This window comes from Canis lupus, chromosome 11, assembly GCF_048164855.1.
Source record: "Canis lupus baileyi chromosome 11, mCanLup2.hap1, whole genome shotgun sequence".
Taxonomy (NCBI): domain Eukaryota; kingdom Metazoa; phylum Chordata; class Mammalia; order Carnivora; family Canidae; genus Canis; species Canis lupus.
The window spans coordinates 69,011,031-69,083,119 of NC_132848.1; the positions used below are offsets into that span (position 1 = coordinate 69,011,031).

A 72,089-nucleotide genomic window follows, 5' to 3' on the forward strand; every position below is an offset into this window, starting at 1 on the left:
CCTAAAGTTACAACCCAGCAAAAATGAGGCGACTTACACAGTGGGATAGAATTAGGCATTCTTCTGTGTAGGTACAGGATAATTCCTTTGAATAGAATAGTTTCCCCTGATTTTTGTCAAGACCACTGAGGCAAATCTCTCTCTTGTCCCATTGCATAGCTTTCTCCTCTGTGCACAAAAATCTTCCCTCACCCTCACTGCACACAGACGCATTCCCTCTCAGAAGCATGTAACAACGCAGCTATGCACGCAATTTTCCTTTCCTCTTTCTTTTTCTGATGCCCTGATTTCAAGGTGAATGGGGTCAGTCCAGAGAGCAGCTGGTTGGAGCTGGTCCTTAGCAGCTAATTTCCTCCTTGAGTTGTGAGATATGTTGCCAAGTCATTCATCTCTCCCTGTATGTTTGTTGTTGCAAAAGAAAACAGAAGGCAAGTTCTGCCCAATATGGGAAACTAGATGAGCAGGTGGGAAAGACACACAGAAGTTCCATCAATGACATCATGAGTGTACCAAAGGTGAGCTAGAGAGAATGTGGAGCTTGGATCCAGATTTCCTGGAGCTGGTCTTTGGGATTAAGCAAGTGGGAAGGATTAAGGAAGGCAAAGGAAGGGAAAAGGAGAGGAAAAGACAAGAGTAAGGGAGGGGAGGAGAAAGCATTTTATCCAGGAAGGAAAGGTTGGAATGAAGGAGAGACCCTCTCCGAAATCAACACGGTCTGGAGCCCTTCCTACTGGATTGGGTTGAGAGGAGTGAAGAAGGCCTAGACAGACTGGAAGTGGGGGGAACCTGAGTAAGGGAATTGACAAAGCCGCAGAATCTTGAAGTAGACTAAGGATATAGAGTGAGTGGGAACCCCTCCCTTCGGTAAGTCAGAGTCTACTCTGCAACTTCCTGGAGCCCAGATGACACTGGGTTAGCCAAGAACCAGCATGCTAGTGCCATTGGCAGATACCTGCCTTATGTCCTATCGTCCCAGTACTGTTGAAGCCACGTCTGGGTCCAGGTGGGAATGGGGAGGAGGCCCTTGCCCTCCATCTATTCCTGCAAGAGGGAAATCCTCCAACAAGGCCACCCAGCCTACACTCTGTGGTGTAGTCCAGGGCTCTCACTTATGACAGTTCATTTTGAACAGAAGCTTATTTGGGTCAATTCTAACAGAACATCAAAGTTTCGTCCTCTCAGCTACAAATGGCTGTACCGGGAACGTTGGTGGCTCTTTTCAGCAGCCAGTACTCATTGAGCTAGCAAGGACTCAGAGTGGGACAAAGTTGCAAAATAGGTCGGACGCTGGTTTGCTGTTCTGGAGGGACTTGTGCTGCAGTGGGAAAGGAATGAGTAGCTCACATGAAGCAGCAAAGTGTGAGCAGGGACTTAAACTCAAGTACTGAAGTTCTGGCCAGACTTCAGAGCCTTTTGTGATCAGAAAGAGTGGGAGTGCTCAGAGACGTCCCTTGGCAGAGCCACGTCCTGGACCTTAAAATGCAGGAAGGGGACAGAACGGAAGGAAGAGAGCAGGGAAAGCATCCCAGGTCAGGCTGAGGTAGCCGGAGCAAGTTGGGCAAACTGAGCGTGACACGAGTCTGCAGGGACAGAAACTCAAGAGTTGGAAGGTGTTGTTAACATGTGACAGTTGTCGCTACAGGTTGAACTTCAAGGGCTAGGGGTTTGCACCCTCACCACGATGAAAGACCCAGGCTTCAGATTGAAGACTCAGGCTTTTGTAAGACTTCTAAAGGGTCTACTAAGTGCTTGCTTGGGACTATATAAAGGTCTGTATATATAAAAAACCAAGGGCAACGCCTGAGACACAATAGCTCCTCAATATATGTTTGGGCATAATTGCATTATTTTTGGAATTATGGGGAATCATTTCTTTCTATCTCTCTTTTCCTTCCTTCCTTCCTTCCTTCCTTCCTTCCTTCCTTCCTTCCTTCCTTCCTTCCTTCCTTTTGTAGAGAAGCAAAGATACCAAAGTATGTTGGAGCAAGAGTTGTTTCCCATCTCATACTGTTGCTTGGGGTGAATTGGAAGATAGTAGGGAATCTAACCACAGCTCTAGGCTCCTATATTCATTTAACTTTGGAGAATTGGATTGTCCAATGCCATCTTGAGCTCGAATTTTTCAAAGCAGAATATATTCCCTTCTCCTCAAAACTTAATTTCTCTACAAATCTTTTCAGAATTTCTAATATAACAGCATCCCTGGACTCAGTCACCCAGACTTAAAACTTCAGTCATCTGAGAAGGGGGGGAGGAATGGAAAGAGGAAGAGAAGGAGGGAGACAGGGAGGGAGAGAGGGATGGAAGGAGGGAGAAAAAGAGAGAGAGAGAGAGAGAGAGACTTTACAGAACTGGAATACATGGAATATATTTTCTACTTACAGGAAAAAGTATTGAGTAAGTGGTAGTATTGCTAAAGAGGAAATGGGAGTCATTTACAGATAAAGGTTAATATTTTATACCAAAACACACCAGGACATTTAGAAAGAGGGAAATAATAACATTGGGAAGAAATTGTAGGGTTTCCCAGTAAAAGCGGTATTTTCCCATGACACCTGGCTCTTTAAAGGTTAAGAGGACTTACTGATGGCTCAGAGCTTATGCTAAAATGGACTTAAATACATTTCTGGGACGTGGTCCTAGAAGAGAATTCCAGCTTTATTTCAGTCAGAGAGGAAAGGATTAGGTATTCCTGATTTAGAGCATTCCTGTCTATGAAGGGGCTGTGAGTGAACAAGGAGAAGCTGGTTTCTTTCTGGAGATGACATCGGGAAGGACTTCTATATGAAGACATGTGTGGCAGGGTGAGTCCCGAGATCCTGAAGCACAACATCTCTAAAAATTTTTAGTTACATTTTAGAAGTCTCTTTTCTTTTTTTTTCCTGTGTTACTGTCTGTCAAATTAGGGTCTTCTTATTATTTAATTAATTCCTGCACTGTCTCTTTGGGTGTGTCTTTTCTGACTTGTCACGTTCGCAAGGGGAATTCCATGGCAGTTCTTAATATAACTGGCACCACAATTCACTCAACATATACTATGTTTTGAGCTCCTGAAGTGCACCTGGCAATGTTGTAAACACTAGAAAATGGAGATTCACATTCTCACTTATGCCTACCAAATAGCTGCTGCAGAAGCCCTGGGGGTGTAGCCCGGAAGAAAGGAGTCACAGGCCTGTTCATTTTCAGTGGGCTTGGCAGACACAGGTAAATGTACACCCAGGTGGGTGGGTAAGGACCGACAGTAGTCAGTGTCAAGAATGGGAAGAAGGGTAAAGGGTGTGAAGATGGTTGTGATTTTATGTTTATATTTTATGTGGATGGTCAGAGAAGTTTTCTCTAAGGAGCTGACATTTGGTAGAGTTCTGAATGAAATGAGAGGAACATTGAGGTAGACCTCTGGTTGAAGAGCCTTCCAGGCAGGAAGAATGGTCAGTGTGAGGGTTCTGAGTAGGTGTGTCTTTGGCCTGTTTAAAAAATAGCTCAGAGGCCATGTGGCTGAATCCAGAAGAGGAGGGAAGGATAGGGAAGGTAGAGGTGAGGAAGGTAAAGAGACAGCAGGTGGCCAGGGCACATGAAGCCTGAAGGACCCTGTACGTGTTCCTGATTGTGTTCTAAACATCATGGGAAATCACTGGAGGGTTTTGAGTAAAAGAATGACACGACCCACCTTATCACTAGGTGGGGAATAAAGTGGGGCAGGGTGGAAGCTAGGAAAGAAAGCCAATAAAGCTCAGACCTTGAAGAAGCCACAGTCTAGGGAGGAAACACATATGCCAACAAGTGTTTGGAGTATGGGGTGATGAGCATAGAATTTGGAGCCCTGTAGAATGGAATTCAAATCTTGGCTAGAATAGGTATTAGCTGGGTGATTGTAAATAAGTTTCTCATGATCTTTGAGCCTTGCTTTCCTGGTCAGAAAAGTAATTTCTACTTCAGGAGAGTTACGAAGATTAGATTTGAAAAAGTGTTTAGCTTAATGCCTGGACCATCATAAGGGATCAATTACTTCAAGTTGCTTTTATTATTGCAGAGTTGGGGTGGAGAGAGGTGGAAGGCAGGGACGCTGGCGAGGACACCATTGCATTAGTGCAGAGGACACGTGCCAACGGCCCTAACTATGACAATGGAGGGAAGAGGAGATGAAAAGGAGATTCAAGAAAATTTATGGACTGCCATTGACAGAACCTGATAACTTTTTGGCTCTGAGCATAGAGACATTGGGAAACGAAAACGGCTCCAAAATCTCTCATGAATCCTCAAGGAGATTGCTGTGTGATGTGATCATTATCAAAATCTGGGAGAATGAAGAAGGAAGGGATATCTGAGGACCTTTTCACCTCTCGTGTGGAATGTGGCCTCACTAGCCCAGCAAATCCACTATCAATAGAAAACAGATAATTCCCCCAAAGATAACCCAAGAGCTATTAAATAAATGGTCATGGGGTTAAAAAAAATACAATATCTACTACAGGGGCGCCAGGGTGGCTCAGTCGGTTAAGTGTTGGACTCTTGATTTCAGCTCAGGTCATGACCTTAGGGTTGTGAGATGGAGCCACACATCGGGCCCTGTGGTCAGTAGGGAGTCTGCCTGAGATTCTTTCTCCTTCCCTTTCCCTCTGCCGCTCCCCACTGTGCACTTTCTCATATCAATCAACAAATGAGTCAATCAATCAATCTTAAAAAAATACAGCATCTGGGAAGCCCGGGTGGCTCAGTGGTTTAGAGCCGCCTTCAGCCCAGGGCGTGATCCTGGAGACCCAGGATCATGTCCCACATTGGGCTCCCTGCATGGAGCCTGCTTCTCCCTCTGCCTGAGTCTCTGCCTCTCTCTCTCTCTCTCTCTGTGTCTCTCATGAATAAATAAATAAAATCTTTAAAAAAAATACAGTATCTACCATAGTGTCATTTGAAATAAGAATGCTATCCTGGGGTCATTGATAAATAGGTAGTACGTGAATGGTCTTGGATGCTGAGGCTGAGAATGGTGGTGATGTTGATAATGTTGATGGAAAGCTTTTTTAAGATGACAGACAACTGTCCATCCATCAGGATAGCCCTTCCAGGAAGCACTTAACGGACTTAGGCAAACCTGTGTTAGCTTCCCCACCACTCTGACTCAATGATGCAGCTCTAACATCCGACCCTACCAAGTTATGACATGACTCATCACAGGTGGCACCTCGTGTGATGGTGTCGTCTCCCATGTGGCTCCTAACTCAGTCCCACGGTGGGAGAAATTGCCGTGTAAAAGTGACATTTCTCTTTGCTCAGGACTGCCATGAAAATAGTAGGATCTCAGGGAATATTCTAGAGTTCTCTGAATGGCTCTAGGAGAGGTCCAGGGGGACGGAAGATGGCAGAGCAGGAGTTATGGACAGTGGTCCTGAGGAAGGTTTCCACTCTGCCCGTTTCCCTGGGTCAACTCCAGCTGAAAGCTTGCCCTGCTGAGTTGTACTGAACACATAATTTTGCCCTAGGTGATTTTTTTTTTTGATATCGAAGAATCGAGTTTATACAAGCCTAAGCCACATTGCAAACAACAGTACTTCCTGGATGGAGCATGAGTGATTAGCTGTGAGAGTCGTGACCGCTTGGCCCCCCACCCATCCTGACGTCTCAGGCTGCAGTGTAGTCATCCATATGGTTTTCAGGACATAAAAGACTAGTCCTCTAATGAACATCTTATCTGGGAATCCCAGCTACAGTATATTTCTAGAACCTCATAATGATCACGTTCACTTTATGTTTTGGTGCCCTTAAGCTAAAGAGGCGGGTAAAACAAAACAAAACAAAACAAAACAAAACAAAAAAAATGGATGGAGAATAACGTTAAGTCAAAATTCCGTGGTAAGACCAAAGCGAAAACGACTCCGACGTTAATGTGGTTGAGTGGACTGCAAAACAGATCTATGCAATTATTTCTCATAAATATTCTGCTAAGTCTCTGCATTTTCCTTGAAGTGGCAGCAAAGCCTGGAATGGGAGGCCCTCTGTTCCTCCACTGCTTAGGAGCAGTGCTACGGCTGGGCATACATTACAGAAGCCAGAATTTCAGCCACGGTGGAAAAGACTGTAAAGATTTCTGCCCCTTATTAACCATCAGGCTGCCACTAGGTGTATGGATGGGGTTAAAAGTTCCACATGGGAACAAAACCATGTGAACAGTCTCCAAAGCACTAGGAGAAAATCTTTTCACAGTAGTGGTGTTCAAGCAAAGAGGGTGAGCGAGCAAGAGAGAGCCAGAGAGAGAGAGAGAGAGAGAGAGAGAGAGAAGGAAGGAGAAGGAATAGAAACTCCATGAGCCTTCCAAGGACCAGCAGTGGCCACCCGCCAGTCATGGCCCACAGGAGTGCACTTTCTGTGCTAAGTAAATAAACTGAATTGTAAGTCTGCAAGGCCACGGAAGACATAAACCAAGAGTTTTGCTCCAAATCTGAAAGGTCTCCATGGAGAGTGCAAGGAAATGAGGGCTGTCTCTTTAAAAATCAGAATCGAACTGGCTGGAACTTGTAACTGCCCAGAACAGAGCCCCAGGGGCCAGCGGTTAAAAATATGACTTTTTTTTTTTTAATAAACAAACCTGACATTGCAAATTTAATGCAAAACCATATGCATAGGGCATCACTGATGTGTGCAACCCCTTTCAATCAGAGCTGCAGGAAGAAGGAAGTAAAATGGGCACATTAGCCTCGTGTTTGGCTGCACTTTATCCACAGTCTGTATTTTGAACTTGATGGTGATGTCCCCCTAGCCCTCCAAGGGTTAAGACTCTGTGCACTTTTTCTTTTCTTTTTTTTTTTTTAAGATTATTTATTTATTTATTTATTTATTTATTTATTTATTTATTCATGAGAGAGAGAGAGAGGCAGAGACACAGGCAGAGGGAGAAGCAGGCTCCATGCAGGGATCCCGACGTGGGACTCGATCCTGAGTCTCCAGGATCAGGCCCTGAGCTGAAGGCGGCGCTAAACCGCTGAGCCACCTGGGCTGCCCTGCGCTTTTTCCTATTCTGAATTTTCCTATGCGTATTTTTAGGAAATCCAGTGCTAAGTATGTGCTCAGTACCTAAAGTATTCTGGGTGCAAAGTTTCACCTTGCTCCAGAATTCCCTGGAGTGTCAGCAAATACATTCCACTGAACTGAATAGAGGTGGTTTCTTTTTCCTTTGGCGATTTATTAGCCAATGCTCCCTCACCCGGGGTTCAATCTCCTTTGGCAGTTGCAGAGAAACCACAAAACACTAGTTGTTAATATTGTTTTAAGCCTCGCCCTCTTGCTTCATTGTATTTTGGTCAGATTTGCTTTTCATCTGACACTTTGCACAAGTTTAATTAAAATCATAACAGCTCAATCCTATAAGTTTGGACAGCCGTGAGGATGGACACAGATTCAGGGATCGTGAAAGAGACGTAAGCATCCCTTTCGGAAGTTGGTCGGTGGCCTTATCGATAATTTAGGTGGAAAAGTCTGTTTCTTAAACACAAGAGATCATTTAACCCGGTCAAGACTCATTTGCTCTTAGTACAGTTTTCCCGAAAGATCACATGTTGCTGTTGAGAGTGTGTTGTTCTCAACGACATGGTTTTTATTTGAATTTGGATCATCGTCTTCCTTGTTGCATGAGATCAGCTTATCTATGCTCTTGGTGTGACCCCAGACACCACCGCCTCACCCCACGCCCTTGGAAAAATCCCAGTTGGTGGTTCGTCCTCCTTCCCTTCTTCCATTCTGAAGCTTACAGACGTGTGGACGCCTCCAGATGGACAGGAGGATTGTGTGGTTATTTGCCGACATGGACAAAAGTGGGGCTAAGGCTAGCTTCGGATGCCTGCAGCGGGGAGGATGCTTGAGGATGGCCTGGTGCAATCTGGGCCTTGGAGAAGCTTTACCAGATGGGATGATTTGGGAAGAGGTTTGGTCATCATCTTGGATGTGGTACGTGTCGTGCTTTCTGCATGATTTCTCTCAAGTGATTAAGCATCGTGTTGTGTGTTTCCGCAGTGCATTCTGCGGTCTTCTCGGAAGCATGTATGGCGTGCTTAGTTCTACCCTATTAATTATATGGGGTATCCTCCAATCTCTCCTCTATTGTTTTGCTGTTGAGGATTAACTAAACACACTCTGTGTTCGTGAAACCGTGTGTCCTTCAAACCGTGTGTCCTTCCCCTTCTCAGAGCCTCTCCCCCAGCCTAGGGAGGAGTATTTTGGGAATATGTGAATTCACACCTCTGAAATATTAAGAAGAAAACATCCAACGAAAGTGGCAGCACAGTCACAACCACGAAGATGTTAAGGTCCACGTTTTGACATGACCCGGCGCGGAGTAGATGTCACCATACAATTTAACGTCGTGAGACTCACTTAGCGCCCACAGAAGGCTGATATGGAGAGGTGAATTGAGGACAGGGCTTCCAATTTTGGTTCTAAATATTGCAGGGTTTTGTGGGATTCAACCAAACCCTAAATGCTAGAAGAACATCTCTTCAGATTAAATTGCTGTGGATAAATATTCGACTCTGGTTCAGTTTACACTCAGATATTTTGTTTTTATTCCCTCCGAGCGCCTAGTAGTTACAGAGACGCTGGCAGAGGGAAAAGGGCCTCATGTGAATGTATCCTATTCAGAAATATTCCTGAATGATCACTGCCAAGATATTTAAATTTGTTGTCCTTAAAAATCCAGGCCTGTATTTTGGTCAAGGTTGGAACAAAAATTATTAACTTCTCTCCCCTATACCACGTGAAATCATGCCTGGCTAGTAATTTACTTGCATTAGGAAACCGAGGAGGGAACTTGTCCTACTTACACGCAATCTTCTCATTGGGTGCTTTAGCACATCTATAAATTCACTCTGATGAGTTCAAACAGAATTTCATATGTGCAGGAGAATAAAATATCATCGCCTGATTGTTGCCTATCTGACCTTGAATGTAAAATGGGTGTCGAGCCATAATTTTTGGGCCTCTCATTTGTGCAACATAATGAAGAGTCAGAAAGGATTTATTTTTAAAGACATTTCACAAGTACCGTTTAGAACCACATTAAATTATTTCCTATTTTCTGTGCTTACTACCTTGCCAACACTTCCAATGCTTCGGAGAATATTTTTCTGCCTCCCAGGGCCAACAGAAAATTGGATCTAGGGATCTATACTTAGAGCTCATGCTGGATCCAGAGCTAAATGTTTTCAAAACATGTGTGGTCATGTTACGTTACTGGACTTCATGTTACCTCTCCCTGTTTCACGCCAGCTGATGATGCTCAACTTAAAAATAAATAAATAAATACATTAATAAATAAAATAAAATAAAATAAAATAAAATAATAAAATAAAATAAAATAATAAATAAAGTAAAAAATAGCCTGCATCATATGGCTACAGCCACTTGTATTCTAGGGAAATACATTCTTCTACAGGATCTATCACTGGGTAGTAATCTTCCTATTTTCTCATTTTGTCTGAGGGTGGCAATGGCAGTGACTAAATTTGGGCACTTACTATCTTTGGTATTAAAAGCCTATAAAATTCTGGAATAAAAAAATTCATTTATCTTACTGTCAGAGTTTGGCCTAGTATTCCCTCTTCTTCACTTTTTGGTTTTCTTTCTTTCTTTCTTTCTTTCTTTCTTTCTTTCTTTCTTTCTTTCTTTCTTTCTTTCTTTCTTTCTTTCTTCTCTCTTTCTTTCCTTCTTTCTTTCTTTCTTTCTTTCTTTCTTTCTTTCTTTCTTTCTTTCTTTCTTTCTTTCTTTCTTTCTTTCTTTCTTTCTTTCTTTCTTTCTTCCTTTTCCCTTTCCACTTTTAAGCAGTACATCAGGATTAGCAAAAGCATGTGTCTCTTTATCGGCTGAAGAATAACAAATAAAATTTACTTCTATTAATCAGGGTTATGGTTAGCTTTCAACATTTACAGCATGTGTCTTTATCATTCATTTATACATTTTTTTTATTGCAAAGAGATCTTTTTATTTATTTTTAATGGAGGCAAAATTTGACAGCATAGCAAAAAAAGAAGGCAAAGGTATTACTCATTCCTATTTCTATTACACGGAGAAAACAATGTTTTTAATATTTTGGTGTCTATGCACTGGTTTTTAAAAAAATGAATATTTACTACAAAGATATTAGGCAACTTATCTTATTTACTAAACAGTAATTGTCTATATTTTCACGTGGTGTTTTTCTTTCACAACAGACAATTATAATGGAAGCATAGTATTTCATGGTACAGTCATATCATAATTTGTTTAGCCAATTACCTATTTTTATTCATTTAGGCTATTTTCAATGTCTTGCTGTAGATAGATATTGTCGTTTTTAATGTTATCAATTTGATTTGTGTGGGAAAAGCAATAATTCATTAATTAAATTTACCAGTGACAAATCTTAGCTACTTTTATTTTTCATTTTGCAATATTCCTACTCATGACATTTGTCCATTTTTCATATTGGTATATTTATATCTTGTTTGTAACTTGCAGCAATTACAAACAAGTACTCTCTACTAGGGATATAAAACTTGTGTTAAATTTTGATTGTTTTAAAAAGAGATTTTCTCAAATTTTGTTTATTTTCCTTTTAAGTGGTTTTTTTTTTTTTTTTGCCATAGGTTTCAGTTTACAGAATTTTCTACCTACACAATTATGTATATTTTAACCTACAATTATTTATAGTGGGTTTATAGTCATTTACATTTAATTAAAATGTAATTTATTTCTAATTTATTTGAGGCATGCTATGGAATTGATCTTTTCTAAATTTAGGAAGTTATACCAATTTATTTATTATGTAATCCATCTGTTTTACATTTATGAGAAAGTTGTTGATTGGTCCATATTTTTACATTTCAAAATCTTTTTTACCTTTTTTTTTCTTTCTCATATTATTGCCTCAGAACTTCCAGAATAGAAATGAATAATTATTGACATATTAGATTTATCTTGCTTCTGGATTTAATGGAAATGATTCCAGTATTTCACATTAATCGTGATATGAATATGGATGTTCTGTGATAGACTTTTTAACATTGAAGGAATAGCCTTACTCTTCCTACCTAGCTGTTGTTCAAAATCAGGACTAAATGCTGAATATTATTGAAATCTTCTACGATGCCTATCAAATGATAGTGTTTTTTAATACTTTGATTTTGCTGTGACACATTATGCTCATTTTCTGGAAATAAAGGTAATTTGCTCATAATCTATTATTCTTTTAGCACAATGTTAGCTTCAGTTTGGTAGGGTTTGCACATGTGTTCCACACATAATATATACGTTCTATTTACTCCTACTGTGTCTTGTCAATACTAGGTTTTATAATCAGGGATGAGATGTGGGAGCTTTGGAAAATGAATTAGATTCCTATATTTCTGATGCTTTGAAATTACTGAAATAACATATAGATAATATTCTTGAAGTGTTGAGAACACTTTGTTGTTGCTTCTTCTGTTGAGATATTATCAGCAAGGGGTAAGATGCACTGACCTTTGGCTCTTTCGTGTAGAGTTGAGTCAGTGTTCGCAGAAGCCTACACTCAGGTAATTCACACCCAGTCACGTCCACATTCCAGGAGGCTTCCTCATGGCACTGCCTAGACAGCTGCCCTTGTCATTCCAGACGGGAGCGCTTTGGTTTTCATCACCTACCTGAGCTTGTACTTCAAATCCAGAAAAATCCTACGTTCGAGGTTCTTGTGGTTCCATATGTCCATGGATCATTTCTTTGCACTGCCAAGTCCTACTCCACTGTATGGACATACCCCACGTTATTTGTCCATTTCTCTGTTGATGACCTTTTAGTTCTTCCCAGTGCTAGACCCATAGGGGTAAAAGTTGCTTTGTACATTCTTACACAAGCTTTCCCCTGGCTACCATTTGTACTCCTCTTGGGTCAATACTTGATAATACAACTTTGAGGTCATATAGTAGGTAATCAGTTTGACTGCCAGAAACTGCCACTTTTCCAGAGGTTGTAACTTTGATCCTAGATCCTAGATCCACTGATCCTAGAGCAGTGTATGTGAATTGTATCTGATCTACGTCCTCACTAATATTTGATACCGTCTATCTTTTTAATTTTACCTATCTAGGTGTGTGACAGTACGTCATTGTGATTTTAATTTTCATTTTCCTGATGTCTCTTGATGTTAAGCATCTTTTCAGGTGCCTTTTTTTTTTTTTTTTTTGCCATTAATGCTTCTTATTTTGTGAAGGGTCTGTTCAAATTTCTTTTGTCTATTTTTAAATTGGGTTGTCATTTTGCTATTAAGTTGTATGAACTCTTTACATACTGTGGATACAAATCTTTTGTTGGATATGTGTTTTGCAAATATTTCTTCCCTGGCTTCATTCTGTTCATTCATGCTCTTAATATTATGAGATAATAATTAGATTTTAAATGGAACATTTAAGAGTATGTATATCTTATTTTGTATATATTTAGTCACATCTTCTATATATTGATAGGTAGATTACTCTTTTCATTATTAATTAATGTATTGTTAATTAATTTTGGTTTTCTATTGGAGTAAAAATGTATTTAGGAACATAGATTTTTAGTTTGCAAGTTTTAGGAATTAATTTTATTTTTATTCTTTTTCTATTGGAAAATATAACCTTTATTATTTCAATAATAATAATCCTTGAGGAATTTCCTCTATTGAAGTGCTGCCCCACCCAATGTGATACTCCTTCCCTTGGGGGGCCCAAATTCAGTCACAGATCTATATTCCCCAAATCACAGCCCTGCTACTGCCTAGGCCCAATCCCACCTTCTTCCTTCCCCTTGCGTAGATGTTGAACCCGTAAATGCTAACCTCCTTCTGAGAATATGCTTTTCTGGCAGGGAACTGTATCTGCAATAATTATTGAGACTGGTTGTGCTAGTGTGTGTGTGTGTGTGTGTGTGTGTGTGTGTGACTGTATCAGTATGATCAATTAAATGACCAAATTTGTAATTATTGCAGGGGTATTGCAAAAATAAAACAAAACCATATATAAACAACAACAAGGTATATATCCATCCTTTCATTGTAATATACAGTTATAATTATTGAACTAAGTATACTGTCATTTTTTTCTTGTATCTTTGTTTTGGATACTTGATTCATCAAAGAAGATTGTCTTAGTTATCTTCTCTTGGTTTTTAAAAATTTATTCTGGAATATTTTATATGCTTGTTGATGTTTCATGTGTTACATTGCATTTTGATGTAGTAACATTGCCTGTACAGAGAGCAAAGCAATATATATTTTTAGTGAATTGCATCTTGTATCAGCATGAATTAATTCTCATCCTTTCCGTGTTTTTTTTTCTTTTTTTAGCTGACATCACTATTGCAGCCCTTTCATTTCTTCTTAAGCATACAGTTTATCATTTTGCAGCTGTTTACTTATTTGTACTGCTTTCTTTCTGGTGGATTCCTGTTAAGTAGTTTTAGTTTTAAAAAGTTGCTTCAAATTATTTTTTTAAAAGATTTTATTTATTTATTCATGAGAGACCCAGAGAAAGAGAGGTAGAGACACAGGCAGAAGAAGAAGCAGGCTCCCTGCAGGGAGCCCGATGTGGGACTTGACCCCAGGACCCAGGATCACAACCTGAGCCAAAGGCAGACGCTCAACCACTGAGCCACCCAGGCATCCCCGGACTAAATGTTTTTAAAGAAAGGAATGTTTAGCTTTTCTATTTCTGTTTTTATTTTATTTTATTTTTTATTTTTTTAATTTTTATTTATTTATGATAGTCACACAGAGAGAGAGAGAGAGGCAGAGACATAGGCAGAGGGAGAAGCAGGCTCCATGCACCGGGAGCCCGACGTGGGATTCGATCCCGGGTCTCCAGGATCGCGCCCTGGGCCAAAGTCAGGCGCCAAACCGCTGCGCCACCCAGGGATCCCAGCTTTTCTATTTCTTGTTGTATGGCTGGCTTTTTGTCACTTTCTATAATTCTGTTAGTTATGCTTTCTCATCATTTACTGTTTTCTGGAATATAGACTAAAAGCCGTGCTTTCTTTGCTGTATTCCTTTCTAGAGTATTAAGAACTGTCTATTTTGTTTTAATTCAACCATTGGTTACCTTTCAATTTTTCAAAAACATTCTTTAACCTATTTTGTTTTAATTTTAGAGTAAAAAACCATGGTTTTTAATCTTTCTCTATATAGGAAGAAACATTTATAGGCTTTTATTTCTTCCAAGTCTTCCCAGCTTTTCAATTTTGGTTTCCATATCCAAATAAAATTTGGATTTAGTGATCAAGGTTATTACTGGCGTTTTACTCACTCTGTTATATATTTCCTCTTAAATAATTTAAGTTCTAAAATTTGTTCTGCCTTTCATGGATTTCACTTTTTGTTCTTCATAATTCTGGTCTCCGTAACCTCCAAAAATTATTTTTCTTTTATCCTGCTATAATATTTTAAATTTCCCTCATACTGTCCTTATTGTTTCTTTTCACTGTGCTACCTTTTCATTTTAGTCTATTTTATTTTCATGTTCTCTTGTCCTCAAACGTAACGCATTGCTGAAATAGCTGGATATTTCTTTCTTTCAATATTCCAAGGCAATTTTTTTTCCCTGATTCTCAAAGACAAGTGATTTGTTATTTAATTATTTGTGTCCTGTAGTATCTGCAATGGCGCTTCAGACATCCTAGGGGTTCAGTAATTTTGATTTTGAATTATAACTCCAAACTAGGAGTCAGAATAAATTCTTACCCAGTACCCTCAATTCTTAACTTTTGTATTTTTAAATATAACCGGACCTTCATATCCTAATTAAATGCAAATATATATATTAAATACAAATACATATATAATTAAATGCATATATATTAAATGCAAATATATTAAATATATTTAGCATTATATATATATATATATTCCTGCTCAAAAATCCTCACTGATTTTAATGCTGTAGGTAAAAGTCCAAACTACTTAACCTGCATTGAAAATTCTCATCTTTGTCTCTATTTTCAAACTCATCTGCTACTCTCCACTCACCCACATATTACTCACATCTGTTCATTTACCCTAGCTGTCTCCTTTGCCAAAAAATCCTACCCCTTGCCTCTTAATTTAAATGCTTAACCAGTCTTTAGAACACACTTTTGCTCCTTCCTCTTAAACAAAGATTTCCTTGATCACTTCTTCCTGAAGTGACCTATCCCTTATCTGAACTCCTTGAATAGTTACTGTGCATCTGTTCCATTGCACCTCTTACTTGTCCTTGGGGGCGAACTTGGTAGGTGTTGATGTCTGACCTCCACCAACTGGAGGATAGACACTGAAGGCAGAGGCCACACGATTACACCTGCTGTTGCTGTTGTGCCATGTGATTAGGAATTCTCTTATTCCTACTAGAGAACCTTTCGTTTCCTGGGTCTATGGCAAATAGTACCTGATGGATAAACGTGAAGCTCATCCCTGATCTTCGGGCATATCCATCTCTGATCCTGATGACCTATGACTTAAAGCTGAAAAAAAAAAAAAAAGTACAAAACAATGTCAAAATCGGTTCAGGAGCCAAATACACCTTGTGAGAGGGATCACTTCCCAGTATGTGATGAATGAATGTTCTAGTAACACTTTAAACAATTACTTTAGTTTCCTGTACTAAGTCGTTACTCTTCAAGAAAGCATTAGCGTTCCCTCTTCTGACTCCAATTTCTTGTGACTTCACCATTCTTTGGCAAAGATTAGTTGAATTTATCATAGTCTCTTAACTTAGCCTTGAGAACCAGAATTTAGATTGTGTTCCCACACCTTGATCACTTATTAGGTCCAGAGGCTTTTAAGGCTAAGTCAGGCATAGTAATGGTTTACATGACTAAATTTCTTGGCAAAGCAAATGACATCTGCAGAAAGATGGGAATTCTTTTTTAATCTTTCTTTCTTTCTTCTTTTTTTTTTTTTTAATGAGTTACTGCAGATGGAGCTGGTGATTTTCCTTGGCATTGGATTTTATGTCACACAAAGACCTGTGCTCTTCTAAAAACATTGCCACAATTTGTTGACTCTTTGTCAAAAGTTTTGACAGTTTGTTGGCACATGATATATCCCTGCACCTGTCTGGATGAACTTTAAAATTTGTGTATTTAAAAGAAATATTTATAAATACTTCAGCATTTAACATGGATTTGAGCACACTTAGTGATTTTTAGAGCACCTAAATTTTGAAATCCAATCCCAAGTCTTTCTGGGGAGGTGGTTTAACTTCGTTTCCTTGACAGTTGTAGCAAGGAACAGGAGGATATTTCCAAATAGCCCAGTAGTTTCTTCCAGTGAGTCTTTGGATTCATTAACCTTTTTTCTCCTAATGACCATGCAAAAGCCCTTGAGATATTCAGCATTTTTAAAACGAGGTATTTAACATGCCCTTTAAAGGTTCACAGATTGAAAGCCTTAGAGCGGATGTCCCTTTTAAATCTGCAATTACAACAATGAATACCCTTTACCATCTCATCCATTTACACGTGGTTAAATGAGAAAGGTGGTTTTGTTTGTTTGTTTTTAAATCAGGATACAAAGCCTTTGAATGATCTACAAGTGTTGGCTCTAATATCCTCCAAAATCTTTTTCCCCCCGAAAGCCTCATCTATGACCTCCCCTTAGTGGGGATAAAGGACAGTCCTGTTGAAGGAACCACTGAATGGTGAGGAAGAAGATTCCTAGGGGACCCATCACCGACCATACTGTTTTTTTTTTTCCCATTTCTACTATAATATTTCTGGTATTTTAAAAAAATCTACTATTTTATAAAACAAAAGCTATTCAGTAACTTTTCCTGAGACATAGCATGGCATGATAAAACAGGACTGGGTTTTGGTTCTCTCTGCTATTTGCTAGCAGTTTTTTTTTTTTTTTTAAGACGAGTCCCTGTTTTCTGGGAGCCATCTCATGTGATTCTCACGCAGAGTGGAGGTGAGGATCAAGTGAAATAATACATGTATGAGTAATAAATGGTTATTCTTGTGGATGAGGATAAAGGGTCATGTGTAAACTCTTGGCTATTTCTGAATAAGGTTGTGTAAGCCTTTTGTGGCTGAAGAATAGCAGATGAGTGGAAACGAGGCAGCTCTAGAAAACTGGAGTCTGAGGGAAAGGCTGTGATGAATACACATCCCGCATCAGTCTTCCTGTGACTGTTCCTATCACTCTCTTCCTGCTCTCGTTAAAAAAGAAAATCACGTTCATGTAAGAATGTCTGGAAATAGTGGTCCACACTTCCCTCTGGATAGCTGCACTTCTGCCAAAGCGCTGAAAGCTGCTGCATATCAAGAAACAGGCTGTTAGAAAGACTGAGCCCCCTGAAAAGGATCTCCAAGGGGATTTTGTGTGCCCTGAAATTTCCATCCAACAGAGCTGAGAGAGAAGCGAATAAACAGAGAGGAGGCACTCCTATGTTAAATGTAAATAAGAATTTATGAATGAGAAATAAGAATTGGATCTCAACTAAACGCTCCAGAGTAGGAGAAACCACACGGGTCGTTTTGTCTTACTCTCAATTTCATAGATGACGACACTGAGGTCCCAGAGAGGAATTGGTTTGCCTAGATTTGTGAGATGGGCTTGTGTCCTGATTGGTGGTTGTTCTCACTTAATTTTTAGTAGCATCTTTGTTTCATCCTCAGAAGTATCATGTTGGGCCAGGAAGTCGTGTGGCTGCCATCAGGAGTGGCGTCAGTGCCACCAGGGCCCAGACTGCTCTCCCAATCTCCATTCCCACTCCACTGTCCCTCCTACCCCTCCACTATTGTCTTTCCTCCAGTGAACTGGACCACACTCGATCTTCCAAAGGGAAATCAGATTATTGTGCTCACGTGGGTTCAGAGACATTCAGAGATGTTTGTTTAGAACTCTACGAGGAACATGAAAGATACCCAGGACACTGAGAGAGGCAAGGTTAGAATTGCTGGAAGAGAATTTCTGGCAAACTTGGCCAAGTATCACACTAGGTGCTCATTCAGCCAGGACCGGTTTAAGTCCCTAGGTGTCTCGCAGGCAGTGTTCCACACATTCTTTATACATCCCTTTTTGGTAAGTGAACAGATACTTATTGAGCACCTTCCAAAAGCAAGGCACTGTGGAAGTATCCATGAAGCAGTGACGGATGAACCTCTAGGGACCAGTAACAGCTGGAAGAGGTACAGTTGGCATTCTCCAACTGTAAATTTTCATTTAATCAAGTAGCATCATGTTAATGTACCGGTCAGCATTCCCGTTGTGGATAGTCCAAGATGACTGGGCGGTCAGGTCTGTGACTTGGCAGTGATCTGGGATCTGTTTGAAGTATTTGGCGAGGTGGCGGTTGGGTGGTGGGGAAAGGAAGAGGAGGGAGAGAATTTCCCAGTACCCCTCAAATCACACCATCCAAGTCGTTTCCTACATGAGCTCACTCAGACCACAAGGTCAGGCACCACTGCCTATGGAAGGAACAAAGAGCCTTGTGTGCTTGCTACCCAGGGCTGAGGTGCCAGTTACTCAGCCACGAGAGGTCAGAAGCCCGTTAGAAAGCCTCCCACCGCGGTTGGTGAGTAAGAGAGCTATAAAACATGAGAACACAAAACCTAATGGCTTCATGGCTTTGGCTCTGCCTCGGTTTGCAAGGACCTATCTTCTTACAGTCAATGAACTGTTTCCAACCTACACTGAGTTCTTTAGTGGAGGGAGAAAACAGATGCGCTATTGGCAAAATGGGACTCTAATCCAAACATCTAAACAATATCGCTTAGAGGAATTCAGAATGGGGTCCAAGAGTAGGAAGGGAAATATATTTGAGCACAGGGACTCCTAAAGTTTACTTTCCCCTGTCTACTGTCTTTGGCATGGTCTAGTTATCAGTAGCAGTCATCAGTGGCTAATGACCTGGAAGAAGCGGGAAGTGGGGATGGAGTTAGGGGTCACCCATGATGGTCAATGGCAGCTAACAAGGAGGCTTTCTTAAATAGCTTTCCCCATTGCATGGGATGCGGTCTTTTATAAGTTTGAGTCAAATCCATTCAGATAGGGTTTTTAAATTTGGCACTCAGTCAAGTTCTCCAAAGCTAGAAACCTGTAGGAATTAGATGTCTTTTTATTTCCAGAGCCTTATTTGTGTGATACAAGGGGTTCCTTAGATATGATCTTCCCTCAAGAAAGGACCCTTTCTCAAGGATGTCTTGGGAAACCATATCCTGCAATTACTATGAGATGTTTGGCTTCTTATCAGTTGAACCAAGAATTAGTTTGTAAGTCAAAAACACCAGTTGGAACCAGTAAGCAAAAATATATATGATGTCACGAAAACTTCATATACTTGCAACATTTGAAATTCTTTTAAAAAAAAAAGCCAGTGTTATGCACGTGTGTGTATAGGTGTGTGTGCTCTCCTTATGCCCTAAGATGCATCGGGAGTCTAGAAGTCAGTAAAATCCTGAATTAAGTGGGAATCCTTGTTAGTAACGTCTTTGTTCCAGCAATCTTGTGATGTGTACTATCTTGGTATCCATCCAGAAATAAAAATACTTTCCATTGATCGTGCCTATAATTGAAAGGGTAAACATCAAGGACTCCTTTCTTATCTGTATGTAGCTGACCTCAGATAAAGTCCTATAAATTATGGAAAAACAAACAATAACAGAATAGTTTGCCATCTTAGAAATCTGGGAAACAGATTAGGTCTCTAGACTGAGGAAAATAAGAAAGTATAGTCATGTGCTTTTCCACCAGAATTGTTGGTAAAGAATTAACATATTTATAGAAAACTCTGAAGATGAAATACAAGCTAATATACAGTGAGAAAGCAGGTTAATGGTTGCCTGACGATGGGGTGGGAGGTGGGAAGGTTAGCTGGGAAGGATTTACAAGGACACAGGAAACACTTAGGGATGATGGCTATATTTACTATCTTGATTGTGGTGATGGTTTCATGAGTGCATATTTACCTGAAACTTCACCAAAGTATGACCCTAAAATGTGCATTTTATTGTATCAATGATACTTCAGTGAAGCTGCAAAAAATTAAACTTTTAAAAAAATAAATCTAACACATGAGATGCTGTGTTAGAATTTAAAGGCATTTTTGAGTGTGGCCCTATAAGTTCCATTAAGGATATCATGTTGCGTATTAGAATGACTGGAATTAAGGAGATTTCCATGAAGGAAATCTTATTTATCTCAATTGCTGAAACCTTAGGTCCCAGGACAGCCCTTCGTACATCTTGCACATTGTAAATGTATATAGTCTAATTTAATTGAAAAGACAAATGGAAGCAATATAATCTCAAAGTACATAGGAAAGAAGGATATACTGGTGAGGTTAGGACGATATATCAATTATATCTGGCTGATAGTAACAGAATCACAACCACGGTGGATAAGTCACACAAGTGTTTATTCTTTCATGCAATAGTAGTTCAGAGATAGGTGGCCCAGGGCTTTTTGGTGACTCTCCAAAAAACATTAGGAACTCAAGATTATTCTGGATTTTTTTTTTTTTCTGTTTCACAACACATGGCTTCCGTCTTCAAGAACAACTAATTTTCTCAGATAGCAGCAGAGGATCTAGCAGTCATTATTACTGACTTTTAGAAACAGGAAGATGGCAGCTCCTCTCTGCTACTACTGTCCACTGCAAGTGACTTTCTCTGAAGACCCACATGACATTTTTATATTTCATTAGCCACATTTAACATCAAGGGAAGCTGGGGAATGTAGACTATATGTCAGGTGTCAATGTACGTAGGTGAAAGTCAGGTCTCAGGGATCCCTGGGTGGCACAGGGGTTTGGCGCCTGCCTTTGGCCCAGGGCGCGATCCTGGAGACCCGGGATCGAATCCCACGTCGGGCTCCCGGTGCATGGAGCCTGCTTCTCCCTCTGCCTGTGTCTCTGCCTCTCTCTCTTTCTCTCTCTGTGACTATCATAAATAAATAAACATTAAAAAAAAAAAAAAGTCAGGTCTCAAATAACCAGAAAGAGGCGGGGACTGGACATTGGGTGGCAACCCGCCGAATCTACATACGGAGACTTAATAATTGCTTTTGTGATTATTGTTCCTCTTGTTCTTGGCATCAAAGTTGAATAGTAATCATTTAGGGTTTACGGAGCACATTTCTAGGTGCAGCCTTGAACCACTCAGGTCTTTTATTTCACTATAAACATTTGGCAGGCTTCAGGCAGATTGAAAAGAAAATGGCTGTACCTAGAGGAAACTAGCAATGCTGAATTCCAACTTAAAGATTCATTCTTCCACCAAGCAAGGAATACAGGTCAAAGGCCATTATAATAAAAAGATTGTCCAGATTCTTTTATTTTGTTGTATTGCATATTTCTGAAGACAAATGGATTATTGCCTAGGGCTCAGAAATCTTTTGCTATATAGAGATTTTTGTCACAATAATATTTGTTGTGATGAAATTTGACCTATATTATATTTCTTTATGTCTGTTGCCTAATTTCCCTTAGGGCTGTGGTTTTCAAAATTTTTTTAGAAGGGGAAATCCTTTGTTGGAACAAAATCTTGTGGAAGCATACAAATAAAGCAGATAAAATTGATGTGGCTCTAGGTGACGAATTATGAGTAGAAATAACCTGCAAACCCCATGAGCTTGTCTACTCTCCCATCCTTACTCTCTGCCTCAGACCACACACACATGTTGGGCCTTGGTTTAAGATGTTGTCAATTATTTATTTTTAGTAAGATTTAAATCCCTCTGGTCAAGAATGAGTGAGTAAAAGACCTGGAAAATATTTTCCTCCACATATCTTTAGATACCATAAGATGACCACTTAAATCTTCCAATTTATACATCAGTTAAGAATTTGAGAACCAGTCACAATTTGGTGTTTTTAAATAGCATCTTGGCTTGCAAAACAGAAGCTAATCAACTGCTGGGGTTATGCTGTTGTAAAATCTTATTATGGCATGGAAATATAGCTCTTCCCTGCACTATTAGAATACGCACACACATCCATTCTAATGGGAGAGAAATGAATGTGTATCCCTCAGTTAAGGAATGGTTTTTCAGAAAGTGCATGGTTTTGTTTTTGTAATTTGCTTTGTTTTGCTTATCATTATCAATAAGCATTGTGGACTTAAATAAAAAATAAAATATGAAGTTGTCTTATTTAAAAATAAAGACACTTTTAGAGAAAAAAAATTATTTGGAAATAAGATCATTGAAGAACTCACCATTTTTATTGTTGTGAAATAAGCACCATGTGTTTTTTTGTTTGTTTGTTTGTTTTTAAGAAAAAAGGAGGGCAGCCCGGGTGTCTCAACGGTTTAGTGCCGCCTTCAGCCCAGGGTGTGATCCTGGAGACCTGGGATCAAGTCCTGCATCAGGCTCCCTTCATGGAGCCTGCTTCTCCTGCCTGTGTCTCTGCCTCAATCTCTCTCTGTGTCTCTCATGAATAAATAAATAAAACCTTTAAAAAAAAAGAGAGTTTTAGGAGTCAAATTGGTTCTTTTTTTTTAACCCAGTGAAGGGCCAACCAAAGGAATTCTAATTAAAAGTTAGCCCTAAGGAGCTACTTTATATTCAAGTTGGTTATTCACTTATATTAAATAGACATTCACACTATTGTCTAAATTGGTGGTGCTCAAAGGGGGAAGGCATTGTAGAAATGTGTGTGTGTGGGTTTAGATTCTTAAAATATTTGGGGGTGCTACTGGTAATTTGGGGATGGGGGCCTGGGATGCTAACTGTCCTATACTATGCTGGAGAGTCCTGCAGAATCGAAAATCGCCCATGACCTGCAGGACTTGCAGATGTCCCAGTAGACAACTATTCTGTTTCACAAATAAGCACAAAGTATCTTTAGCACAGGTTTAACATATACTGACATGAAAATTAGTGAGAGATTTTATTTTATTTTATTTTGGTCAAAGTTTTATCCAGACTTGTTCACCATTTCAGGAAGTCATGTCATAGGCAGCAGACTCTTCTGTGGTGGCTGTGCCCCCACCAGCCTTCTATGTGAGGCGTTCTTAGTGATGATTCAGTGAATAGGTACAAGTACCTGCTAGTGTACTTGTCTCTGAATTTTATGTACTGAACTATAGATGATTTTCTTATAAACTGTTTTACTTTTATTTCTCCTTTATATTTAATTATGGGTGCAGATAGTAATTTGTATGAATTTCATTTCATGATAGTAAAGGGTTATAACAAGTAGATGTTGGTTCTGATAAGGTTGAGAACGGTTATCCCAGGGGTTCTCAACTTTGGCAACATGGACACTATGGAGCAGGTTATTATTTGTTGTGGGGTCGGTCCTGTGCACTGTTGGGTCTTGAGCAACGTCTTTTTCCTCCACTCACTAGATACCAGGAACATCCCTTCCACTCTGGTTGTAAAAACCAAAAATTTCTCAAGACATTGCCAAATATCCCCTGGGGGACAAATTCATCCCTAATTGTGAACCACTTCATTAGTGTAAGATATCGTAAGAATTCTAGAATTGTCAGATGCGCTCCTTTCTCTAGTCTCCCTTTACTTGTGAATGAACGATTCACTTACATTCTTCAAAACTACTGTCAATGGTTCCTCCGTGTACCTCCTGTCCAAGTTCTCTTCAGTAGCTCATCACAGCTGTGCTAGCTGTTGTTCCTTTCAGAGCTCTGTTTGCATTTTAGGAGGGAGGAAATTGAACTTGCAAGAACCCGATTCTAGCCCAGTTTTGCCATAACCTATTTGTGTTACCTCGGTCAAATCCTTTAGTCCCTCTTGGTCTCAACTGCAACTGTAAAATAAAGGGTTGGGCCAGAGAATCTGAGGTCCCTTCAGCTCTGAAAATCTTTGATTCACTTCTCTCTGGCTCATCTCTTAAAAACCCTATTTGGCTGTTGGCAGTTCTATATGTGATTTGGCAGGAGACATCTCGAACATGCTGAGAAAGTGTAAGATGAATTTGAAAACAAGGTTATTAATGAAAAATTTCATCACTCAGGAAATCTTTAAATAGTCCAACTGAAGTTAACAAAATAGATTAATTGCTCCTTAACAAAATCCAAATTTATTTTAAACTGTCTTTTCTAAAAACATCTATTTCTAAAATAGAGCCAAAGATCCATAAGGATATGAACAAAGGGATACACTTGGACCTCCTTAAGGAGCAGAGTGAGTCAGTAATTTGGCCCATGATCTAGATTGTTGAGGACAGAAAATCTGAAGACTCAAAATGACATTGGTATCTATATTGATGATTCTACCTCTAAAAGGCCAAGCCATATGGATGACAAATTAAAAAGTCATCAGGTCATCAAGTCATATACTATTTTTCTCAGAGAGCTAAATATCTGGATATTTGGAGATAGAAGATACAACCAATGGACTGAATTTTCACATTTTTCTTCCAATGGTTTGACATAAGAAAGATAGAACTGACTTTATAGTGTTGGCAATAGGCATCTCTGAATCTTAAAGGGCTCAATTATGGATATGCCTAAATAGGGCATATCCCCTCTCCTGATTTATAATGACTCTGCTAGCATTCTATTGACCAATGGTGGTGATAACTTGAAAATAAATGCCAAACTTTAGAGGCATTGCAACTCTACTGAAAGAGAGAAAAACTTATCAAGCGCTCCCTACATGCCAGGCATACATTACTTCTGATCCTTAGAATGGCTTACAAGGTAAGCAATTGCAATTCCCGTTTTATAGATGAAGAAACTGGGTCTTTGAGATGACCTGTCCGAGATCATGTAACGACCAAAGGGAGCCTGAATCCTTCCGATTCCAACATCTGCACTCTTTCCACCAAGCTACTAAGATGCCCTTAGTTTAGCTGAAGGTGGTTACCAGGGCTAGCATTGCTGTATTTCCCAAATGCCAGGTCTGGTCAAGACATCGTTGGAAGAAAAAAATTGTGAAGTTTGTGTAGCTTGTGTTTGTTTCTTCTGTCTCTTTCTTTTCTTAATTTTCTGCACCCTCGAAGGCCCAACTCTATTCCAGGAATCTGTATACCCAGAATGCTCACTATGTGCTCACAAGTTTCCACAGGACCATAGTCAGTCAGGACAATCATCCTAGCATTCTTCAAGAATCCTCCCCCTGTCAAATCTTACCCACTCCAAATCCCATTTCCTTCGATTCTACTCTTTTGCCATATTGTGTGATCATGGCTTTACAGACACAACTGCTTGCTACTGGATTAGTTGACTAGTGTTTCAGGGGACTGAATGTCTTAATCAAGATACGAATCCACTTAAGAACTTTCAAGAGAAATTGAGGTGATGTTTCCAGTGTCAGGGTCTTGGTGACTAAGCAGACTAAGCACTTCTGTGTCAAGGCTATCAACATTTTTATGGAGCTCAGAGCCCTAAGCTCAAATGATAAAATGCTGATAAGACATTTCATGCCAGTGAGTTTAAGAGGGGTAATAAAGGAACAACTGGGCCTTTTCTGTGGCGGGGGGTGTCCCTTAAACCATACCCTGAAGTAGGCGAAGTCTTCCTTATGATGAACCAGATTTTGATCAAGACAGTGAATACTCAAGGAGCCTAATTTGGCTTAACTGGAAAAAACAAAACAAAACCTCAGCGTTTCAATAATAAAGATTTCTAGCATGGCACGAATAGCAGCAACACAGTGGACTAGGCTAGGCATGGTCTCTGATTCTGCATAACAAATATGTCAGTTATTCCACTGTGCAGAGTTTCTATTTATTAATCGATCATCTAGTACTTATCGAGCACTTACTGTGTCAAAGGTTTTGTGCCAGAGTGAACTTAAAATAAGGGAATCTCTCTAATGTGTAAAGGGCTTAAAAAAAAAAAAACTTCATACATTTATAAAGCCACGAGGCTTGTAGCAGGACATGGCATCGATATGTCTATTATATTATTCATTTATTTGTGCTCAATTATTCAACAAGTATTTATATGAGGGATGACTATTCCAGGCACCACGCTAGGTACTGGGAGATATAACTGAAATGCAGATACAATCTGAACTCCAAGAGCCAATTGTCTGGTCAGGGACATGTGTACAAATATGATTATTCCACTACAGTGTGATCAGGATTGTTAAATATTCATTCATTTGGGCAAGTTTCGACATGACAGCAAACAGATGGTGCAGCCAACCTCTGTCTTGAGATAATGAAGAAGCATCCTTGGTGATGCCCAAGTTGAGCCCTAGAGGATGGGGTGCGAGCCAGGCAAACTTTGGGGAAGCTGGGACAAGGACAGAGGGTACAGCATATGCAAAGTTTGGAGACAAGAGAGAGGCTGGACAGATATGACACAGCCAATAGTTGATTATGGCAAGAATTTAGAATTTGAGGCATGAAAATGTGGGGGATACAGGAGGAGAGGTAAAGAAAGGCCAGTTCATGAAGATATTTGAATGTATGCCAGGGAGCTTAGATGTTATCTTGGGGACAGTAAAACCACATTGGTGGATTTTAATCATAGCAGCAATTTCAATGATTATATTGAGTTATATACGGGGGAGCAAAGTAATTTTGCTTTTCTGGAAAATGTAGTAGGCTAACAGAAATGCATGAAGCCAATAACAAAATTATCTTGAAAATTTTGACTCCTCTATGATGGTGAATGAGCCATAATATGTTCAAATATGTTCTTTCTTCTCTCCATGGGGATCCTTTTGGTGAGATTCTTTAGAAAATCAATAAAAGGCATTTTTGAGTAAGAAGCTAGTTGAAGTCATAAAAAGACTTGAGTTAGAGTAGACATTTTGCAGCTGTTTCTGGCCGAAACCAGAAAGTGGAAATTAAACAGCTGACACATCTCTCCTTATAACTTTTATTAAGCAGACAACCTCCCTTCACCCCCATCACCCCTGTCTAACTCTATGTACTTTTTTTTTTTAATGTGAAAAGGATTTTTTTAAAACTGTTTTAAAGTTAATAAAATATACAACTTGACCTGGTTAATCTGAACCAGTTTGCAAACTCGCTTTATATCTGGATGAAAAAATAAACCTTCAGATTAACAAACTCTTGGCAAATCCCTCGCCTCTCCTGTTAGTGAATTCTTTGCTAGTCACATTTCCGGCTCGCCAGACACGGGGATGAATTAAGCCTGGGAGAATCAGGCTTGGCTGTAATTACATTAAAATTTTTGCAGTAAGAAAAAGTGTGTCATACTGTACAGATACCCTTAAGGTGACATTTGCTCTGACCTGCCAAGTTCGGGACTCTGGCCCAGGTCCTTGGATCTGTTAATAAGAGAACATTTGGCCAAAGGCACGGGCTACCTTTCCCATCATTCCATTTTGTCATTTAGGGAATTGATGATGCTGCTGGCTAGACAAAATGAAAGGTGGAGGTGGGCTCTGCAGAGAAGGTTGCAAGAACCTGAGCTGGTACAAGTCTGTATGGTCCAGATTTCACGTTCCCTCAGTGCTTAAGAAACCAGGCTGGTGAACAAGTGAGGGAAAGTGTATCCTGGAGAGAAGTGCTATCCAGGACGTGGGGAGAAGTCACATGTCGCTCTCGTCTCTTTCCTAACATCCGTCCTTCCCACTTTGCTTCATGACTCATCTTGTCCAGGAGCCTTTCCTGATGAGCCTTGTCCCGTCTCAGTCATTTCCAAGGAGATATTATTTGAATGATATAATTTTGCTTTTTGGCTTGCTTTAATGCCCTACGACGGTTCTGCATCTTTTGCCTTACTCTTGGCACCGTACTCAATGCTATTCATGCAGTATGTGCTTAACACTGTGTTGAGGACATTATGAAAGAACTTAATGCTCAGAAAGAGAAAATGTGTAATGCCAGTACCCAGTTACCTTGCAAGCAAATTTTCCTTGCATAATCTCATTTATTACTCTCATAAAATATAACACTATCCTTATTACTTTTGGCAGTAAAAGAAAGCCTCTAATGTATACCTTTCCTACCACACCTCGCACACTTAACTATTAAGGGAGTTCTAAATAGAGGGGTGGAAAGACATGGAAAAGGCCAAATTCTTCCAGCGGGAGCCAAATGACTTGGAGTGTGGAAGTTTGATTCTGAACTTAAAGTGGTCTGGGAAAACATAAACCTTTATGTCTTAAGTGACCCACTGGCCCCTCCAGTGTTTTGAAACGGAGTCCTCCTTTCAAAGTCTTCCCCTAGTTCTTCTTTGAGGAAAAGTAGTCTGAAGCTTACTTTCAAAGCCCTTAAGTGTAAAAATAAACAAGCATTCCGTCAATGGGGTCCCCGATGCCTCGCTATACTACAACACATTTTTGAGTCATAAATCATGGTCCTGACAGGTCTATGATGATGCATTGTGTTAATACATCATAATGACAATGCTGATGATGTATTAGTGCAATATATCCTGAAAGCCTATCACTTTAGAAATCTGTGTTTATAGATAGCAAAGAAAAGATTTGAGGGTAGCAAAATTGAGAAAGAAACAGGCACGTGGAGGGCTCAGGATGATGAACATCTCTTTTTGACAGATGAAGAGCTTCTCCCTCCCAGGAGCCAACGCTGTCCCTCTCCCAGTGGTTGTGCCATGGAGACAACTCCTGGAGACGTGTCCTCTACCAAATTGATGCCACGCGACCAGCTCTTGGCGGGGCTGGACTGGATGCAGATCTTCTGAGTCTCAGCCGCACACTTTCTCCAACACCTCTGAACTTTGAGATGAATGAAAAATACTGTATGTACATGAAACAGAAGCTCTATTCTAGGTTAGCCCATGGATCCAAATGGTTTGATCGTGTGTGCACATGCACGTGGGTTTTGGAAACCTTTAGCAGTCAGTGGCCTTTGCTCCTTTGGCTTCTGGTAAGTGAGAGAATTCAATGAATGGCCTGAGAGTATTAATGCAACCATTTCATTTGTTGGGAATTCACTGCTGCAACAGATCGGGTCCCAGCATTTAGGATACTTGGCCATCAGACTAGACCAAGTGCTAATCATGTATCAGCCAATCCTTCAAACCAGGTCAGCAGGGGAACATTTGTGGTGACTTGATAGCGATGAAAGCAGGTAGTCCTTTGGTTTGGCTTATAGTCCTGCCTATAAAATAACTGAATTATATAAAGCTTGTGCTGTCTTCATAAAGGGAACAATTGGAAAAACAAAAAAAAAAAAAAAAAAAGAAGCACATGCTTTTCGTAAAGGCAAACTCCTATTACACCTTTTCTATTGTATCTGCAGTCATCATTTCCAGTCAATCTATGACTGGTTTTGACATTCTTAACTCATCTCAATTCAGTTTTAAGATGTTCCTCAAAAAAAAAAAAAGGCAAAACTAATAGGAAAACAAAAAAGAAAAGAAAAAAAATAAGTCAAGTGGAAAGATAAAAACCATTTAGAAGTGCAATGAAAGCCCTAAAGGAGCACAGAACACTCAGTAAAACTGGTATCTCTTTGGTTAGGAGATGGGCTAAGACCTATTTTTACATCACTGAAAAGTAAATTAAAAGTTTAAATTAGATTAAAAAATGGTTGGTATAACAGAGTCAAAGAAATCCATATTCAAGGAGGAGCCACTTATTTTATGTTTTTTGTTTTTTTTTTTTAAGGATGAGCCGCTTTGCTTTTAAAATTCAGATTGTGACTTTTCAGGAAATACACAGGTAATACATTTTTAAAACAGAATGTTTTTTTTTCCAATAAATTCTGGAATTCAGATTTTCCCAAATCAAGGCAAACGAGAGTTTGATGCATATCAAAGTCAGGCAAGAAGAAAGGCACTTATCTATTAGCATTTCCTGACACTAGAATGCCATTTTGTAAGTGTACATTTTGCTGCACGTAGAGTCCATTTCTTAGGAACTTGCATGTAGTCCGTTTCCCTGTAGACTTGCTAGACAGATGTGGTTGGGGACTGTCTACACTCTTCATACTATGTCTGTATTTCCAATGTGTAAACTCTTCCGCCTGTCTATTGCTGATACTGATATAGTTATATCTGCCAATAATAAACTTCTGAAGTGCTGCCTAACCCTCCCTACCTCCAAACTTGAGATCTCCAAGGGTGCTTTCGAAAATATTCATTCAATAAAAATTAATATTTGATGGCTTTATGGAGATACTCAGTTATCAGGATCAGATTGTGTATTTTAAAAATACTCCCAGACATTGTCTATTCAGCCAGTTTCTGCCTGTAAGTGCTGGAACCCTGGAGCAGAATTATTACCTCCCACGGAGTGCTAGGAGACCACTAGGGAAATGACTGACCTTTCACTAAATGGTTGTCTTGCAGCCTGATGGGCTAGGTGTCCAGAGAGGGGCACTAGGTACCAGGGCTCACCAGCAGTGGGTTATTCCCACCTGAGCTGGCTCTGTTGACCATTGACTTTGATGACTAGTGCTGCTCCAAAATTTGTAAAGTTGCTGTAGAGACTGATGACAAAACCCCAAGGGTCCCGTGGCAAGCCTCCAGACCTTTGAAGATCCTCAGCTTTCTGACCAGTGGGCTTATGGTAATGTTTGTTGCTCTTGGCCTTGAAGCCAATCTGTCCCACACCCAAATTGAGCATCTGGAGAAAGTACAATTTCCAAGAACTGTTCCCAGAGGCCATATCTATCTCTCCATTACCAGAATAAAAATATCCCAGCTACTCCAAAGTACCCAGCTAATGAAAAGCTGTCTTATTTGCCCAGCTGGATTATCCTGATGATCTATAGGTCAACTTTCCCCTGCTCTCTTACATCTCCCACCAAATCAAGGGCATAGAATACTTAAACATATGTTTTAAAAATTCTCCTTGTTGTCATTCCCCAGGATTCATAAATCACTTTTGCTCTTATAAATCTACAAGGCATTAATGCATGAGGCCCAGGGGATGGTAACAAAGGGCAGATGAGGAGAACAGCTCCCTTTTCCTGCTCCAAGGCCACCAAACTCTTAGGGCCTCAGTTTCCTTATCCGTAAAATGAAGATTTGAGTTAGTTGAGAACTAGGGTATTGCCAACTGCATCTTATGTCGAAAGGATTTATTTCTACAACATTTAATAGAAAAGTGAAAAGCCGTATACTTACCACAATTACATTTCTAGAAAGCAACTTTGAAGCCTGTAGATTATTTCAGCAGCTGGTGATGCTAAACCTGCTGTCTATAGTGAGATAACAAATCTATCCCCGCTCCCCACCATCAGAAACACATTCCGAGGCACTCAGACCCCAAGCAGCTTCTTTCAAGCCGAATTTCCCCAAACTGTCTTGATTAAAGAGTTGGTTCATCAATTTAGAATTACTGTGGGGCTGTTCATGTCTAGGAGCATGGCCATGGCCCATCCCTGCTCTGTCAGAGCCAAAATTCTGCCAAAATTCTAGTTATGCCTTCTACTTGGGGGAACTCAATCTGCAAATATGCTTTTGAACATTAACTACTACACACCCATATTTCTGTTTTATATTCTAAGAAATGACCTCAACCAGGAAGTTCCTAATTTGGGGACCTATTGTTGAAATGGTTCTTCGGTCTACAACTGTAGTGGGGAGAAAAAAAAATCCAAAATCCAGATTCCTCCCTCTAGAAGGTGGATTCCTAGCCTGAAGGTATGTTTGCCTTGCTGGGAGGCTCAATGAGTTGATCCAGAGACTGTGGAAGGGAGAATTGCAAAGGACATAAGAAGGATGTGGGGTTTCTGAGGCAATCTTGAATGTCAAGGGGAAAGAGAGAGGCAGTTGGATAGTAATAGACAGAGGTAAGAATAAGGTGAAGAGGCCAAAAAAAGAAAAACTATATATATATACATATATCCTCAGTGGTGGAGTGCTCTGAGACTTTGAAGATTGGGGACTGCCCCCATTTTGGCCTGTGTTCTGTGATAGAAACATCTTCCTCCCTTCCATGCTTCATCTCCCATTTTGAATGAAATCTCTGTGAGCATAAATATCTTGGAATAATACAGTGATTGTGGAGATGGAGGAAGCAGCTGAGTTTCTCATTTAGAGCCTCTTGGACACACAGCAGGCCCAGAACGGCAAGATAACCTATACACTGAATTTACTCAGGAAAAGTGGAATTTAGATCCAGGGGTAACCATGAGAAGCTCTGCTCATGTGCAGAAACCTTGGGGTCTCCTTTAGACTCCCACGAGGTGTGGAATGTAAAGTTTGAGACAATCTTATCTGGGCAGGGAGACCTCAGCTGACATATGGGTTCCATTATGGGGGAGGATTTTTGTTACACTGGCATGGGGAATTAAGCTAATCTCCTTATATCAGACTTTATCCGCCTGTGGTAATATTTTGTGGAGTAAGATAAGCCCTGGGACATATTCAAACGTGGGTGATAACAAGTGATTTCATGACTCAGTTTTGCTCATCGAGTTCCGACCTCCAACTTTTGACTTCTAATCCAGACCAACGCCTCCCTAGCCATCCCCTCCCAACACACACAAAGAGCAAACCCTTAATCACCACTTGCACTTCCAGCCCAACTCTAAGTTCAGGCTAACTCAGTTAACCCCCTTGTATGTGAGTCAGGATGTGATTTCCTTCTTCTGCGTGGCTCCCCATTTTGAATCACTTCCTCCCTCCCGCCCCCCATCCCAATCTCCCTGTAGCAGTTTCTGTTGTCTTGCCTTAGCCCTTAGCTACCCTCATGGTCAGCCCCTCCTCTCCAAAGAAGGGGTTTTGCTTCCTCTTACATCTTCAGTGAACCATCGTGACCTTTGAGGCTGATGCAGGTGCTCTGGGAGATCAGTTCATCAAGTACTGCAGACAGCAAGGGCTGGGGTGAGCCATCAGCCCCTCAAAACTATGGTCTAGAACTGCCCTGGACCATATTAGTAATGGTGACCTGGAGGTGAAAGGCTCTGTATTCCATTACCAGTCTCCTGAGTAATCTACCTAATTCAGTATCCTTTCATTTAATTGAAACATTATTTTCTCTCTGTTAGCCAGGGCACTCAGGCTGGTATAGCAGTGTTAATCTTTCAGCTGATTTCCATCTTTGCAGAATTACCTTTCTAGCAATTAGACCCACTGGTATAAATTTGCCTTGCTCCTTCCTGGGGTTCAATGTTAAAATGGAAATCTCCAAGCTCAATGCGTTTTCCTCCAGGCTGACCCAGGGCAGATATTAATTAACTGGGGTGTCGTGAAAAGGTTGAGCTTGAAAAGCCAAGTAGGAGAATACTTCTCCTGGGATGTCGTTGCAGCCAACAGATGGACTAAAGAGGGTGAGACCCGGATGGAGAAGAATCGCATTTAAAATCAAGTGGAAGGACTGCGCCATTAGTGAGCTGGGGAGCAAACCAAGGGTTGCCCTGGAAATACGGTAGTACCTTCGAATAACAGAATCTTTTGTATCCTTTGCTGAAGTCTGAATGTAGCTCTTTTGTACAGAACATTCTCTGAGACAACCAGGGTCATGGTGACCGGCCTCTCAGCTTGCCTGGAAATAAGGGGTTGTGGGAGCAGGGGTTCTCCAAGCTACAACTAGGAAAGTCCTGGGACATGGGATGAATTGGTCACCCTGTGGAGGTCCAGTTTCTGAGACAGGTGTGAAAGCCAGTTGATTTCTCCATTTTTGGTTAAACTTCAGCAATGAGCAATTTTATGACCACTACCTTACCTGGTGAAATCTAAGTTTTTCTGAAACCTGGCATCTGCTCCTACCGCAGTTGAAAAGCAAGTTCTAGATTTTCAGGGTTGTTAGGACTGCTAGTTGACAAATCCAAAAGCTATCTTTTAGACCCTGCCCTCTCCCCAGGACTGGACACCCCTGGATGCATGGCCTTTCTGGACTCTCTTCATCGGACTTCCAGAGCACGGTTTGTCTGGTTCACATCTTTCCAACCACTTCTCTTTCTCCGTCGCGTCAATCTCCACCTTCGCTCTTCTCCCTCTGCAGTTACTCCTGTAGATACTGGGCTGCACAGTTACCTGTAGCCTCTCTGTCCTACCCTTTGATACCCTCCCCCGTGCTGCTGGGGCTGGAAACCAGCACACTTATTTTCCTGGGCTCGTTTGCCAGCTGCCTTGAGGTTAGGCTCTGTCGTAGAGGCGCTAGGGTGAGGTCAGAAAGCAGGAGAAAGATGCGAGGTCCTTCTCCTGGCTCCTACCACCTCTCCTATAGGCAGTGACTGCTTTTGCAAAATACTTTATGTGCCTGATTTCTAAACACTGCGTGACCCCTCGCAGACGTGCTTTCTCCTGCAGATAACGTGATTGCAGCTCAGAGAAGTTGGTTGACTTTCCAAAGGTCATGCAGGTGTTGAGTAGAAGAGCGTGGATCTGAGTTCAGGTCCTTCTAATTCCAGAGCCTATGTCTTCTCTGTGGGTTACTCTCTGGTTTCTTCAACTTGAAATTCATCCAGCCGATTACCAGTTGAGATAGTATTTCTCAATTTCGCTTTCAAAAAAACTTGATCCATAGCTAGAATCTAATCAGTACTTAAGAATGAATTGAGCATATACTGTTTCTCCAAGTAAACATTTTTTTATTAAGTTTAACAACTTTATTAAGGCATAAATGACAAAATAAACTATACACACTCAAAGTGCACAATGTAATCAGTTTTGACATATATTATTCACCTGTGAAGTCATTACCATAATCAAGACAATGAACATATCCATCAATCCCAGAAGTTTCTTCATTCTCCCTCCTAAGTTCTCATCCCCAGCCCTCTTCAGATCTCTCTCCCACCAATTATCAGAAAACCACTGATAGGCTCTCTGTCACTATAGATTAGTTTGTATTTCCTGTATTTTATGTGAATGGACCCACACAGTGCACACTCTTTTTTTTTTCCCTCTAGCTTCTCTTACTCAGTATAATTATTTTGAGATTCGTTCATATTGTTGCATGAGTACTTTCTATTACTCAGTTCTACTATTCCACCCTCTGAATATACAATTTGTCGATTCATTCACCTGATGACAGACACCTAAGTTTTTATATATCATAAATAAAGCTCTTTGAACAATCACGTATAAGTCTTTGTCTAGACATATGCTTCCCTTTCTCTTGGGTAACCTAGGAATGGCATGGCTGGGTCATGTGGTAGGTGTACGCTTAACTTTTTGAGACACTGGGCAAACTGTTTTCTGAAGCGATTGCATCATTTTACATTCTTACCAACAGTGCATGAGAATTTCTATTGCTCCACATTCTTGCCAACACTTGATACGATCTGTCCTTCTAATATTAGCCATCCTAAAAAGTATAATGGTAGTATTTCACTGTGGCTTGAATTTGTATTTGTTAAGCACTTTTCTGTGTTCTTGCTATATCTTTTTTTGCTGAGATAGCTGTTCAAATTTGTTAACTGTTTTTATTAAACGGTTTGATTTATTATTGAATTAAAATTCTTTTTATACTATGGAAAGAAGTTCTCTATCAGATATGCGATTTGCAAATATTTTGTCCTACTTTGAGTCTTATCTTTTCAATTCAGAGTGCCTTCCAAAATGCAGAATTTCTTAATTTTGATGAATCCAATTCATCCAGTTTTTGCTTAGTGGATTCCACTTTGGTGTTCTATCTAAGAAATCTAACACAAACAGCCTCACACAAGTTCACAAAGACTTTCTCCTATTTGTTTTCCCCAGAAATTTTAGGGTTTACATTTAGCTCTATGATTGACCTTGAATTAATAGCTGTATACACTGAATGATATTGATGAAGGTTTTGTTTTTGTTTTTGATTTCAAACGGACATCCGATCATTCTGGCACCATTTGTTGAAAAGATTATTCTTCCTGTATTAAATTTTGCCTTTGTACTTTCGTTGAAAGTAAACGGACCGTATGTATAGACCTATTTTCTGTCTTCTCAATTCTGTCCCAATGATCTATGTTGATGTCAGTGCTACAAACACTGTAGCCAGAGCCAAAGGCAGATGCCCCTCACTGGAGCTTTGAATAAATTTTGAAGTTAGATACTATAAGCCCTTTAGCTTTGTTTACCTTTTTCAAAGTTGCCTGGGCTATTTAGGTTCTTCGCACTTCTTTATAAATCTGAGGATCAGCTAGCGAATTTCTACAAAATCTTGCTTAGATTCAATCTACAGATAAATTTTGGGGAGAATTGATCCAATTGACTCATACAATAGTATTGAGAGTCTTTCAATACACGAGCATGATATATGTCTCCATTCATCTAAGTCTTCTTTAATTTCTCTCAGCAATGTCTTGTAAATTTTAGTATATAAGTTTTGCACATTTTTTGTCAGATTTATCACTAGGTATTTCATACTTTGGTGTTAATATAATGGTATTGATTTTTAAAATTCAGTTTATGATTGTTCATTGTTAGTCCACAGAAATGCAATTGATTTTTGTTTTATAAACTGCAAACTTGCTGAATGTATTTGTTAATTCTAGTGGCTTTTAGGAGATTTCATAGCATTTTGTGCACAGACTAGGGAGTCATCTGCTAACAGAGTTTTATTTTTTCCTTTCCCAAATGGGTGCCTCTTGTTTTTTCTCTTGCCTTTATTCAACTGGCTAGCGTCTCTAATGTTTATGTTAAGTATTAGTGGTGAGAGTGGACATTTCTGTCTTGTCTCTGATCTTAAGGGGAAAAACACCTAGTGTTTCAATATGTGGTTTGTTATGGATTTTTGATAGATTCCTTTTACAAGGTTAAGGAAGTTCACTTCTATTTTTAGTTTATTGAGAAAATGGTCATGGACGCATATAAACATAGCTTTGTCAGGTACTTTTTTTCCTTTTCAATGCTAGGCTTTTGAATTTCACAGTCATCTACAGAATTTATGTACATATTAGATAGATTTCTAATTAGATAGATTTGCTCACTGCTTCCTCCACCATCCTGACATCTCATGATCTGCTGAGGATGGGAAAGGATGGATAAGACAAGAAAAGGAAACCAGACCTGCAAGGACTTTCTGGGCAAGGGCTACTTCTGGCCTTCAGTCCCATATCTATGAGTTTCCTGGAACGGTTGGCTGATGTTCTATTTTATTTATATAATCATTCATTCATTCATTTGTTCATTCATTTATCATTTTATGATTTTCGTACTTGATCTTTTTTTCACTATTCATTATTCACTTTATCATTTTATTAAGCAGACCTTTTGCTTTTACTTTTTAGTTAATGCCATATAGTTTTTCATCATTTCCTTGAAAAATTTTTAAAAGTTTTCATTTGAGTTTTTTTTTATCATGTCCATTCAATCTTGAATCTAATGACTTTATTACTTGTGTTTATCTTTAGTTCATTTTAAAATTGCAAGCAAGAATCATTGACCTGAGCGTAGCATCTGTTGAGACCCAGCCATAGAGCTAACCAGGGTGCCTGAAGATTTCCTCCTCCAATGCTCTTGGCTTGATTCTTTAAGCTCACCTCAGCATTCCTCAGGGCGGCAGAACTTCGAGAGGCACCACTCAAAATTGTACTCAATATAAATGTCAGGAGGCAACCGTTCCAGGAATTCCTTCACACACAATAAATGTGGATAATGCCCTCTGAAGTTGTCCAACAGTGATACTGCCCACCTTGCGAAGATGATACACTGAGTTCTAAAGTTTATTCTAAACGGAATAAAACAAGAGCTATATGGGCCACTCTACCTTTTCAAAGATCACATTAATTCTTCATCCCAGTCACAGCACAGCTGAACCATTGAAACAATGTTGTCTTTTCATATCACAAATCATCCAAGCCCTTTATAAGCATATGAATTATTTAAATTGATGATCTCTGTTCAGTACAACCGCTGAACATCAGGTAAATATATGGTTGCATAATAAAAGATGAAATGTAGTAAGGTTCCAGCCAGAAAAAGACTCTCCAAACTCCCTCATTTCATTTTTGTTTATGATTTCTGAAATTTCAATATTATTTTTATTTGGATAAAATACAGAATAGCAAGATTAAAAAAAAAAGAACTAAAAGTAGAAACTGGAAATTAAATAGCATAGGTCACTTAAGATTCTTTTCAATAATGACTCAAATTGGCTTCAAGGTAGGCACCTGCCAAAAGATGCTTCTTCCAGGAAGGATTTTAGGAAATTTCTCTAAATGTATATAGTCTGAAGGCAAACAGAGAAGTTCACTAGATCTAGAATTAAGGTTGATAGTGTTGTGCAGAAAAAGCTAACTCTACGTATGATGAACAATCAGCTATAAATAAAACAAAAACAAAAAAAATAAAATATCATTGTATACTTGCCCAGCTTCATTCCATAACTATAAACTACAATCTCCTAAAAAGTACCTCTGAGAATAAGTAAACTGAGGATAGGTTCTTTTACTCTTGCTCAGTTCCCTAAAATGAGAGACAAATGTGGACAGACTTAACTCTCCACAAGGCAATTTGATTGATATTCACTACTTTCTCTAGTGCTTATGACTTCCAATCCAATGAGATTCTTGGCAAGTAAACTTTCCAAACACTCTATCTAAGGCTCACCCTGTGAAGACTCCCTGACACCCTTATTAAATGTTAACACATTCCACTTTTCTCTGCAACTTTATCCACTTCCAAAAAGATATATCCCTGTGCTAGGGGCTGTTAAAGATACTCTGTAGATGGGAGATGAAGTTCCTGCTCATCAGACATGTACAGTGCTGATGGAGAAAAAGGTTTACATTCAGAGTAGTAGAATCAAGCAGGCATTTTTCTGTAACCCATGGGAATGAAAACAAAAGGGGGCGGGGGGAGAAAGTGAGCATGGGTAGAAGACCAAGGAAAAATTGACACCTGGCCTGTCCTGGAGGGCTGATGGCATTCCAGCTGCTGGGAGGACTCTGAATGCTGACACTGCATCACTCGTTCATTGTGAATACCATGTAAGATGTCCAGTGTATCCAGAAATAGTGGCCCTAATTTCTGTTTTCCCCCTACATTCTTCTCTTTAGAGTCTTAATAACAATCAGGAGCAGGGTAAAGCAGATGGTGATGGGTTTGTTTCTAGGTTCACCCTATTCACCCCTCCAATACTGAGTTTATAGAATGATCACAGGTGGAACAGAGTTTATACCCAAGGAAAGATACCAAGTGTTTTTGACCCCACTCCTCAGGTTCTTTTTTTTTTTTAATTTAATTTAATTTTTTATTTTTTTTAATAAATTAATTTTTTATTGGTGTTCAATTTACCAACATACAGAATAACACCCAGTGCTCATCCCGTCAAGTGCCCCCCTCAGTGCCCGTCACCCATTCACCCCCACCCCCCGCCCTCCTCCCCTTCCACCACCCCTAGTTTGTTTCCCAGTTAGGAGTCTTTTTCTTCTCCCTTCCCTTATATTCCCTTTCACTGTTATTTATATTCCCCAAATGAATGAGAACATACATTGTCCTTCTCTGATTGACTTACTTCACTCCTCAGGTTCTATGGCAATTTTGGTATTTACTGCTACATTTAATCCATTTCTATTACATTTTTCATTCAACAGATGCTTATTATGCCCTGTTTATGTGCAAGTTATTGTTTTCAGCCTGGGGAACAAAAACAGACAGCATCCTTGTCTTCTTGGAGCTTACTCTATAGTGGAAAGAGACAATACAGAAATTAATGTCTATCTATCTATCTATCTATCTATCTATCTATCATTTCTGTATCTATGGATATTTGTAGAGTAGAAAACAATGCAATATAATATAACATATATTCCAGACCCATATAAATATTTATATTTGCATATGTGTATATAAACATTTACTTAAATATTTATATAATAAATACTATGGGGGAATCTAAAGCATGGAAAGAGAATATGTGGGTAGAGAAATTTTTGAGCAGATGGCCATGAAAATCCTTGCTGAGAAGGCAACATTTGAATGGTGACTTAAAAGGGATGAAGAGGTGATACATATGGATATCTGGGACAAGAGCGTTTCAGAAAGAGGGACCAACCAGTACAAAGGCCCTGATTTACAATTATGGTTGGTGTGCTCAAGAAAATTGAATTCACAATGTGAAAGCATCACACGAACTGCTGTGTGGAAAACAGATTATAGAGGAGCAAGTAGAAAAATAGATGATAATGGCTTGAATCAGGAGGGTAGTGGTAGAGAATAGATATATTTTGGTTCTAAGATTTTTTTTAACATTTTAGCACCTATGAAATTGGAATCCAACTTATAATTGATGTCTTCTTACCATTACTATAGGTCAAGAGGCATAGAGATGGAGTTGCCATTTATCTGCACATGCGCGTACCCGGTTTGGAGCTTTTATTTTCCCTCAGTTGGTCACAGATCAGCAAGAGTTCTGCAGCTTCTGCTTGACATCTGCAGGAAGAGAGCACTGCATTGCTACTACTCTTAATGGCATCATGAATGATGTTTTCAGACAAACGTGTATTTCTGAGACTCTGAGTCAAAGCAATAAAGAAAATGGGTTCTGAAGTTGGATAATATTTTTGGGAACCTTAAACAACTTCTTTTTTTTTTAACCAACTTCTTTTACATACATTTTCCTTTGCTATATGAACGAGGATGATATATGGCTAAAAAATTATGTCTACGTAAGTTTGGAGATCTTTAAATAAGTATAAAATACAAATTCCAAGCAATACCATTGAGTTATAAGATGGTCAGATTTTTTTTTTCTTTCTTAGGAATGAATACTACAATCACATACCTCACAACTGATGGTATCTTAGATTCTATAAAATACTAAATTTTAAGGAAAGATTTCATGAGGAGAATGAGGGCATAATAGGAATCAAGGATGATTCCAAAGGGTTTTGTATGAGCAACTGGTAAAATAGAGTTCCCACTGACAGAGAAGGAGAGAAGTGGCAGGAGATGGGGATGTGGGGGTTGGGCAGGAGCCCTCTTGGGGGCATGTTAGTCTAGAAATGGTTATTAAGCATCAGTTTTCTGAGGCTGTTGTGTAAAGTGCCAGCAAGTGGATGGCTTAAAACAAAATAAATGTATTGTTTCAAAGATCTGGAGGTTGGAATTCTGAAACCAAGGTGTTGGCCTACTTTCTTGTGGTTCCTCTAGGAGGGAATCCTTCATTGCCTCTTCTAGCTTCTGGTGTTGGCCAACAATTCTTGGCATTCCTTGGCTTGTAGATGCATCATTCCAATCACATGGCTATTTTCCCCCATCTGTCTTCACATCATCCTCTCTGTGTGTGTTTGTCTCTCTGTGTGTCCAAATGTCCTCTTTTCATGGGGATATCAGTTACATTGGATTAGAGCCCACCCTAATGACCTCATTTTAAGTTGGTACTTCCAAATAAGGTCACATCCCAAGGTACAGGGAAGAGGGGGGTTGGGACATCAACACTTCTTTTTGGGAGGGTGAGTCAACCCATGATAGCATTCAAGTAAAGTGGTCTAATAGACAGATGTCAATGAGATAGTCTAAAGTCAGGAGACAAATTTGGTCTAGAAACCAAAATGTGGGAATCATCAGCATGTATAAATGGTATCAACGAGACTGAGTGAGATCACCAGAAAGCGAGTGTAAACAAATCTGAAATCTGAAGTCATTCAGACATTTGGAATTGTGGAAAAAGTTTCAACATTCCTCACGTAGGTAGAACTTATACTATCCATATAATGAGCTTCTTAACCTTAGAAAAGCCTTGGACTTATTATTATTTTGAAACATTTATTACAGAAGAAAATAGTGCTGGGTAAACGTCCTAATTCAGTTTGTGTCAATGTGAAAAACACATTCAGATAACTGGGGCTGAATTTAAGTAGTATGTCCCATTAAAGCTCATTAAAGAATAAAGCCTAATAGCCAAGGGCTCTGAATAATACAAAAGAGTCTAACCTTATGTGGTTAGGCTTTCAGTTCTACTTTAAGAATATCTTTTGAACAATATAGTCACACAAGTAAATTTTCCAAAAGTAAAACTTCCTAGCGGTGATAGAGCTTAGGGTTGAATGAAGTTTTCGAGATCATCCTGCTGATAGATGAAGGAAGGGAGTCCTGGATCTGCCAAGGGACTAACCCAACTTGAAATAGTACCCTTGAAAGGGCATGAACCTTTCATAGTTTAAGTTCATCATATTTCCTACCACACTTGCTAGACACACACACACACACACACACATCAAGGAAATTTGTGACAAAAACTGTAACTTTCAGACACAATCCAAAGGCTTATGCTAACAACAGAGGAAAAATGCATAAAGGTTGAGACCGCATATGAAGATGCCATTGATCTTTGAGTTTCACTGGATAGTCGGTTAGCCTGGGAAATCCTGTTTAAATCTTGTCAGAAACAAAAATAAGACAAATAAAGCTGCACTCTCCACTTAAGGCAGTCTTGTGTAAATGCAAAGAAGAAATGGAAAAGGATGCTGTAAGACTAATGCTTGAATCATGTTCAGATAGTCTTCATAATTAATAAATTAGACATTAAGATTAATTGAGCATATAAATGTGACCACTTTTCCCCCAAAGCATACGATCATCCCTCTTCTCATGAATAACCCTTAAATTATAAAAATTTCTTCTACTTTGCATTTGGTATAGGTTTAAATGGATAGCACCCCTCACCATGAAGGTTACCAGAACCCCCTCTCTTTCTCTGTCAGTGTTCCTCAGTGTTAGAAAGCTACTCACTAAATTAGATGGTAAAAAAAGAGGTTGTAACTTTGGAATTAGACCTCGGTTCATACTGTAGCTCTATTGCTGTTTGGCTGTGGGGTATCTCCTGCTTTCTTAATTTTTCTGAGGCTGATACGTCTCTTCTAGAGTTTGGATGATATTGCTCACTTGAAAAGATGTCTGTGTAAAATAAACGACTTAGTGAAGATACATGAAATATTAACACAGTACTTGGTACTTAGTGAATATCAATAAATGGCTTCCGAATAAAATAATGCTCATTTTAGCCATTTTTCTTCCCTAGGCTTGTTTACTTTGTAGTATATCCAGGTTGTTTTATTCACTATATTGTTACCGATAGTAAAAACAAATAAAAATGTATTTTATAATGTTATGTTCAATTTTTATTCGAGAACTCTAAATATTTACAATCTTTCAAATACACGTTTGGGTGATTTTTTTTTCGGGGTTACTTGATTTCCATTCAGGTTGCAAAATAAGATGTTCTTGTTTATGTATCAGCATGCATACATGTATGTCTATTTACTACTTAAGACAAATACTGTTTCCTTCTACCAAGTAAAAGAAATAGTTGCTTGTATAAATGCATAAATATAACTTCATTTGATACCTTCATTTTGCCTTAACTACATAAACAGCACCTTCAGGCTATATAGTAAGTAATCGATTTAGGAAAAATAATTATGAAAAAGTAATCGCATTTGACTGTGATTGCTCATATAGCTTTAACTTATTTAAATTTTTTTTTTTTAAAAATAGCTGCTGAGACTTTTTTTTTAAAGGAAAAATTGAACTTTTCCTTTAAACAATAGCCATAGCAGCCACCCTGCCTGTGACTACCCCATCCTTGTGGTGTAGATGGTAGGTGAGCCTAAGAAATACCTTCTAAATCTCATCAGAAACACAACACAACTAAGATGAAATCAAACTGCCCCTTCCACTTGAGGCAGTTCCATAAAAATGCCAAGGGAAACTCTAATGACTTCCAAACATGTACATTTTTGCACTGTGTTCAAGCTTGAGTTCCCTTTGCCTAAAGTTCAGCTTTAAAAAGAACCAGCTGTGGGATTGATCGTGGGCCAAAAGTCAGCACCATCAACCGAAACACTTGAGGACTGTAATGGAAGTGAGCTTCGCTGTTGTCTCCGTCTCCGACGGATGGGCAACCTTGTCTGGTGACCGCTTCATCACCAAGGACCCTGGCCCAGCACCTCAGTACAACTCACTTGACAAGCACGGCTGTAAATAAATCTGTGCTCAGGAGTAGGAATATGTGGAGTCCCTCTCTCACACCTACAGTTTCCTTATTCTTATAGCAATTGGCCTAGCAGGTGCTCAAGAAATAGTTTGGGGAAACAACCCCTTTCTGCCTTAAAATCCAGCATTTTAGAAGGACAAAAAAAAAATAAATGCTCCTTTTATGGGATCAGGGCCTTCCATCTTACAAAATTGGGCAATTTGGGGTGGCGTGGGATGCTTTAACCGAAGTTCAGACTAGCGACAGATCCGGCGCTGAATCTACTGCACACTAATTGTTTCATTGAGATAATTTTGAGGTAATTACACTCTTCCAATCCACAAGTAACCTCACTCGAGCTGTACTTAATCCGCTGTAGCTTGCTATTTCTGAAAGGTCAGGAAATCTCTTTCCTCACCTCTAACTGCTCACCTTTCCTGGGTGCACTACGGGGATGCATAATTCCAACCGAGTGGAAATTCAGTCAGTGAATGAAGTCTAGACATAAATATTCATAGCAAAAAGTTTTGGGGGAGAAAAGTCGAGAAACGAGACAAAGTAAATCAGAGCCCCCGTATTGAGATAACTGAGATGTGCTCTGACAGTTGACACGGATTTGCTCAAAATTTCAGTCTGTTGTTTCAAAACCCTTTTCATGGCAACAAACTCACGATCCTGGGCCAGGGTTTGGCTCCCTCATTCATGCTTTGCTCACTGAGGAAGAAAGCAAAGGCACTTGGAGCCTTTCAAACTCCTCCCAGGCCTTGGGAGACTTCTTTCAAAGATTTATTCATGTTCCGATGTGGCCAAACATGCCTCAACTTACATAAAATTACTTGGAATTTGTACTGTACTTGGAAGTCTGCTATTGAATTAACTCATTACCAATCCTGGCCAAGCACTCCTCAAACATCGCTTCCAACGCATTCTACAAATTATGAATTCTGCAAAGCCAAGGACCCTGCCCTCATCCACATCGTGTGTGTATATATGAGGAGTGTTTATTATAAACGGCAACCAGTCATTAGTAATAACGTAACTTTTCTCTTTTTCACATGTATCAGACTTAATTCTTCTCTTCTTCAACCAAAGATGTTCTCAAGGTTACCTGTCCTTCAAAGATCAACAAATAGAAATCTCATGATGCGACTAAATTCCAAAAGCAATAAACAAAGGGAAGACCTTTTCATGACACTAAGTCGTGTACTTTATCTTCTTAAGCTTTGGGAAAACTACTAACAATTTCCCTTGTCAGGATGAAGCGTCCGTCAAGAACCATCCCAAGGTAAACTGGAACTTTTGGTACTTTTCGGCATTCAGCCATCAAACAATGCTTGTGGCTCTGCCTTGTGGCTTAGTGTGGGACTTTGCCGGGGCCAATCAAGGCCTGAACTTGCGGGTCACAGTTAGTAAAATTCAGGATAAAGAAGAATTTGTTAATTCTGTGCAATCCAAGTAGTTAAAATATTCAAATACAAGTAACTTCTAGTTTTCTATTTTCATTCACTTTTTTTTTTCTTTGTTCTCCTGGTTGGCTGTTGTAGGAAACTCTGTTAATCCAGTGAATTCAAAGACGGGGCTTAAAAACTAAAAACCCAGCTACCAAGTAGAACTGTGAGAATTCTAATATGACCTACGTGGTGCCACTTTTGTTGGCAGCACCTCCTTTCTATTTTACGGATAGATTAGTGTGGAAGAAGGTATGCGACCAGCATGTCCCACAATGAATGCTAGTGCCAGTCAAGAACGTCTACCCTATTCCTTACAGTTTTCCCTGCTCATTTGTATGTATGAAAAGAAAAAAAATCTTTTCACAAATTCTTATGATACTCAGGTACTTAATTACATAAATGATTTTGAAAGAGTTTACTTGATTACTTTCTTGAAAATTGTGGGTTAAGACACTGAAATGAAGACTCACCTTGATCTCTCTATTACTAAATCTTAAAAAAAAAAAAAAAAAGGTAGGGTGGGGTGGAATGAGGAAGACAACATACATTTGTTTGGAAGCTATCATAAAGGAGGCATCATGCCTGGCATTTTCATGCTTGATCATGGCAAGCACAGGACTAAAGGAGAGGCCAAGATTTCCCCTTCCTCTTGGACTCACTTTCCTTATTTATTTATTTTTTTTAAGATTTTATTTATTTATTTGAGAAAGAGAGAGCATGAGTGGGGCCAGGGGGTGGTGGGGAGTAGAGGGAGAGGGAGAAGCAGGCTCCCTGCTGATCGGGGGGGATCCCCAATGTCGGACGATGTGGGGCTCCATCCCAGGACCCTGGGATCACGACCCGAGCTGAAGGCAGCTGCTTAACCGACTGAGCCCCACAGGCACCCTCAGTTTCCTTGTTCTTACTGCTGTTGGCCTAGCAGGTGCTCAATAAATAGTTTGGGAACCAACCCTTTTCTGCCTTAAAATCCAGCATTTTAGAAGGACAAAAATGAATGTTCCTTTTATGGGATCAGGGCCTTCCATCTTAAGAGATCTATTTCCCGTCACATTTTCTATAGCACATACTTATGAGCCTCAGGTGAAAAACAAGTAGTTAGCCTTTGGAAATCCTATGGGTAATAGGCAGCCTTCCTGACACATAAATTGTCTTTAAGTGGGTTTGGTGAGACATGAACATACTATTCCAAATTCAAGCCCAAACTCAAAGGTTTTCTTTCCTGTTTCCCATTTTCCGAGGATTTCCAAGAACAGCCATTTCACAGTTCAGTTGTGAAATAAAATCCTGTTATCACTATCCAGGGATGTCGAACCATAACTAAGGGAAACGAGAAAATGTACAATTTGTCCTTATGGCTTCCATTACGATTTTATAGGATTTATTTAATTTTGTGTATATTAATTAATTTATTTACTAACGAATAATTGTCCTGGCAACATGGCTCCATCATAAAAGATTCTGAGAGGACAAATCAAAGAGGAATGCTGTTTTTCAGTAGACTGTCTTTCTGTTTGCTTTTCTTCCATCTTCTGGTTTCATAAAAGAGGTGATGTCGTAATTTATGATGTTAAGCTGACTGGTGAAATGTCATTACACAAGCGATGCTTTAATTGATGATGTTAGGCTGGTTAGCAGGAAAGTGTCAAATGTCACTTTTGTGACATGAACTGGCAGTTATGATTATATAATATCAATTATTCTTTGGAAAACTGCGTTAGATCAGTTAGAGCTGAACCGATTTAGTTTGAGCAGGTTCATATATTTTTTTTTTCTAGCTGTTCATCTAGTTCTAATTATTAGGAGTAAAGTACACTTTGGATGTGGTTTAGAATTTCCTAATGTCCTCCTTGGAAGTGTAATAGGTACATGATATGCCTCACGTGTTGCACAAAGAGGTGCAAGAAAAATCTGTAGCGACCTTCCAGAAAGGAGTCTGTATCTTGAATCTTCCTCCTCCTTCACTGAAACTCTTGAAATTATTTTAATTATTTTAATTGTTAGTTGAGATTTAATTGAAATCTGACACTGTGAGGGAATATATTTTAGCTTTAGCTCTTAGCTTGTTTGGTTTTCTGTGAAAGTCAGCTGCTAAGTTAATTTAAATTTAATCCAAAACTTGTAGACATACCTGCTTCTCTCCTTTTCTTTTTAAATTAAGGCAAAAAGAAGAAACACAGGAAGTGGAGAGGCATTTTCATATATTCTTTGTCCTTGACCATAGACATTTTGAAACAGCAAGGAATTAACTGGAGGGCTACGAGAATTCAAAACTCATAAGGCCTAATGATAAAAAAAAACAACAAATCTAATGATAAAAATATTAATAATAAATGCCATGATAGCAACAGCTACCAATTCTTGTCATTGGCGCAAACGGGCACCGTGCTCATCCTTTACATACATTGCCCGACAGATTCTTCATAACGAGGGTGGGAGCTACATAGGATTTGTATCATTTTTCTTTTCTTTTCTTTTTTTAGTATCACTTTTCATAGGACAAAAGTAAGGTCCACAAGTATTTTGGCCTAAAGGAAGCAGTTTGTAAATGTTAAGTATCTCCAGGAGTATTGGAGAACTTTGGCATGGGGCACACACAAAGGGTGGGGGACGGGCCATGGGGTGAGCCATCCCTTGCAGCCTCTGCCATCATTGCAGCGGAGGTGATGCTTGGGAGCTGAGCCCGGCATGTGGCATGTGAGAAGGATGCTAACAGAAGGGAGGCGGAGGGGAGCTGGTGAGGCTGCGGCCAGGAACTCCGGGAGGTCGGGGTTTGGGGTCCCACAAAGGAGCCTGGGAGGGGGCTCGGGGCCCGTAGATGGCTCTGCTGCCAGGGCCCGCATCCTGCATGCAGCCTTCAGGGGACAGGACTCCTGTCTCCTGCCTCCAGGGCTGCTCCCAGCTTCCACGAGGAACTGCTGTGAGGGCCGGTGGGTTGCAAGCCCTTGAGGCTCGGCAGCCTCTCCACAACGTTTTTTTTCTATCTGGAAACCTTAAAAAAATTTTTTTTTAAATTTATTTATTCATGAGAGAGGGAGAGACCCAGGCAGAGGGAGAAGCAGGCTCCCCGCTGGGAGCCCGACACTGGACTCGATCCCAGGTGCCTGGGCCCAAGGCAGACGCTGCACCGCTGAACCCCCCAGGGGCTCTGAAGCTCGTGGGCACCAGGCCCAAGGCCCCTGTGCCCTGGGTCAGCCACGATGACCAGCCCAGCTTTGTGCAGGCTCCGGCCGCTTTCCGGTAAACGCAGCCTTGCTTCGTGCGATGCCATGTACCTCTTGCCCCTGGCAGACACGAGGCTTCTTTCGTGGCACCCCTGCAATGGGGGTTTAGGGGCTCAACTGGTGTCAGGAAAATGTGAGACCTACAGGTGGGAGGAATTAATCCCAGGGTGGGGGAAATGTTCACCACTTGGAACAAGAGTCGACGGGTCAGTGCTTCTCCCTTGGTCCCCTTCCCAGCCCAGGACACCCGACGTGCATTTGGTTCTGCTTGTCAGGTGGTCCCACAGGACTGCACGTCCCGTCACCTACAGGGACGTCCTTGCATGGGCTCTCCCTTCTTCCCTTTTCCCTCTGCTTGCCTGGAATCATGCTCCCAAATAAACTACCCACACACACATGGCCATTTTCTCAGACTTTGCTTCTTGGGGACTCCAGGGTAAGACAACCGTTGAGGTTTAAGGACTAAATAAATAAATAAATAAATAAATAAAACCAATAAATTACGGGTGATAAAGTGTCAGTGTCATACACGGGCCACCCAAGCCGAAGCCACCCTGCCGAGGAAGCCTGCGAACTGTGCCCCAGTCCGGGTGGCGTCCACTCCGGGCCCTGGCATGTTGACTCTCGTCGCCTCTGCTCGGGTCTGCGTCCTCCCGGCCTCTGATGCAGAGCTGGTGCTTCGGATTCGGCCGGCCTGCAGTGCGGACAACAACAGAATGAGTAAGGCTGCCTCTAGAAGGGAAATAACACGGCGCCCTCTGTGAGTGTGGGCCTTCGCCTCTTTAGGGCAACTCCTCAGGGGCCCCGAGCAGCAGCAGGTGCAGGTGGCCCTCAGGACGGGCCGCAGCCCGCGCGGCCTCCAGCTCTCCGCAGCCCTCCTTCCTCGGGCAACTGCGGGAAGGGTCTTGGAGAGGGTTAAGATATTGGGCTTGCTCTCTTCTAAAAGTCTTAGCTTAGAACCAATTTTTTTTTTTAATTGGTGTTCAATTTGCCAACATATAGCGTAATGGCCAGTGCTCATCTCATCGAGTGCCCCCCTCAGTGCCGTCACCCAGTCACCCCCACCCCCTGCCCACCTCCCTTTCCCCCACCCCTTAGAACCAAAATTTTTTTAAAAAGATCTTATGCATTTATTCATGAGAGACCCACACACAGGGAGAGGCAGAGACCCAGGCAGAGGGAGAAGCAGGCCCCATGTGGGGAGCCCGACATGGGACTCGATCCGGGTCTCCAGGGTCAGGCCCTGGGCCGAAGGCAGATGCTCAACCACTGAGCCCCCCACGTGTCCCTAGAACCAAAAATTTTAAGCGTGTTCTGAGGAAATACAGATGCCTGGTATCTGCAAATCTTAGAATTTTGGGTCCCTTGGGAGGCTGTTTGGGTGTCCATGGAAAATTGCAGCCTCACACCAAGGAAGGAAGGCACCAGTGACAACTGGAGGGTGTCAGACAAGCCAAAGGGAGCTCCAAGGTCATTCATAGAAAAATCCCACCCATCTCTACGAAACTTAGCAAATACACAGGGGACATTGGTGAGGGTCTTCAGTTCCTCACCACCTTTTGCCAGCGCAGCCAAGGGGAGGTTCTCGAACTGTCCTGCGGTCTCCCTTGTTTGCCAAGCATGGTGCCTCTTGCCCGGGCAAGGTCTGCCCCTGGTTTCGGTGGCTTTATTGTTAAGGGTTAGCCTTGCTCAGGCCCATGGCAGGAGAGGAGTCATCGGCTGAGGGGCTGGGCAGGGGGTTTTCATGGAAGGCCCTGCTCTGTGCGGCCGTGGCTGCGGCTGGCTCCAGACCGGGCGCCTCCTGGGTCTCCTCCTACGTTGCAGGACTAAGGTTCTCTTCTGGCCGGAGCTTTGCATCCAGGGGAGACGGGGGGACAAAGACGTTAAAATGCAGACATTTTCCTAAAAAGAATGGTTTTCTACTTGCATTTGGAATTGAAAAGTAAGTTCCCCTTTTAGGCCCTCGGTCAGGTTCGTGCCGTGAGGAACACCATCAGATGTCCTCACAGCCCCCCAGGCCTGGGAAGGGACCGAACGTGCCACCGTTTCACCGTGTCAGCTTGTCCATGCCACCAGGTGCTGCGATCAGTGTGTTGTCACAGGGGAGGGACAGGGGGTGTCTAGGAGACCCCCCTGTTCTTCAGGTGGGAAGACTCCTCCAGTGGCTCCCAACGACCCCTGCCTCCCGGGTCCCCACCCTTGCATGCTCCAGTCCCCTGACGACTTGTCGCCACTGCAGGCGGCGAGATCCTTCCCCTGCGGGGCCCCCAGCGGACCCCAGGTCCCGCTGGTCGCTGGCCCACGGCCTGTGGGAGACCCCAAAGCAGGGGAACCAGCCAGGCCATCCTGGGTTCCAGACCCACAGATAAATAAAGAGTTTTGAGATAAAGCAATAGTTTGGGAGTAATTGACAACACAGTAGTAGATAATAAATACAGGGCCTTCCAATTACAGGCATTAGGAGGCCGCCTCTCCCTTTGTGAGCCATTGGAACAGCATCCTCTGGTTGCGATCCCCAGGAAATGTCTGTAATCTATGATCTCCTTTGAATGCAGACAGCCATTTTCCACTCCTGGATCACTAAGCAACATTCAACCTGTCAGAAACTAGGGCATACAGATTCTATTATAGCCACTATATTTAACACAGGAGCCCGGATAATAAGGTCAGAGATGTATTTTACGGCCTTAGCCTGGCATCACATCTTTTCTGGACTAAGGGTACTTTCTGTAGTTCTGATTGAAAATAGCAGTTATTTTTTTTCTTTCCCCCGATCGGTTATCTTTACCGAAAATGTACAGGGCTGTCGCTCCTGACAAGGAGGACATGTATTAGACACCATGGGCTTGCACCTGAATACCCAAGTGATGCATTACATGAATATGATTTACATAATGAGCCAGGCAACAACAAAAAAATGCGTCTTGGAGTGTACATGCTTGTCAACATTTAAAAATGTTGAAACCTTGACAGAGAGCTGCCTCTTAGAGTGAAAAAAAAAAAAAAAAAAACAATGATGCCTATCGCCTCCCCCTTCCAACTCTAGGTAGATGCCATGTCCCAAATACTACTCATGGAGTGAATTCATATAGGTCATACCAAGAGAGAGCCCTGTTGTACGTTTGAGTGTTAATAAAACCAGCACATGGGACTTATCGGGATGCCCTGGAGTCGATTCTTCTAGTTTTTCGATGGATACAAAAGGTTAAATTCAAGGACCAAGTAGATTTTATGGGTAAGTCACAATTGACAAGTGGGCATTAATTAATATCAGATAAAAAAAAAATGAGGTTACTAAGCAATCACATAGAGCCTCGTCTTTAGTGGTAGGCTTACACTTATGAGCCTCGCTGCAACGAATAATTAAGGAATTATAATAAATAGCTACGCATTAGGAGGGCCATTGGATAATGTATACAGCAGTGTTTGGCCCAAGCTTTAGTGAATAACTCAGACCTGGATCAGATGATCTCCACTTGGCTATCTTCATTACGTTACAAAGTTTGATTAGACTCTAGCAATTATACTTGAATTTCAGAGGTATTTTAACGCTTTGGGGGGCATGGGCTGCTTGAGCTCAAGCAAAATGAGCTCTAGAAACCCAGGCAGGATTTTTAGGTTTGACGTTGCAGATAGTTTTGAATAAACTGGCTTACGGATCTGAATTGGACATACTGCTTATATCAACTATGAAGTAAAACATTTTCTAGTTTGTTTTTTTCCATATTTTGAGATTTAGGGTTATATCTATAGGACATCAAAATGGGTATACTTGATAGAAGGGGAAATTGAACCAAAATGGCTATTTGGCTCCTTAGAAACTCCATCCAACTCCATCGCCCCAAATACATGTTGTTTGTTAATTCAACCTTTTTAAAAGGCAATAGATTCACTTATGCTTATCAAAAGGTAAAAGGGAAGAAACTTTTGGAGGTGATGGTTAAGATAACGGCATCATAGATGGTGACAGTTTCGTGGGTATCCGCTTATCTTCAAACTCATCAGGATGTATACGTTAAATGTGTCACAGATTTGTGTGTGTGTCAAAAATAATTCGGTAAAAAAAAAAAAAAGAACAACCAAAGGGATAATGGAGTTTATAGAATATACACAATTTTTAATACATTTTATTTTTCATTTATGATAGTCAGTAAAGTGTTTGCAAGAGTTTTTTGATGCCTCGAATGCCTGCTATTACCGTGACCCCATCACTGAGTATTAATAAGGGTTTGTAGGTGCAGTACTGGGCTTGGGATTATACCATGAGCCTTCCAGGCTGGCTCCACTACTGGAACAAGAAAACCAGAGGAATGCAAGAAGAATAAAAAATTCTGACATATCGTGGCATTTATTTGCCCTGTAACCTCCTGACCTTGGCAAATTTCCTGGGGTGGGAAAGCGTAAGCCACACATTGACCTAAATGGAATCTATCAATCCTGCTCAAATGTTAGCCAGCTAGTAATTACCTTACACACTAACGATTGAAATGCCAAAAGAATCAAAAGGGCCTTTCCTTTGGAATGAAAAGTGGTCACCTGTGCTTTCTGGAGGATGTGGCCATTACCAATCTCTGGTGCTATAATGCGAGTGGACAACAATGGCATTGATAAATGGGGCTTGCTCCAGCCCAGCTGGCTTCTCTTTACCTTCACTTCCAGCTTCTTCCCTCCTCAGATCCTTCCAACTGAAGCTCCCTTTACTTAAAATGTTCTATCCCCCCCGATCTTCATGGCTGGCCTTTCACATAAGGATTTGACCAAGCAGCACCCTCTGTGGTCATCCATCCAAACTTTTCAATTACTTTTGGGTTTGGGGTGGAAGCATTTCTTTGGCTTCAGATCCCAGATTCATTACTTACTAGCTGTGCAAACTTGGGCAACTTACTGAATCTCTCTGCGTGTTTCTAAGTACGGATGGATATATTCCTGTCGATCTTTCGTTACTCCAAAAAAAAAAAAAAAAATTTAAGGCATTCACTTCGATTTTTATTATTCAGGTGTTTTCCATTTGTAGTGCCATGATACAGCTTCTTTTAGGTCTCAAGTGTCCTGATTTGATTCTAGGGCCAATCTAACTCTTACATGGGTTTTTGTTGTCGTTGTTGTGGCTTATTCTTCATTACATTTTATCATTAGGCCACAACCACTTGCTTTTCCCCTTCATAAGTTGATCGTGAGAATTTACATATCATTGAACAAAAGTTGTATTTCAATAGGCTAAATGAATTGAGGGTTTGAGACCAAAGTATTGATGCTCTAGACAAAAAACAGTAACTGAAAATAAAAGGGGGATGGTATGAAAATATGGTCCATGTTTTCACACTGGAAGGTCTGTGTTGTTTTCTTTTCTTTTCTTTTTTTCTTTTCTTTTCTTTTCTTTTCTTTTCTTTTCTTTTCTTTCTTTTCTTTTCTTTCCTTTTCTTTTTTCTTTTCTTTTCTTTTCTTTCCTTTTCTTTTCTTTTTTCTTTTCTTTCTTTTCTTTTCTTTCCTTTTTCTTTTCTTCTTTTCTTTTCTTTTCTCTTTTCTTTTCTTTCTTTTCTTTTCTTTTCTTTTTTCTTTTCTTTTCTTTTCTTTTCTTTTCTTCTTTTCTTTTCTTTTTTTCTTTTTTTGTTGTTGTTGCTTTCTTTTCTATATAATTGCTCAGCATTTCATTTTATCTCAGCTGCATAATTACCTGGGAATTTATAAGAATTTGGAATATTTGATCAAGTTCATTTGAGAATCCAAAGTGTAACTATTGCTAGGGATGAGTGACTTCTGAATTGTTTTTCAATGGAAATGGATTTGTTGGTCATCGGTTGGTGACATTGGTGACATTGGGTGGTGTCATTGTTGGTGATGTTGAGGAGGCTGTATGTTAGCCGTGACCTGATATGGGAACCAAATAACTACGAATAACTATAAGTTCTTCTCCATGAGTTGTGGCAACTTGAACAGGCTGCTGAAAACTTTTTACGTTGCGTCATCGTATGACTGCTGAAACCATTTTTACTGCTTGTTTTGTTTTTGATGATTTTCAGTGAAATTATCTAGTACCTTTTGGAACAAGAAGGAAAAGATGGACTGTACTAAACCTTGTGTCTATGTAGTCTGGTTGACTCCTAAGAGAAGAGCCAGCTAATAATTAAATATCTGCAATGTGAAAAAAAGAATTAGCTGATTAAATTTCTAATATAGTACAGGGGGGCTGCGGTAATGAATCACTTAACACTTGAGATGTTTGCTTTGGAAGAAAAAGTTTAGTGAGAAGTGAGATATAATACATGGTCGTAAGACAGAGAAAGGATACTCGCTGGTGGAGAAGAAACGTGAAGCACAGCCTCCTCAGAGCAGGTAAAAAAGGAAGATCTTCTACCTGGCGTGTTTGGGTAATTTAATTCTGTTTGGACTCTCAGCGTGTTTTGTTTAGCAAGTGCAATCAAAGAGTAACAGAATCAGCTGAAACATAGTTCTGAGAAACTGTCAGAAATGAGCATTTCCCCCCTTCTCTCTCTCAAGTCTATCTTTTCCTATGGCCAAAGGTTATTGATTCTCAGACATTTTCCTATGGCCAAAGGTTATTGATTCTCAGACATTCTGTGTCAGTCATGGAGGTTCTTCTGTGAAGTAAGTGCTGGACCCAATGGGCGTAGAGGTATTGCCCTTTACCGTTGTTTAAATACTTAAGAACATCATCGACAAATATTTTATCTTTTAAAGAATAATACTAAATCGTCTTTACTAAACTAACTTTGGGGACAGAGAAAGATAAAGTCAAATCCATTCAAACAGACAAGTGCGTGCTTATGGGTGTCTGGTGGGGAGTGTGAGAGTGGTAGAGAAACCTAGTGAACATCCTGAATGTTTAATTGTTTGACTTATAATTATTTTTTTCCTATCATTTAATTAGGGCATATGTACACAAATTTTTATTCATGTGCTATTTTCATGAATTTTGCCATCCACACAAAAGAAGCCCTCTACTATGCTTTATGAACTTGGTTTAGGTCAAGTTGAATTTTACTTCTTCCTCTCTACAAAATAATTTCTGCCAAAGCATAAGTTCAAAATGCAACTTAAATTTCTTCTACTAAATAGTAGAATAAATACGAAACAACTAAAATAGGAAAATCTTTCATATACCACTAAATATTCCCAATTCTTATAAATACTTCACTAATTGGGAAGTACTAATTGAGTTCTATCTTTGAATTGAAAATATCCATTTGCTTTGGAAAGTACACCCTTGTCTGAATTAAACAGCCCAAGCAGTGCACAGAATTCCAGGACCGACCAACCAACCAACCAACCAACCAACAAAACAAAAATGCAAAACCTAAACTAAACCAACAGAGTCAAGACATTTCTGGATAATGAAAGAAAGACAGAATTTATGTTTGCAGTTGGCTTTGCCCAGTCCCCCAGAAATGCATTCTGATAATAATGCTCAATCTCCTTGACTCGAGAAAGATGAGGGAGGGTATCCCATTTAATGCATTCTTTGTTTGATAAAGAAATTAGTAACAACAACATAAGGCTTTTTATAACTGAAGTTTTAAAATCACATCGAAACAATACGGTTTTACTATTCGATAATTACTGCTGCCTACCAGCCAGCTGCAATGGTCTGTCTCTGTTCTGTATGAATAGAAACATTTCTCCTTCTACTTTTTGTCCTGTCCAAGAGATCCTGGTCCCCTGGAATGATCCTGGGACATGGTGACCTATTGCATGGCATCAACCTTCATCCCGAACTGTTATTCTCACTGTGGGCTGCACACTAAGATCACTGGGATGGTGGAGGGGGAGTTTTAAAAATGTGCCCACGCCTGAGTCCTAACCACAAAAATCCTAATTTAATCTTAATTGAAACCCAGGCAACAGCATTTTCAAACATCCTACCTAGGGTTTGTTTTACGGAGCCAGGTTGTTGATTTATTTATTTATTTATTTATTTATTTATTTATTTATTTATTTCCCACCATGGCAATTAGAGGTTTGGGTATCCTTAGCAGTGTTCAAGTTCAGGTGGGAGGCTTATAGAACAGGGAGGCCACAGACAACCCCAAGTTCTTCCCTTCGCCACCTCTTACTCAGCATGGAAGGAGAGGTGGGGGCTGGAGGGTAATCCATGTCAACAGGCATGGCTTCTCTGTGTTGGCAAGGCTCCCTTGAAGGACTGGTGTTGGGGCGGGCACGCCATGGAACGCAGTCTAGACCTTGACACTCATCAGGCTGTGTCTTTTCCTTTTCAGGCCAACCAGACGGCGAAGAGACAGGGCTGGTCTATCTTGGCCAGACTCTTCTCTCTCTCTCTCTCTCTCTCTCTCTCTTTCTCTTTCTCTCTGTCGTTGGGGAGCACTAAGCTCTGAATTTCGAACATTTATAATAATGTTCAGCAACAAGGACAGAGTCTTGGTCAGATTTCTAAAGGGAGAAGTTGTAGGAGGTTGGAAGTCACCATTTTATTCCTGTTTAGGAAATGAAGCTTTTAATTTTTCCCTAGCTGTGTTGTCTCTACTGAGTTTCATGTCAGGAAATAGGAAGCTGATGATAGCCTGTTGCTGAAATAAAGTTCAAGCTTTTTTTTTTTTCCCCCTCTCCCTCTTTCTGGTTTTCCCTCCCTGAAACTTGGGTTCATGACAGCTTGTTGTTGGGCAGGGCATTAGCCTTTTTGTAATTTATTGCTTTTAGATTAAATCTGGGGAAACTCAATATTGCAGTTGAATGATTAGAGCAATACCCCTTGGAGTAATAAATTTTCTTTGGTGCTGTGCATCTCCAGATCATGTTTCCCTTCTAATTACATTTACATAAATGATATTCTGTAAAATTAAATTAACATTCAAACGGTTACACTGGCAGGGAGAGACAAAAATTAGTTACCGAGTTGCATCTCTTTAAAAAAAATATCTAGTTCTTTTCATAATATGAATCACTACCCTCTCTCAAGTGTCAGCAATCAACAAAACCTCCATTCCAGAACTGCACAGGGGTGTTTGTCACCAGCTAATGGAGATGTTTTGTTTCTTTCTTGGAGATTTGGACCGTAAAGCCTCATTAGACAGTGACTATAGTGACTTTTCAAACTTGGCTACTAATGAATCGTTAATTTTCCTTTGAGCTTCTCGCCTTGAAATTCTACAGTAATCATGAGGAACCTCCAAATTGAATATGTGCACACAGAACTCTGTTCCGGTCTGCACCTTCCCCACCACTCACTCTCATTTTTCTGCAAACCTTGGTTTTCCAGTCTAGAAGTTAACAGAAGGCTGCTCACTGGTGACATCCAGAATCTCCCTACCTTTCCGTGGTCTCTCATACTGCTTCAGTAGGCTTCCATTTTAAGGATTGTGGGTCTTCCACCATGTGGAAGGAAATCCACGGAAATCCTCGGAAAATCCATGGCTACCTTGTTTGGCTAAGAACGTTACCTCAACCACGTTGGTGTGTATGACAACAGGTCAATGCCAATAGCTTGTTTCCATGATATCTTTTGGTAAGACCAATCCGTTCCATTTGTGAGGGTGATGATTTGATGTAAAATATGATTTCCTTTATGTAATAAAAAAATACATATATCCGAAGGGAGGATGTTTAACCAAAACATCACTAGTGGGATGCACAAGCATGTGTGTTTTTTTTTTCCTATTTATTATTGTTTCTATTGTTTGAATCATATACAGTCAACATGCATTATTTTAATAAAATTCCAGAGGTTCAGGTAAAGAGATAGTTAAGAGGAATGCTAGCAGCTTATGCCTACACTGTTTCCATTCTCCCTGTTGAGTATCAGAACCTATGACTCCACATCAGCGGAGTATAGCAAACCTTGGACACAATCACACCCAAGGATCATAATTGCATACATTGAAATGTCTGATAAAATGTGGCTGTGAGGAGTCCACTCTCAAAATAACCTTTCTGGAACTATGCTTATCATAGAAGATGATGTCAGTACAAGAAGAAAGCCAGTATCTCTTCTAAAAGAAGCCTGTAGTTAGTTGCACATCCTTTCCTGGACACATTCATATCTGTACTCCATCCCACCTGACTTGGCTTCTATTTTTCTCTTTCTTGGGCTTGCATTTATTTGTGCTTCAATTATTCATTTACTGTGTACGTATTGGGCACCTATGACATGCTAAAGTACTGTGATTGTCACCGGAGATAAAATGGGAAGAAAAAGCAGATGTGACTCTTGTTCTCATAGAGATTACAGTCTGAAGAGAAAGACAGATGGTAGCTAGGCAATCATATTGATAAATGTTTAATTATGAACTGAGATTAGTGTGCTAACGAAGAAATACAGTCCTGGATGAGCATGAATTCAAAGAATCCACCCTTGATGGAAGATGAGGAGTGAAGATAGAGGTCGGGGAAGCATTTCTAGGAAAGTGAGACCTGAACTAAAATGTCAAAGATGAGTCTGGGTGCAGACATGGAAAGTAGCCACGGGAGAGAGGAGGTGACTATACCAGCCTGAGGCAACAGCATGAGCCAGTGCCCTGCAGGAGGAGGTAGTACGCGGAGTATTTGATAATAAGTGAAAGCCACTGTGCTTGGATTACAGGAAGCTTGAGGAGAAAAGTGGGAAAAGAGATTAGCGATGGGTTAAGTTAGATAAAGCAAGACTCGAGGTCATGCTGATAATTTTGGTCTTATTCTCAGAGCAATGGCAAACAACAGAAATGCCATAAACAGGGGAGTGACATGACTATATCTCCATCTTGCAAAGGTTGCTCTAAGAGCAGTGTGGGACATAGACTGTGGAAACACAGTCAGACCAGCTGTGTGGGACCAGTTAGTTCAGTCTTCCTGGACCAGAAGGGTGACAACAAGATGGAAAACGTGCACGGACTCAAAGATAATTCAGAGATAAATTAACATCATTTAGTGACAGTTTGGCCATGAGGGAAGAGGAGAAGGCAGTGACAAGAAGGCCTCTTGGGTTTATCCTTCTACAGCTAGATAGTAGTGGATGAAGGAACAATTAGTTCCAATGAAGGAACAATTTTTTCTTACAGAAAAGACGTAATCTTAGCATTTACATCAACATGGATCCAACTGGAGGGTATTATGCTGAGTGAAACAAGTCAATCAGAGAAAGACAATTATCCTATGGTTTCACTCGTATGTGGTATATAAGAAACAGTGCAGAGGATCATAGAGGACGGAGGGGAAACTGAACGGGACGTCATCAGAGAGGGAGAGAAGCCACGAGAGACTCCTAACTCTAGGAAACAAACTGAGGGTTCCTGGAGAAGAGGTGGGTGAGGGGATGGGGTGACTGGGTGATGGGCATCAAGGAGGGCACATGATGTGATGAGCACTGGGTCTTATACTCAACCGGTGAATCACTGAACACTACAACTGAAACTAATGCTGTACCATATGTTGCCTGATTGAATTCAAATGTAAAAAAAAAGGTAACTGAAGCGAGGAGCACACATGGGGAGATGCAAGGGGGTGTTAGAATGACCTTGACCGACAGTGTCCTAGGTCCTCCGCAGCTCAGCACTCCCTCATCTTCCCTAGTCTTACCCAGTGGCCTGGTTCTACACTTCTCCTCCCACTTTCCATGGGTTGCATTATAGGAAGACGCCACATACGACTTTGGCCCTGCCTTTGATCACGATTTGCTAGATTTTGATATTACCACCTCAGCTCCCTCTTCAGGGTCGGCTGCCTCAGTGCCATTGTCTTGGGTGTTGAGGAGAGTTACGAAACCATTAGAGAGGATTCTGAACTTGAAAGCTGGGTCTTAGTGCTTCCATCTAGGCTGCATTTGGAGGGAGAAAAAAAAAAACCAACAAAACACCCATCATTTCTGAGTGTGTCTAGAGCTAATTTATAGTAATTATATACCCAAATATAATTTTATATACCCAAACACGTGTACTAATGAAGCATGTCACAATGGAGTTCTATTACACTATGTAAGTGCCTATAATTCATTTTACATCTCTTATGTACCACTCACATTATTCCATAAATCATAGTTATTTTCATACCTGTCTTGTCTCCCCTATGAGAATTCAAACTCCTTGAAGACAGGGTTATTGCTTGATGCAGTTTTACACCTTGCACGGCATCCAGTGTTGTGCCTCTTGGATACGTACACACCAGCAGGTACTCGCTGAATCAGCGCCGAATGACCAGGGCCTGTGGTCCCCTGCAGAGAAGCAGTTGCAAGCATCCGAGTATGAGGAAACAAGAAATCAAGACAGGAAATAAAGGAATGGCCATATCTGGCATGAAGCGATGCCCAGTAAATATTTGTTGATGGGTTGAATTTTAGGAAGAATTGACAAAGGGAGAAAAGATCAAAGTGAAGGATGGAAATAAAGCCACGGTTAACCAAAATTGCGATGTTCTTTTCCGCCCTGCCTCTTGCTCCCGTTGTGCTTTGGCCAGCAATTCGATTTCATGCTCCTTTGCCAAGTCTGTAAGATTTGGCTTATTGGTCGTTCACCTGGGAAGCCTTTTCCCTCATTGGTTAGTCAGAGAAGGATGAAGGCGTCCTCCTTCGTGGTCTCCCAGACTGTACAGACTGTTCTAGGGTGTAACACATTTGCTCTATTCAGGCATTTACCTCTCAGCTCTCCACTGTGAGAAGGGCTTCTCAGGAGGATGCACGGGGTCAGCGTCCAGCACATGGTATGTTTGACGAGTAGAAACACAGGTGCACAGATAGGGCTCCACGTTCAGAGTTGAACATCTTTTCAGGAGCACTTAGACTACTACCCTACCTTTAAAATACATAAATACGACTTCTCACCCGCCTGGAAGGCCCTTTTAAAGAAAAAAAAAAAAACTATCTTATTCTAGAATTAAAATTCAGGTGAACAATCTTATTCCAGAATTGGAGTTGAGGCTAACTCCAGCTACCACGGAGGTGTAAGTCAGGAAATGTGAATTCTACCTTTCTTTTATCTTCAAAATCTTCATGGCTTTAGACAAATCACTTAGACCCTGGTCCAGAGTCATTTTCTGTAAAATAGGCACCATAATCTATCAAATTAGGCAATACTCATGAAAGCACATGATCTGTCGTGACCGTGTAAGCACAACAGAGTGTAGCATCAGTATTAGTTGCCGTCCATGTGGGAAAAGTCAATGACGGTGGCTCCGATCTGTCATTTAATCCATAGATGATCAAGAGTGTGTAACCCGTGTGCAGGTTTGTGCCAGGTTCTTCAGAAAGGAGGGAGGTTCCAGGAGACGTGGCTCGTAATCTCAAATTAGTGGCAATATAGGTCAGGAGACAAGGTTAAATCAACTAAGGCAAAATAGGTACCCGCAAGGGATCGGACGCAATCAGCCTCTTCGTGCCATTGCAGTTCTCAGAAAGAAGAGGGTGGGCAAGTACACGGTTATTATTATTATCTTTTTTACAAGGTTATTTTTTAAGTCAGGAGAGGCCTGCCTTCTTCTGGCCTTCGTAAACTCTTCTGTTCCGTAATCTAACCTGTGAAAGCTTGCTTCAGGATCTACTAATCAGGACCTCCCATGTAGCCCCTCAGCCCCCTTTTCCACTCAGCTCTGAGCACCCCACGCAGCTGAAGCTCTTGGCTCAGCCTCTCCAATCGCCACCTGCAGGCTGCACAGGACCAACGGCTCCTGCAGCCCTGGCTTTCCCAGGTGGGATGCTGGGTGCAGCTCTTAGAGCCTGATCCAGCCTGCTGGCCTCTTGCTGCCTCCATCTGGGCCTGCTGTCAGTGGATGGATGCCCACGGCACTGGCTCACCCACCCGAGGTGAACAAATGGGACCAGTGCTCCAGAGCTCCTTGGGGAGAGCTAAGAAGGCCGGTCACCGGAACCCATCATTGCCTGTGACTTATACACCAGGGAAAGGTTAGAGAAATTTATGAGTGGATACCATATGCCAGCCCAACATCTGCTTCCTCATAAGGGGCATGAATATAGGATGGTGCTAAGTGCATTAAAGATGAGACTCAGGCACGAGGAAAGTACAATTTAACTGCTTAGGGGGGTGGAGACTCCAAAGCACTCTTAGGAGTTTTCACGTTCATGTTTTTTTTTTTTTTTTTTTAATCCATGGGTTTTATTTTTCAGAGCAGTTATAGGTTCACAGCAAAACTGAGGGGAGAGTACGGAGTTTCTCATAGGCCTCCCGTCCCCACGCGCTTTAGCCTCCCTCATTTTCAGCCTCCCCCAGCAGTGTTATAATGGATGGACCTACGCTGTTACCTTTGTTGCCACTTCATTATCACCCAGAGTTCAGAGCTTCTGACATTAGAGTTCCCTCCTGTGTCCTACATTCCATGGTGTTGGACACCCGAGTAACAGCATACATCCACTGTCCCCAATACCATGCGGAATAGTTTCACCGCCCTGAAAAACCCTCTGTGCTCTATTCCTCCCTCCTTTCCCACAGATTCATTATTGAAAGGAAACTTTACGTAGATGTCAAATATAAATTTAGATGAAGCCGCTGTCTTTGGGGGTGCTGGGAGGCCCATAATCCTTCCCCCAGCCTCCTCCCGGTGGTCCCTGAGCCCTGCTATCGGTGCTGGGAACCTAAGACAGTCTCAAACTCCTTTTCTAGTTGATTGAGGGAAAGGGAATTGAGCTTATATTTTTCAGTATTTTTTTTTTTTTGCATTAAACTCTGAGAAAAGGCTTATCCCACCCACACTGACGCGATATTTGGATGCGTGCACAGATTGGAACCTGGCTTTTCAGTGTCCTTGGTGTGACTGCTTATGAAATTTATTTGAAATAAATTATGAGCCTTTTTTTAACATGCTGCCTGATTGGCAGGAGGTGAGGAAGCATGGTGTAGTTATCTGGATGTAGTTTAGTCTTTCTGAATCGACCAGAGAGCAAAGATCATGTTTATGCTGTGCTATTGCCCAGAGCCAGGTTGTGACATCCAAGTCTTGGCCGATAGTGTCACATGCGGGCAGGCAGGACAGTGGGAAGGGAAACGGTGGAATTTCAGTGATAGTGTCATCCTTAGATTTTGCAATTTGGGTTTCAAAAGTGGTGATGATGGATGGCGTCCTAGAGCCTTGAGTCGTTTTCTCAGCACTGTACATGCCAGGATCCTTCAGAAGAACATCTTCTTCATTACTGGCAGTTCCAGGTCAATGCTGTAACCAGACGTGGTGACTGCTTACCGTCGGCAGGGTCATCACGAGGCATGAAAGTACCAATGGCACTCTCAATATTTTCTTAAAAACGTAAACTTCTAGGTACGATGGGGAGGACACAGAAAACACCCGTAAGTGCTTTAAACAAGGCTGCTCAAGAACAGGAGCTAATCTATTGGGTAATTATGATAAGATAAAATAAGTAAATTCTACGCGACTCTAATTAGAGAGGTGATTGGGAAAGGAAAATACACTCCAAATTAATGCCTGGTGGGAAAACCAAAGGAACCCCAGCAGAAGCAGTACAGCAGAGAAGACGGGGCATCAACTATTACTGAGCCGGCGCCCAGTGCAAATTCTTTTCCCACAGCGCTGCCACACAAGCTTCCTGCCTTTCTGAAATACATGGTCTTTCTCTGGATAAAGATGATTTCCACTGCACTGATACTCTACACAATCCTGGGCCACATTTTTCGTGAGCCATGACAGTCATTGGTGCTTTGTTTTCTCTGCTCCCTATACTTACGGCCCCACTTTCTTCTCGCTCTGGATTCCTAAGGACCAAGGGAAAGTTAAAACCTTCTGTGAAACACAGAATTTGGCACATCTTAAATTCAAATTAGGGAATAACTGAATGGTTGAAAAGGGAACTCTCAACCCTCATCTCACCTCAAGTATTTATACCAAGCCTTAAGGTTAATAGGTAAAAACTAAGGATAGAATTTCTGGCACTGATCCGCAAGTGGAGGACTTCTTTGGATAGAAGACAATCCCAAATCAGTCAGAGTGGATCAGAGGTAATTTTGCTCCCACTTACTTTTGGGTTTTTGTTGTTGTTGCTGTTCGTTCGTTTGTTTGTTTTTGAGGAGACTGTGATGCTGGTAAACAGACGTCTCTCTGGAGATCTATGGCGATGCTGTCATTTTACGTCTGGCTGCCCCAGTGCCCAAATAGCTTCTCCTGGTAGTGCTGAAGAAGGAAGGTGTCTTACTATCGTTGGGTGGTTTGGGTTTGCTCTAAATTCCCAGTGCAACACGACAGAGCCAGCTCAGCACACGCAGCACTCCACTGCACTGCGCTTGTGATTCACCCTTGTGGTGATGACGTCCTTCTCAGTTTCTGTCACCAGAGGAGGACCCCTTCACAGCACATCTGAGTCTGCCCTCCACTCTTGAGTCCTCAGCTCCTGGCACAATCACAGACACGCAAGACCCTCTGGAAAGGCTTGCTAAATAATTGAAGGATGAAAGTATTCGGATACAGTCAGAACTTTGTCAGAAAGGAGTAGCAGGAACTCTGTAATATCTTCGCCAATGAAAACAGCTACTCCGATAACCCAGTTTTAGATTATTTTGACTTGGTCATGATTTGGAATTTTTTCTTTCTTTTCCTGAGAATGAAGTGATGAGATAAGTAGTAAATACCCAGGCTCTTTCATTGTTAGACAAGTTACTTAACCTCCCCATTCCTAAGTTTCATTATCTCTACAAGAGGGCATAATAATATCTAATTTGATGGATATGTTAATTAGCTCAATGGCAGGAATCCTTTCAGAATGTGTACACATACCCCATCATCATATTGTACATTTTAAATATCTTACAATATTCTTTGTCAATTATACCTCAATAAAGCAGAAAAAATAAAATACACACATACTCACTGCAAAGGAAAAAAATAAAAGAAAGTCGCTGGGATAATTAAACTCATGAGGCATTTGGAAAAGTTCCTGGTACTCAAAAATATTTGTAATTACAGATAATTTTTTTTTTTTTTTTTAGCAAGTCACTGCTTCGGCAGCATGGTGCAGTGAATTAGACTGAGAACCAGCCATGTGAATTCTAAGCCTGGTTCTACCACTGTTACCTTTTTCGTTTTTTTTCTAAGATTTTATTTTATTCGTGAGAGACACACAGAGAGAGGCAGAGACACAGGCAGAGGGAGAAGCAGGTTCCCCGTGGGGAGGGGATGCAGGACTCAATCCCAGGAACTTGGGGTCACGACCTCAACCCCAGGACCTAGGGAGCAGATGCTCAACCCCTGAGCCACCCAGGGACCCCTACCACTATGTGTTTCTATTAACTGTTTGGGAATTTGGTCCTTCTAGCTGTAGAAAAGGGGTGTTGGGCCAGGTGACTTTGAAGGTGCTTCTGCTTCTAACCAGAAGTCTGTAGAGTTCTGAACTATTTGGGCCAATGGACCCCTGAAAGGTTTGGCTTTTGAACTGATTGTTAGTCAGAAGCCCTTGCCTCACACCAGTGTGTCAATTTCCTTCCCTTTTGACATCTCACTTCCTCTGTGTATTCCTGTTGTCCTTGAATCCCACCATATTTCAAGGAAATTTAAGAACTAGTTTGACTTTTACTAAGAAAATACTGAATTATAAAAAAAGTTTTGCATTTTCTGCTTTTCCATCTCTTAAAAGAAACTAGTGGCTTAAAGAGATGAACCAAGTAGAAATAGAGAAAATGATCAGTTTCCTAGTCCTTCCTAAATTAAGATTTCACGTTGTGTAGTTTGAGGCAAATTTCTAGAACTTCAGTATCCTCAAAATATAAATTCCAGGTTTAAAACAATCCAAAATGAATTAAGACACGTTTAGTCAATTTGATTCTTTAGGTTTCCAATATGCATCTCTTCTACTGTTTTGGAAATTCCAGAAATTTCCAATTTTGAGACTATACCATTGGGATGACATTCCCATATATTTAAGACGATCAATATATAGGCTTCAATATTAGAACTTCTATTTATGTATTTTAAAAATCCCATTCTATTTTTATTATTCTGCATATGCTTTATAAAAAATATGATATATTATTATGTACAGTTGTACACAGAGCTGCATGCGCAAATTATGTATGGGTTAAGGATCCAATCAAAAACTTGGGAGACCAGCTCTTTGGACAAATATAGCGTGTGTTTTGCTCTTAGAGGGCTGCAAAATTGGTCAACGTTTTGACATTCACAAACTCATGAATTGAGCATTTATTGAGCACACAATCGGTGTTCAATTGTGCCCCAAGCTCAGGGCTCAGCACTAGCGGATAACATGCTTTTGTTTATAAATTGTGCTTTCCAAACTCAAAGTGTTAAGTCTACACGGCCCACTGTTGGGAAAGACTCTAAGCAATAGTTTACCTGTGTCAGATCCGCCTCTCATGAACGTCAGTAACTTTGATCTTTTTACCTCCAGTGTCCGTCTCCAGCACATGCCTGTTTGGTGAACTGATAAATGTGGGACAATCAAATGCAATGTGTATGACTGAAAAAAGTGACAAGGGATCCTCTGACCAGACAGAGGAGAAATTTCATGCCCAGAAAGTTTGGGACTTAGTGGTTGGCTGGCTGGTGTCTGGGAGAGGGAGGATTAGAGGTCAAGAAGGGGTTGGCTGGAAACAGAAACAAGGGACTAAGTTATAAAGGGGAAGGCTCAGGAGGGTTCGGAGTTCGTTCAGGTTATCTACCTACTTTCCAAGGATGGCACAGGCTGTCACTGTAAAGGTTTAGGGGTCATAAGAGAAGGAATTTAGGTTTAGGGTATGCTAAGACCCCAAATTAGTTATGTAATGCTTATATGAGGCAGAATGTGTGTGACGTTACCCAGAGCAGCATCTGGGCTCCTTAAACTATATATGTAAATCTTTGATATACATGCAACTTTGGCAAGCTTGTACCCCATTACAAACTCGGTCCCCAAGGGCTTCTGATAAATATTAACAAGTACACTCTTGAATTTGGAATCTTAACTGTCTTAAACATTGAGAGAAAGGTTGATGGAATTCCTAGGGAAGGTTAGAGAGAGAGGGAAAGCAGGAAGCTAATGAGGAATAGCTTATCTGATTCAGAAATCAAGAATCCAGGTCATCACAGATGTAATGACTAAGTCACAAATATGATTTTAGACCTGGATCAAGGAAGAGATTTTTCAGTAATTTTAACATGCTTACTGGAAATAACAGCAAGAATTGAGTCTGGTTTATAGAACTGTTCAGAGTAAGGGGCAAGGCCAATCAAAGGCCTTGGTTTTGGGGTTCTCACCAATGACACATCTCTAGGGTATTTCGCTAAAGCAAAGGAAACACATAAAAACAAAAAACAACCCTGGGAAGAAATCCTTTCCTCGTCTCTTTTTTTCCAGTCCCATATAGCTAAAGCAGGCATCCTGGTCTGTCAGTTAACTGTTTAAATCTCAACAATCAGTGAGCTGTAATTCTGTGACTCTGGAACTCATCACTTTGCAAGACTGTCTACCCAGAAACTGACTTTCTGTTGATTTTCAATAATTAAAGAGGGTTACAATGGCCCTCTAAAAACAAATGACAGAAAAACTCAGAAGCTGCCCTAGGGAAAACGATAGAGATTTTCCCCTATAGGAATGGACTTTGGAAATGCAAACTAGAGTACTTCTGGCCAGTACGACCTGCTTTAGACACGTATATCCAAAAATAACGTGACAAAGAGTCAGTATTGGACTCAGGATTGAAACTGGCCAGGATGAAGTAGGAAAGCAAGCTAAGTGATGTAGCTGACATCCCCCCAGCCAGCGTCCCTGCAAGGTCAGGAAGAAATCCCATAAATCCATGAAGTCTGGGCAGAAGGACACGTCAAGGCAAGCAGCCTAGTCTTTAGCCGGAGTGATTGTGTGTAATTTAGTGGGAGCCTCTCCCTATTTTCATCTTTCGATGTCTCTATATTTTCCAGGAAATAGTAATCACAGGTATTTTCCCACTCACCTGGTCACCAAGGTCATAGAGACATAACTATCAGTCTGAGCCCACATAATTTCTAGGAAGGGGCAAGGCCACCCTATGTGTGGCTGAATCATCAGAAAGAACAGCTATCCCGGAGCTCTGCTCAGAGCGGTTCATTCATTCACTACATCCATTCAACAAAAATTTACTGAGCATGTACCACATGTCAGACACTGTTCTCTCTGGGATGCATCAGTAAAGAAAATGATCAATTAATAAAGAAAGAAATAAATAAGGGCACCTGGGTGGCTGAGTTGATTAAGGGTCTGACTTGATTTCAGCTCAGGTCATGATCTCAGGGTCCCGGGGTCTAGCCCTGCGTCAGGTTCCACGCTCAGCAGGGAGTCTGCTCGACATTCTTTCTCTCCCTCTCTCTCTTCCACTCTGCCCACTCATACTCTTTCTCTGTCAAATAAATAAATAAAATATTTCAAAACAAACAAACAAACAAACAAACAAACAAACTCTGCCCTTTTGGAATTTACATCTTGCAAGGTGTCCAAGAAGCTGACAATATAGTCATGGCATCTCAGGACACAGAGTAAATGTGAACCACAGGTGAGTGTCAGCAACAAACTCCAGGCCAATTCATCCACTCTACATGGTACATCTCATGACGATATGGCCATAATCATTCTATTCAGGACCATGTCTGGTCAGAGAGGAAGAGTAGGTGTAGGTAGAGAAATGTAATCAGACAAATATGGATTAAAATCTTGGCTCTACCATCTATTAGCTGTGTAACTTTGGCCAAAGAATTAAATTCTCCTTTCTTTAAAATCTTTATCTGTAAAATGAGGATGACAATACCTAACTCACCATTGATGGTATTGATTAAATAAGAAAATAAACACAAGGGCAGCCCCAGTGGCTCAGCGGTTTAGCGCTGCCTTCAGCCCAGGGTGTGATCCTGGAGACCAGGAATCAAGTCCCATGTCAGGCTCCCTGCATGGAGCCTGCTTCTCCCTCTGCCTGTGTCTCTGCCTCTCTCTTTCTCTCTAATAAATGCTAATATGTGTGTCTCTAATAAATAAATAAACTTTAAAAAAAAAAAGAAAAAAGAAAATACACACAAAAGCTTCTACAAGGGACTGGCTTATCATAAAAAGTGAATAATTTATGGTTCCCTTTTATCTTTGATAAGTATAGTTGTTTATGACAATTATATAACTCTTCTTATATTTTTGGGGGGGCCAGTATAGGCCAGTATTGTTATTATCTCTTTACATTTGGGGTAAGTGAGGCAGAGTGCTGAGATGAAGTCTTAGATTATGAATAATTCTGCTCTTGGCTCATCAGTTAACCTTTTTGTGAAAATCTTGATTACTCTGTACTCTTCTTTCTGCTTCGGTCACTCATTTGAGGTTTCCGCCATTGGTAGTCTTTCTATACTTTTCTATTCCTTTTGATCAAAATGCTTCTTAAGGAATGGTTGAAATGAAAAACCACAAAAGAAGTTATGTGCACAATACAGAAGGAGGCAGTGGATGTCTGATGTTCTTAAATATGTCCTTGCATCTCTGTGGGCAAGAAAGTAGGAAGCTCTGGGAACTCTGTGGATTAAGATTTAAGCTCCAGGTCGGTAGACTTGGACGTCTTCATGCAGCTGCCAGGAGTACTGAATGAAGGAATGCCTTCAGAGTGCTGAGCATTTTGCTTGACTCATAGTACGTACTCAATTTTCCTTCCTCTACTCCTGGCACTACCATAAAATAAAACTCAGCTTTCATTAGGTTAAATGGGTAGATGAGACAACTTTGAATATGCATTATTCTATATCAGGGTAGGCAAGTCACGGTAATTCCACATGAAAATGAGGAATTTGTGGAACAAAAGGGCTATGTTCCTCAGTAACACTGGTATCTTTGCGGCTGGAAAGACATATTTTTCTTAAGTGGCTGGAGCTTGTCGCTTGGCTAGATACATCCTATTTATGGTGACTTTCTCTAAAGCTCATGATTAATGTGGGCTTTTAAAAATTGTTTTTCTTTGTGTTATGTAAATAGGGTTTCTCTCCAGTATGGACGAATGCTGGTTTTAATTAAATTTAGGAAGGAAAGGCAGGGGTGGGGGGCTGGGTAGCCTGACGAAGCCTAAGAACATCAGTGAAAATCACATTGGCATTTGGAGCCTGGCGTTTGAAAATAGAATAAATAATGAAAGAGAGGACTTCCCCAAATGGGAAATTAGTGAATATACTTCAACTTTCCTATCTTGTTCTCATTTTGGCTTATCAAGTCTTTCTTCAGAGAGGAGAATTTTATATATTTTTTAAATCACTTATTCTGTGTGTTTTACACACACCAAGCCACGAGTCACCTTCCTTTTGTTTTATTTTCCTCCAGAAAAAAAGTCATTATTTTATGAAAGTGAATTTTGCTATTAAATTAATCATGTTTATTTGTATTGCTTTGGTCATAAAGTAATTGAAACTTGGACCAAGACTAATCTGCAATGGACTAAAGTTAATTACGATGCAGAGAGGAAACTATATTACTTTTGGTTAACATTTGCCTTTACTCAGCATACTCTTCTTTACAAGAAATACGAATTCGTGGTGTAAACATGATTACTTGGAAAAAAATTGTTTTCAAGCACTCGAATATCCTACATTTATTTATAATAGTTATGCTAATTAGAGACTAGTCTCATCTATTCCTCAGAGTAGATCCTTAAGAGCTTTTAGTCAGCATAGAATGAATGGATAAACTGAGACACACTTAAATTATCATCGGTATTTGGGAGTTGTAAAACAATATTTCTTCAAAAATATTTCCTTATCTAGATTTTTTTTCATGGTTTTGGCCTGACCTTCCCCTCTGCTAGTTCAAATAAGTAAGGCTGGTCTGCATTCTTAAATCATTCCTGAAAGTTCTGCCTCCCAACTTCCAATCAATGGTGTCTCCCGGGCAGTTTATGTCCTTGTAGGCTGCTTCTCACCTGAGGCAGTAAGCAAGCTCACTAAGAAGGCTGATTGACTCCATCTCTGAAATATGAATAGGGTTAAAAATGTGCATTGTTTAATGGAAAGGAAAACTCTAAATTTAAGGCACTCATGCTTCTTGTGGGGAGGTCAGAGAGTGAATAGATTATGGGTTGTGGGGGATAAAGAAGGAAGGAGGAAGATTTATGTGCTCCATGGTATTTGAAACCAACTTACAATTGGCCCCTGGAGTCTAGAGATTTACATATTGTGTAGTTTGAGAAAATGGATGCGGAATTTTAGAATAACCCTCAAAAGTGCCTTTTATGAGCTTTCCTAGCCAAAGACCCACCCCCACTCCTGATTAAATTTTTTTTTAAAGGAAACATGTTAGTATTGAAAAAAGTCTAATTTGCTTGAAAGAAATACCACTTGACGGGCAGTCTTTGGGTAGCACTTAAAGGCACAAATTCAATTATTTATAAAACTTTGTGAATTTGAGCATATTCTTTAACTTCTCTGTGCCTCATCCTTATAAAGAGGATAACAATACGAAGAACTTGTGTCATACACATTCAGAACACAAGAATTCAACACTGCATTTTGTAAAGAGGAAAGGGAGAGAAAAATAATTCAAATTGCAAAAATGATTCCATTTGCTATTCCACTCAATGGATATCTCCCCAGGTAAGTGCGAAGTGGAAGGTATGAATCTGTTCTTCCTTGATTTGGTCTTAATTTCTGAGGTCTTCATATGATGTGAGCATCCCAACAATCCTAATGTGATGTAATTTCTGTCAAACTATCAACAGCATCATTCACAGAACTAGAATAGATAATCCTAAAATTTGTGTGAAACTACAAAAGACCTTTAACAGTTAAAGCAATCTTGATAAAAAAGAATAAAACTGGAGATATCACCATCCCAGCTTTCAAGATATACTACAAAGTTGTAGTAGTCAAAACTACTATAGTACTAGCACCAAA

General features: G+C 40.5%; 1 long non-coding RNA gene across 5 annotated transcripts; it reads left to right on the forward strand.

The window, feature by feature from the left end:
• The first annotated feature begins 28,275 nt into the window (after positions 1–28,275).
• On the forward strand, positions 28,276–40,227 carry LOC140600397 (uncharacterized). 5 transcript variants are annotated; one of them, XR_012003659.1, is made up of 6 exons: positions 28,276–28,724; positions 29,468–29,521; positions 31,314–31,449; positions 33,060–33,178; positions 37,089–37,601; positions 39,991–40,227. It is a non-coding gene; the product is annotated as an uncharacterized lncRNA (long non-coding RNA). The 5 variants fall into 5 exon arrangements; XR_012003663.1 differs by lacking the exon at positions 37,089–37,601; XR_012003662.1 differs by lacking the exon at positions 33,060–33,178.
• The last annotated feature ends 31,862 nt before the right edge of the window (positions 40,228–72,089 follow it).